Source organism: Lethenteron reissneri, chromosome 1, assembly GCF_015708825.2.
Source record: "Lethenteron reissneri isolate LAM-NWPU_2019-01 chromosome 1, ASM1570882v1, whole genome shotgun sequence".
Lineage (NCBI taxonomy): Eukaryota > Metazoa > Chordata > Hyperoartia > Petromyzontiformes > Petromyzontidae > Lethenteron > Lethenteron reissneri.
Genome location: NC_083779.1, coordinates 5,829,842 through 5,900,188, shown reverse-complemented (window position 1 = coordinate 5,900,188; position 70,347 = coordinate 5,829,842). Strand labels below are relative to the sequence as shown.

The window sequence follows — 70,347 nt, the reverse complement described above, 5'->3', positions numbered from 1 at the left end:
ATCCTTCTAGCTTGCTGATGCCACCAAGGCAACTGGATACTTAACGTTATTACATGCTTTGACGTTGGAGCTTGGTGTGCACGTGTTTTTATGGTGTTCCACATCTCCTGAAGTGTCGTGCTAAGGGACTGTAAGCCAGCCAGGGTTGTAGTGATGTTCAAATTACTAATTTTGCAAGCAAATGCTAAATAACTGGCCAGCTTAAAATTTTGAAGCGGTTGGCATTGGTTTCCCAAACATGCATCATGGTGACACACTTGGCGTTTACAGAACCATGCCGAGTCATTTGCCAGGTTTGTCTGAAGCTTCCTTGGCAAAAACAGATCTTGTGACACTCGGCTGACATGGAGCGGGGGGGGGGGAGATCTGGATTGTCTGCAGTCGAGTTTACAGTGCTGGGTGTGTTAATGGACACCAGCTTTTTGACGTTGGTTTTGCCTTTAACTTTATAGAAAATATCAGGGTCCTGTTTAGATTTGAGAAAATGGTGCTGTTGGTGGCTATGTCTGGCATGCGGCGTTTGTTCCCCTGTGTAACATAAATAAACCGAATTTCTGCTGCACATCCTTGCACTCGTGTGGTGATTCCCGCTTAATTGCGTGCTATGCAACTTGACAGTCGCGTGCATTGTCCATTAAAGCCTCCAAGACCTTGTGGCCTGACCCAGTGACGTGCTCAAGGGTTGAGGCTGCTGCTGTACACGTGGCTTTGCACATGGGACTGCCACTGCTTGAACCTGGGGTTAAAGCTAGGCAGCCACCCGTGGTTAAGTCTCCCAAGTGACATTTGGCCTCTGCCCACTTGCCCATGACTTCATCTCGCCTCCTTTTTGGTGGGGCAATTTGGCAATTCTCCAGTTCTGCTTGGGCTGTCATGGCCCTGGAGTCTCCACAGTGGAGGGTTTGGAAGTTCTGCACCAGCTTTAATGGTAGACGATTAACAACGAAAGGGTGTCTTGCCTGGCTATCTCTTAGGCATGTTTAACCCTAGGGCAGGGGTCGGCAACCAAAATAACAAGAGCCATTTCTTTCCAATTCGGTACAAAATTCAGTATTTCAAGAGCCGCAATGCATCCGAGTACATACGTACTCATCGTCAAGGAGCAGCCCGTAAAGAGCCGCATGCGGCTCCGGAGCCGTAGGTTGCCGACCCCTGCCCTAGGGGGTTGCACTGCTCCAAATGGATAATACCTAGCTCGGCTTGCGACGCCATCGAGCATAATGGAAAAACTCGCAGCACCTTGTGTCCCCTGACGACATTGCCAATGCACCTCCATTTTTGGCCTGGGGGTTCCACCAATTCTCCAATTTCATGGTGGTTGTGTTTCTTTGTGAGCTCTTGTTCCACCTGGTTAAATCCCTCCCTGAGCGCTGTCGTAACACTCACCCTGTCACTTTCCATTTCCTGCCCCCCCCCCCCTTAATTTCAAATATTCTAACGGGTGAAGGGCTCTTGATAAAACCCGGCTGGGCTTCCTGCGATGCCATCCAATTTTCTCCTGCACTTAAATGCCAGCTGTATTGTTTCCCACTGCACTCTTCAATAATCCCTTCACGAATGAGACCCGTGGGTGTGGAGCTGATTTTCCTGGGAGGGGGGGGGGGAATAGTGCTTTGTGCTATAACACTGATCCTGCTAAAATCCTAATGACTTTCATTACCCCTGATGCTGTCAATTTATTTTTGAATGCTGCATATATCCAGTGCTTAAGAGGAACTTCAGTGCTGCCTTAAGAGATTACCCACATCTTGGTCAGGAGGTGGATTTGGTGTACAGGGAAGGGGGGGTATTGCATCCTAACATGTTTGTTTCTGCACGCAAAGGGCTACATTAACCCCTAGGGCCATGTTCAATGTGGTTGGGGGTGGGGGTTTGAACGCATGCTCCCTAACCCGTCTGTAAATGCACTACCTGTCCCCCCAACCGTACAGACGCTGCTATTCGTGGTTACATGTTGACTCGTATCTACTGGTAACAACCTAGCAGCTGTAAAGGAGTCTTGCATTAACTACATGGGCAATTCAATACTTAAATTCCCTGCTGGATGAAGCCCTCGACTGGGTTTTTGACCATCGTGTTGGTTATGGGAGGTGGAGCTAGAATTTGGAGCAGTTGCTAATGACGGTAACTGCCCAGGAGTGGAACTCATTGCAAGGTTCGTTGTGCAGAACAGTCCCACACAGCAGCAGCTGCGTGAAAATGGAAAATTTTGAGTTGTGAACATGAGAATGGATTGCTATTACACCTATCGGCTTCATATGGCTGATGTAGACGGACCAACTCCTTTTGCATAGTTGGTGAATGAGATTGCGTCAGGAGTAGCCAGAGTAGTGAGTCATCGCTGCTGTGACGATAGCCAGCCCTGCTCCGTGTTTGAGTCGTTACGGAGTCCACGTGACGCGGCTATGTGGTCACCACCCTAGCGCAGAACCAGTCTCAGCCCACCGCCAGGAGAGGTTGTCATCTCCCGTTGTGCATCTTCACCACTACTGAGTATCTGCATCTGCCATGGTTGATGTGCAGTGGACGATGCTGTTGGGGGGGGGGGGGGGTTATTGGTCCATAGGCTTTCAAAGCCCAGGGGGTGTTCTGCATCGTATCGTCTCTCGCGAGGAGTTTGACATCGAACTTTACTGCTTTCCAAGCATCGCCATTGCTGTCAGCAGAGTTGAAGTGTCCATTGTGTCACCGTGAGTCGGTCTCCAGTCTCCTGCAGATGCGCACGCTTGGACTCTGCAAGGCTTCCCCTTGTCGCCTGGGGGCCCGTGAGGATGGAGGAGACGTTGCCGAGGCCCCACGGTTGGCCAGCGATGATGGGGGAGCGGCCCAGGGAAGAAGGTCTGTTCTTCATGCTGCTAGAGCTTTAAAAACAAATTGTTCAAATTATTACTTAAAAAAAAAGCTTTGACGTGAAAAATGTCCATGGGGTTGGCTTTTAAGATGTGGTTGTGACATGGGTGAATCGATTATCTACGGGACCTTAATGCCAGTATCAAAATAATGAAAACATGAGAATTGGACTTTACCCTGATTTTTTTTTATTTGGGTAAAGCCTATTCGAGCAGTCAGGTCACAGGTCAGCAGTCTCACAGCCTTACTCTACTTTAATAAACATGAAAATAGGTTGATCCCCTTTCATGGCAATAAAACAAGTGTTACGATGTTAAAACACCAAACTGAAACCTTTGCAAGGAATCATGTCTGCATTAACCACATACACCATTGGAACCTCATTTGCCAGTAAAAAATATGATTATTGGTTTTTCACCCTTCTATCTGGCAACAAAACTGACACCTTTTTTACAAGGAGTCATGTTTGCATAGACCACAATACCTGCAGTCATAATGCAAACAAAAAACATAACTCTGATAATGTATGCACTGTCCTTGTAAAAAAAGGTGTCAGTTTTGTTGCCAGATAGAAGGGTAGAAAAAACAATTATCATATTTTACTACTGGCAAATGAGGTTCCAATGGTGTAAATGCTTACCCCGAGCTCTCGTACTCTGATGGTGCATTGTCTTTGAGTTGTGCGCCTTTTGGCGTCATCTGGTCCAACCCATGTGAGACTAGGCTCTAAGGAAAGCTGTCTCGGGTGTGGACCAATAAACTTCAAGGACAGTGCATACATTATCAGAGTTATGTTTTTTGTTTGCATAATGACTGCAGGTATTGTGGTCTATGCAAACATGACTCCTTGTAAAAAAAGGTGTCAGTTTTGTTGCCAGATAGAAGGGTAAAAAAAAACAATTATAACCACATACTTGTGGTGAACATGCAAAAAAACATGCTCTGACAGGATGTGCATTGTCTTTGAAACTGATTGTTCCACACCATAGACGGCTTTCTTTAGAGCCTAGTCTCAAACAGTGTTAGAATTTACAATAATAAGCATTTAGAGTTTAGATATTACTCGCCACTGATGTTGCTTAACTCACCACCGGTATTGGCCGTGGCAGGGATTGGACTCGGGTCGCCCGGTTCGCAGTGCAGTTAACAGAAAACTGCGCCGCTGCTCCCACTCAACTCGTTACGATTTAATTGTTGCATTAAATGCCACTTTAAAATGTGATGCAATTGAGCCTTCCGGTAACGTCGGTGGTGGATTATCCTAGAAGCAAAAGTAGCTTATGCTACGGGCCCCGCACTTTAAAGGCCCCCGCGCTAAATGCTTTCAAGCTATCAATTCCGGTTCAGTGATTCTGCACCTGCTCTATTACTATAATACTATACTAGTATACTGCCTTCAAATATTATGAACGACTGTGTGTTTAAGGCTAGCGATTTGTCGTATTATCTGGCTGTATAGCAAATAAAAAAAAATAATAAGTACTTTATGCAAGTTAAAAAATATTTGAATATTTGTGTTTTTTAAATTTTATTTAGGGTCCCTTTATAACATACTAGCGGGAAGTACCCGGCGTTGCCCGGGCAAAAAATATATTTCAAATCTTATCTTAAAAAGCATACATATAAATACACAGATACTAAGGTAGATTTGAAGCTTTCGTGAAGCTTGTGTTGCCTCCGAAACGTCGTTATTTTTATTTTATTTTTATTTTACATTTATTAATTTTAATTTTAATTTTTTTACCTACGTGACTTTACCGAAAAAAACCTAAGAATATAAGATACTAAGGTATTGTGAAAGCCCGGTGGGCCGTTTGTCCATTTCCCCACCAAAAAGTTATAGAAAGTGCGGGTTAAATAGAGGAAGTAGTATCTATTGACTCTGTAGTTGTATCTAGTGACTGTACAGTAGTATCTACTGAGCCAGTAGTAGCTACTGACTGTATAGTAGTATTTACTGATTGTAGCAGTAACGACTGACCATAGTAGTATTTACTGGGCCTACAGTAGTATCTACTGATTCTATTGTAGTAATGACTAACTGTATAGTATCTGCTGACTCTATAGTAGTATCCACTGACTATAGTAGTAACTATTAACTCTATAGCAGTATCTACTCACTCTATAGTAGTATCTACTGACTCTAGTAGCTACTCACCGTAGTAGTATGTACTGACTTTATAGTAGTATATACCAGAGGTGTGGACTCGAGTCATGTGACTTGGACTCGAGTCAGACTCGAGTCATGAATTTGATGACTTCAGACTCGACTTGGACTTGCATAACAATGACTTTGTCCCACCTCTGAGGTGTGGACTCGAGTCATGTGACTTGGACTCGAGTCAGACTCGAGTCATGAATTTGATGACTTCAGACTCGACTTGGACTTGCATAACAATGACTTTGTCCCACCTCTGGTATATACTGACTGTAGCAGTATTGACTTACTAGTGGTATATACTGACTGGTTTAGTATCTACTAACTCTATATAGCAGTATCTACCAACTCGATAGCAGTATCTACTATCACTACAGCAGTGCATACCGACTGTGGTGGTACCTGCTTTTCACGACAGCAGTGCAAACTGACTGTGGTGGTACCCAGAGCCGGCCCAGCCACTAAGCGACCCTTGCAATTGCAAAGGGCCCCGTGGCCAGCAGAGAGCCCCCTAGAGTCACTGCTAGCTAGTGGGTGAAAAAAATCATACATCAAAGGGGCCTCCAACCAAATTTTGCTTAGGGCCCCCAAAGGTCTAGGGCCGGTTCTGGTGGTACCTGCTTTCACGACAGCAGTGCAAACTGACTGTGGTGATCGATGTGCAATGAACGCCATTTCCAGGGCACAATGAAAATTTTAAGAACAAAAAACCACGAGAAAAAAACGAAAACTATGGTTGTGGGTTTCGTGAAAGCAATGTCGATCGTTGCCTAAAACGAGCGCAATTCGACCATTCCACAGGACAGGGCCACCCCCAGGCACCCTGTGAGACCGGCAGTCAAGGAGGACGCCTTGCTCCCATCGCCCAGGACCCAGACTGCTTCTCTCTGCAGCCCGGGTGGCAACAGCCTGACTCGCCCGACGGTGCCTTCTGACTAGGCCGTGTACTAAGGGCCGCTCTCCCACGCGCCGCCTTCGCCGGCCAGTGCCTGACGTGGCACAAGCAGGCGGTGGCCGCGACGGGAACACGGCTCATGACGGCGTCGCTGGGCACGGTCTCCGTCGAGATGTTTGGGTACTGCCTGTCCGCCACCTGGCTGTGGAACTGCGACCTACACCCGGTGGACGAGGGGGCCACGCTGAAGGCGCTCCCGCGGTTCGCTTGGCCGTTGGATTGTCCAGAGAGAGAGCACGCACATGGAAGAGGGGTTGTGGGGGCGGGGGGCATGCAGAGTCTCTGCTACCGGGTAAAGTTTTCGCTGTTACACTGCCGTGGAGCTCTCCGGCGTTTTTCGGGTTGTGGCCACGCGTCGTTTGGCACGGCGTCCGACGTTTCGCTCCACGTGCCACCGGGCGCTTCTCGGCGCAGTGCCTGGCGACACTCCCAGGGGCTTCATGAAAGTCGCTTGCACGCAACGTGCAGTAGAAACGAATCGAAAAATAGCGGCTTCTCAAGGGCGAGATTCGATGCGTGCGTGGTGAGCGACGTGAACCGGTAAATGCCTGCGTGTAGCTCCTAGCACAAGTGGAAGATGGGGGGGTCCTCCGTGCCCTCGCCTAACCCCAAGGTGTCTCGGCACTGTCCATCACACAAGCAACCCGCTCTCCCTGGCCTTGCACGCATCATTTTAAACTCGACGGCGCTTTGACGACGGGTTTTTTTTGGACGAGCGTGTGACGTCCTCCCCTTCCCAGTCGACCGTTCCCTCCTACGGGCGTGGTGGGTAAAGTGTTGAACCACTTTGCGGGAACGTCCACAGGTGGATGTGTGGTATGTATGTCTCCTCTCTGCCAGGTGGGATTTCCTTATCTGCTTTAGGAATGTAAACGGATGAGTTGCCCCCCCACTCCCCGTGATTAATTTGGGCTGTAAACAACTCTGATTTTTGACTGTCCTTGACGCCAGTGCCTCGCTTGCGATGGCCGGAAGCTACTACTGAGTGATGCCGTCCAATTTTGTACATTTTTTCGACTTCTATACTGGGCTAGGGTTTGTTTTTCAGTGTTCACTGAAGGGTACAGGGTTGCTTTCTAGATTTGCAGGTTGATACACAGAAAAAAATTGTCCTAGATATGAACAAAAATCTGATTTTTCTAAACAAATATTTAGGAAAATCTGGGAAATGTCATGTAAGAGAATGACGTCGCTCCCATCTCCACGTGACGTCCTTTTGACGGCACGCGGCACAACATGATTTTAAAATGTTCACATTTAAATGATTAAACATTCAAATTAAATGATTTCATATTTTACAAAAAATTGCAAATAGTGCATAAGCAATGACGGTTATAAAAAAGTATTACTCTGGAACAACAAAAATCCGTAATTTAAGATTTAATAAATTCAAATATGAAAACACGAAAAATTAATTATGAAATTGCGGCAAATTCAAAAGTCTGAAAAATATCACCGAAGGGCAACCCAAGTGCAGTGGGGTCGTGTTCGTGCTCGCCGCGTGTGCCTCGTAATATTTTAGTGGCGACTTTGCTGTGCTGGAGTTAATTTGCCCCATGCGTTGCCGAGTGTCGTGTGCTTGCTTTATGGATCACAATAAACGTTCGAGACTACATCGTGAAGGTGTCTGCTGCAACGAACGGATAAGCCTGACAGCACGAGTTTTACTTGTATCGCGTAAATATAAATGTGGTGTCGTTAAACCTGCCACCACCCGACACAGCCAATTAGTAAGGTTAATCACGTAAATAAAACGTGAACTAGGCAATGAATTGGCATGTTTTCTCTCCGTGACAAACCTTACTAATTGGCTGTGTCGGGTGGTGGAGGGTTACGACACAAAAACCCTATGAATATTGGTTGCGAATGCCTACGTGTTACAGACTATTAAGGCTAAATATGTATTCACTGCATAGGGACACCACCCGACGGCCTTTGTCGCCCCAGAGATGTTTTACACTCCGTACCAGGTACTAATTTAAAGCTGAATTAAAATAAGTTTAGTAGCGCAGTGCACTCACCACTGAGCGACAGCTCTTGCCTCCGTGTGTATAGGCGCGCCCCTCTGCTGCCCAGAGCCGACAGGTGTGCTCTTGAGCAATAAGTGTCTGGGAATGTCCCCGACATTGAACCGATTAGCTAACGAGAGGAGTTGGGCTGGGCTAGAGGTCTGTGACATGGATCAGAAGGGAACTCTTGTGATGTCTCGCCAGTCCTAACTGTGGACTTGCGAACAATTGCTTTTAAGAATAGCTGCATTGTTTAAAAATTTAAATATATTCTATTCTTGTGTGATGGTGGCAATCAACGATTTTCACCGATGCCAATGTTGAGGTCTGCTGCTGCTGGGCATGACGATTTTTGACCCCCCCCCCCCCTCCTCGACTACAGTGATTTTGCTATGGCTGTTCCACCTGATAACGGAAGCTTGTGTTGCCTCCAAAACGTCGTGATTTAATTGAGTTATTTTCATTTTATTATTTTACTTTCATCTACGTGACTTTACCAAAAGAGCCAAAGAGTATGGATCCTCACAGTCACGAAAACTTCTAATCTAGAACGACGAGAGGGCTTCAGCAGAGAGAGTTCGTGTCGGCTCGCTGTCACTCCTCCGCTGAAGGAGCGCATGCCACAGTTGGTTTACTGCCAGGTCCATAGTGTGAGTTGCATGTCCACAACCGCACCTATGATGAGCACGATTGTGCGGTGCGAAAGAAGTTCAACACACATACTGCGGCTGGTGTCTTTAATTTGACGTTCATGAAGGAGATGCGGGACATCGGCCTGTTGATGTTCTTGTGATGGCTGACGTCCACCCCACCGCCCTCGCTAGGCAGGTGGGGAGCGACGTCGCGCCCCATGGTTAACGCAGTCCGCAGCGGGCACACTGGCACCTACACCTGTGAGCGATGATCTCAACGCGCCGTCATGCTGCGGCTCCGCTCTCGCCGCGCGTCCGCTCAAGCAGCCACTCCACACAGGAATCACCGACACCACACCGATGCTCTGTACTAACTTTTATTCGCGGCGCAAACCCCGCACTGCCCGGAGGGAATATTCTACGAGCAGAGCCAAGCCTACGGCTACTCAAGTTCCCAAATGTTCATGCCCTATCATGTACCTCGCGGCTGTACTCACGGCGTCGCAAGGACGATGTGTGACGAGGGGGGGAGGGGGGTTTGAGAAATGTGACGTCAAATCAAAATGCGCAACTTTAAATAAATATAAACAATAGAATTGTTTATTTAATTTTCATTGTTCACTATTGGATTATTTAAATTTACTAAGGTGACCTTTTATTTATTCCATTAAAGAGCATTTTGCTTCTCCATGGGAGAATGGAGAAGCATAAATGTAGTAAAAAGTTTTAATGATTGTTATTAAACATTTTTATTGTAATGATTCAACCAGGGCTTGTTATAATTGTACTGTACATTTTGCTTCGTTCTACTACAAAGTTTCAAGTATTTTTTTATAGTTATAAATACTTTTAATATTTTATAATAAGAGAATTTCAATATAATATGCTGAACATCTGCAGTTTTAGTTAGACGTTGAATATTTTCAAGTGAATTTTATGCTAAATTTCAGCTTTCCAACGCCTAATTTTTTATACGTGTTTTCTCCTACAACATCAGAGTGCAGCGCCACATTAAATACGCACTACAATGACAATAGTTTAAAGTGATTTGAAGCATGTTTTCTTTTCAAAATGGAAATATGGTTTGGGGGGGGGGCAGAGCTTTGTGACGTCATGCTTGAGGGGGGTCTGACTTTTTGTGACGCCGTGTGACAAGGGTAAAAAATCGGCCAAAATCGCGTTACGTCATTTATGGACGGCCCTAAATCTCAAACGTTCATCCTACAATGTCACCTTCACAAGGACAGAAACACAAACAAATAGACACCACACCCACCACCCCCGAAAACTCAATTTCCCCGTACAATAATACGAGCTATCACCCGTGCGAGGTTGACGGCAGAGGTCGCAAACGGGTTTTGATTCCTTACCCGTACCCGGCCGCACCTACCCGAAATGAGTGACAAACGGTTACTCTTTTTTCGATTTAAAGCTTTCGTGACTGCAGGGATTCATCTTCTTGGTTCTTTCGGTAAAGTCACGTAGAAGGGAAGTAATAAAATAATAAAAATAAAACATAATAAAATAATTCTCACGACGTTTCGGCTACAACGCAAGCAGCCGTTGTAGACGAAACGTCGTGAGAATTATTTTATGTTTTATTTTTATTATTTTATTACTTCCCTTCTACGTGACTTTACCGAAAGAACCAAGAAAACGGTGACTCACCAGTGACTCACGGCCTACCCGTACCCGGCCGAACCAGGGTACCTGGCCGGGTACGGGTAGCCGGGTATCGGGTAGGGTACGGGTATCGGGTACCCGGTTGCGACCTCTAGTTGACGGCCACGTGTTGGTCCCCACGCGTGTGCACGCTTCTTCTTCCTTCTCCCCCTCCCGGCTTTGATTGGCGCGCGGCGGCGGCGTCTTCCGGGTGCAAGCCACCGCCCCCTTTCAGAATCCATACCACGTGATCGGCCGCGTTGACTCCGCCCCCTTTCCGCCTCGCCCCGCCCACCCTCGGCGGCGCGTGATTCCATTGGCCGAGCGGACGAGCGGCACGCGCGGACCAATGGGCGCGCCGAGTCTTTGGCGCGGGCGCCGTCCAATCAGCGCGGGGATTTCTGGCGGGGGGCCTCGATCAGCTGACGGCTCCGTGACGCCGTTGCCGCGTGGGTTTGGCTGGTGGTGATTTGGGGGGGGTGGGCATTCCGAGTCGCAACCGGTTATTTAACCGGTTAATTAACCGGTTCGTGAGCGCGCAGTTTGCGGGCTGCGAGTCGCGTGAAGAGGGCGGCGCTGGCGAGGGGGCAGAGTTCAATGGTGAGAGAGAGAGAGACACAAAACCGCCACACAACGTGACAGGCACCAGGCCCCCCCCACGCCGCATCATCATCACCACCACCCTCTCTATTGTGTCACTCCACTGCTGGATGAAGAGAGGGCAGTGGTAAGCTCGTGACGCCGCGTGCCGGTTCGGCTGGTGGTGGTCGTTTGAAGCAGGCCGCGGGGGCGTAGTACGGTACAACAATAGATATCACTGCGGATTCATGATTGCGGTTTTTATGTTTTGTGGTCGTGTGTCGTAAACCCTCCTCCACCCTACACGGCCGTCGTCAATCGGGCAGCTGCCATAATTGTGGCAACTTTACTGTCCCATACCACGGAGCCATAACCTCAAGCCGTGACATCCTCATTAACCCTCACTCAGAAACCCACAGCACTAACCGGCTCGTGTGTTCCCAGCACGACTTGTCCTGCCTCATAGACACTTCCTCCACTTCCAGGAGTCGGTGAGCTTCGTTACGGCTCAGCTGTGGCTGCCGTGAGCCCAGGACGGCTGCACCACAGCGCCAGGACGAGAGGACGCCACCACCACCACCACAGCCCCGACACCCTCCTCCCATCCCTCGGTCCACCCAACTCTCTGGCGTCTCTGCACCTCTCCCATCCCTCCACCTCTCTGCCTGGCTTGGCACTGATCTACTGGGCTCTCCGCCCACCTGTCAGCCTACCTGTCTGCCTACCTGTATGCTTACCTGTCCACTCACCTCTCCATCCGCTTCACCACCCACCACTCCATCCATCTCACCTCTCCGCCTCTCCACCTGTCCATCTCACCATTCGTCTCTCCTCACCACCCATCTCCCCGCCTGGTTCTCCTCCCTTGCCAACTTCACCTCTCTGCCAACGCCACCACTTCACCGTTCACCTCTGCATCTTCTTCTCTGCCCATCTATCCACGCAACCTTTCGCCTCACTGCTCACCCCCTACCTGCCCATCCATTCACCCGTCCGCTCACATCACCACCCACCTCTTAATCTGTCACTCCACATACGCATTCGCCTCTCCGCCTCGCCTCCTGCTTCTCCACCACACTACCCCTACCCCCTCCGCAGCCTCTCCACCTCTCCGCTCCTCTCTCCGTCCACCCATCGGCCCGTTGTTCCGCCCGCCCCTCCGCCGGCAGCGGCAGATCGGCGTGGCGGTGATGAGCGAGCAACACGCGCTGCGGCCGCGCCGCATCGACAGCCAGAACGTGGTGCACCGGCTGGACGGGCGGCGGGTGAGCTCGGGCCCGCCGGGCGCCCAGTGGTACGGCGTGCGCCGCCTTCACCAGAACGTGCTGCCCAACTTCACGGTGGTGAACGTGGAGAAGCCGCCGTGCTTCCTGCGCAAGTTCTCCCCCGACGGGCGCTACTTTGTGGCCTTCTCCGCCGACCAGACGTCGCTGGAGATCTACCGCTACCGGGGCTGCCAGGTGACCGAGGCTCGGGCGCGGTGGAGATGTCGGTTTTCCGTGTGTACAGGCGGCTTGTCCGTACGTTCTAGGTCAACCGGCACGTCTCCGTGCTTGGGTAGTCCCCACCTCTTGCAAGACGTCTGGCTGCTGTTGAAGAGTCGCCAAATATACCCTCTAGGCCAGATGTCTTGGAAGAGGGTCTAGTTCTCCCCCCCCATGCGCACACGACCTGACGTTCCACCAACTGGGTGAACCTATATTCTTGGTTCTTTCTAGATTTGAAGTTTTCGTGACTGCAAGGCTCCATATTCTTGGTTCTTTCAGTAAAGTCACGTAGGTAAAGAAAAAAAAAATTAACGAAAATAAATACATTTTAATCACGACGTTTCTTTACCTACTTGACTTTACCGAAAAAACCAAGAATATGGATTCTTGGTTCTTTTGGTAAAGTCACGTCCTGCCTCATTACGTCTATTATTTCCCTTCTACGTGACTTTAACGAAAGAACCAAGAATATGAATCCCTGCGGTCACGAAAGCTTTAAATTGGGTGAACCTATTTACACTACTGGGTGGACAGAGGCACCTCTAGTTTCTAGTGCGTCAACCGTTGCAGCAGCAGTGTCCAACTATTTTACATATCATGTGGGCACTCCTTGTTTTTTGTTTTATTCTGGCCACCTCTTCCTTCTTCCTCCGCGTTTGCCGGGATAATCGAGGATCGAGCGTCATCGACATTTCGCTTGAACGGCTTCTGCGCAACAGGCGGCCGAGGACCTCCTGCAGGACTTTGACGGAGACGTTCTGGTGAACGGCAGCGGCGCCGGCTCTTCCGCCGGCGCCGACGCCGCCGGTTCCCCCGGCGGGCCGGCTCCCGACCCCCGCGCCGCGGCCGTGTGCAGCCGCCTGTTTGAGCGCTTCTTCGAGCTGGCGCACGTGACGGCGGCGGCACCACCGGGCGAGCACCTGAACCGCGAGTGTAGCCTCTTCACCGACGACTGCCGCCACGTGGTGGTGGGCTCGGCGGCATACCACCCCGACGATCAGCAGCCCATGTTCTACGAGGTGAGACGAGGCAGGTCCTGGGTTGGTGAGCGTGGTTGGTGAGCGTGGCGGTGAACGTGGCGGTGAACGTGGCGGTGCGCGAGGTGGTGAACGTGGTGGTCTGCTGAGTCGGGAGTGGTGAGCGTGGTGTTGGGCGTGGTGGTGGTGGTGGTGAGCAGGGTAGTGAGCAGGGTGGTGAGAGGTGGTGGTGAGCGTGGTTGGTGAGCAGGGCGGTGAGCAGGGCGGTGATCAGGGCGGTGAGCGTGGCGGTGAGCGTGGTGGTGAGCGTGGTGGTGAGCGTGGTGGTGAGCGTGGTGGTGAGCGTGGTGGTGAGCGTGGTGGTGAGTGTGGTGGTGAGTGTGGTGGTGGGCTGGGTGGTGAGCGGAGCGGTTATTGTTATCGTTTCTATTTTACTCCCCACCCACTCCCCACGCACGACCCCCCCCCCCCCCACTTTCTCCGCTAGGTTTATCGCAACAACGAGTCGGTGACGCCGAACCCTCGCTCTCCACTCGAGGATTACTCGCTGCACATCGTGGACCTGCACACGGGCCGCCTCTGCGACTCGCGCCACTTCAAGTGCGACAAGATCTTCCTGTCGCACAACCAGGGCCTCTACCTCTACCGCAACATCCTTGCCGTGCTCTCCGTGCAGCAGCAGACCATTCACGTCTTCCAGGTGCCATGCAGCGTTGCCGCCCGCCCGCTCGCTCGCTCACTCGCTCGCTCACTCGTTCCGATGGCTCAGTCGCTCACCTGCTCGCTTACTCGTTCAACTGGTCAACCCCCACTCATCCACTTTCCAGGTCACTCGCTTGCCCATCCACCCACTCGCTCCTTAGATCGATAGCTCGGTTTCTCACCTGCTTGCTCGCTTACTTATTCACCTGGTCAACACCTACTCGTCAACCTGCCTGGTCGCTTGCTCGCCCACTTTGCTTCTTGGATCGATCACTCGTTCACTCACCTGCTCGTTTGCTTACTCGTTCACCTGGTCAACCCCCACTCATCAGCCTGCCTGCTCGCTCACTCGCTCGCTCGCTCACCCACCGAGTTGCTCTTTCTGCCTGTCTGTATCTCTGCTTCTGTCTGTTTTTATCCGTGTGTGTCTTATTTTATCTCTCAACCCTTAACATCGCCTGCACCCCCCCACTGCGAAAACTTGGCAGGAACTTCCTGACAGAGTCCTGGGCAAACACGCGTAAAATTAACAAAAATCTCTGCTTGTCTGCTGTCTGATTCAATGCTTGTTTCTCTATCTCTTCCTTTAGTCTATCTGTATCTCTGATTGTTTATTTATACCTCTGCCCTTCTATCTGTATCGGTACTCACCTATATCTATCTCTGTATAACTTCAGACATCTCCCATCTCTTTTCCGGCCCCTGTGCTCAGGTGACGAGCGAGGGGACGTTCATCGACGTCCGCTCCATCGGCCGCTTCTGCTACGAGGATGACCTCTTGACCCTGGGCGCTGTGTATCCGTGCACCCACCCGGGGGGCAGCGGCAACGCAAACGGCGCAGCCGGTGAGCTCGCGATGACACTACGGCTTATCCTATGATATCATACCCACGATTATCGTGTCTCTCTGGTGGCCTTTCTGTCTGTCTCTCTGTATCTCTGCCTGCCTGTATGCCTCGAGGCCTATCTGTCTATATCAGCGTCTCTGCCGGTCTGTCTTTTCTGCAAAACTACGACACATTGTACGATATAAGATCCACGATAATCGATCGTATCATCTGTTTCTCAAAGCATCATTTGCACCGTGTGTTCCGTCTGTGCTGTTGGTCGACCGTCCTGCCTCGTTACCTCGATTGTCCGTTGTCTGCCCTGTCCTGTCTGTACCGTTCGCCTGGTCTGCGCCATCTCATTCGTTCTGCCTCCTTCGTTTTCCGCCGTCATCCTACGGGTCAACCCACGTGAGCGCGTGATTCTCAAACGGCTTCGTGCAAACCCGATGCTCGCACAACGCACGACCCCACGCGTACGACGCCGCGACGACCCTAAAACCATCGGTCCGATTAAATCCACGCTGGCGCCTGTGCCGTTACCCCCAACCCCCTACCCCCACCCACCGCCGCCCCCTCCCCTTAAGTGGGCGGCCTGCGCGCGTTCTGCGAGCCCACCATCAACTCGCTGAAGCACCGTCTGCTCGTGCACCTGTGGCGGCGCGCCGAGAGGGAGGGCGACGCGACGGCGCGGCGCCGCTTCTTCCAGCGCTTCGACCAGCTGCGCGCCCTGCGCATGTGGAAGATGCAGCTGCTGGACGAGAGCCACCTGCTGGTGAAGTACGCCGGGGAGGACGTCGTCACGCTCAAGGTCACCGACCCCTCGCAGGTGCGGAGGGACGGGTTGGAGCTAGAGGTCGGGTTAGCGCCGGGTGTTGAGAGGTTGTGTGGCCAGGGCTGTGGGTTCGGGATTTGTTGAGGGTTAGGGGTCAGCGTTAAGTGTTAGGGTTAGACATAGAATTTTAGATAAAGATGATGGTAGTGTCAGGGTTAGGGGTAGGCTAACTTTAGGGTTAAGGGTCAGGCCAGTGCGAGTGTTAAGAGGTAGGGTTAGAGCTCGTGTTACGGGTCAGGTTAGTGTGGGGGCTAGTTTAAGGATAAGAGGTCTGGGTATGTGTAGGGGTGGGTCTAGGGTTAACAGTTCTATCTTCTTGGTTCTTTCGGTAAAGTCACGTAGAAGGGAAGTAATAAAATAATAAAAATAAAACATAAAATAATTCTCGTGAGAATTGTTTTATTATGTTTTATTTTTATTTTTATTATTTTATTACTTCCCTTCTACGTGACTTTACCGAAAGAACCAAGAAGATGAATCCCTGCAGTCACGAAAGCTTTAAATCGAAATTTAACAGTTCTAGTTCAGGGAAAGCGGTGTGTTTCAAAGATCGCAGTCTGAGATTATGACCTACGCCCTCTATCCACCCACACTTCGCTTACCACGCCACGCATGGCCCACCGGGATGGGCAACCTAACCTGCCTCTCCCCGTACACTCTCACACGCGCACACGCACACACACGCTCTCGCACTCCACCCTCGCACCGGGGACAGCAGCCGTCGTTCTTCGTGGTGTACAATATGGTGAGCACCGAGGTGCTGGCGGTGTTTGAGAACACATCCGAGGAGCTCCTGGATTTGTTCGAGAACTTCTGCGACCTCTTCCGCAACGCAACTCTGCACAGCGACGCCGCGCAGTTCCCCTGCTCCGCCTCCAGCAACAACCACGCGCGGCAGATCCAGCGCAGGTGCGATGACCCTTTCGCAGCGTTCACTCGCTTCACTCGAGCGTCGGGTGTTGCGTTATCATCAACGATGACCGTGAACAACGAGCGGAGCGCGACGATGACTTGGAATGAATAAAGACGCACACAAAATGATTTAGTAACGCGGTTAGAGAATGCAGTGCACTGAGGAAGACCGACAGAGGTAATTGGCTGTCTTGATTTATCGCGAGTTTTACCGACTGGCCGGCCAATAATATATAATTGATCGGCTGGCCCAATAATATTGGCTTGGGAAAGATTGCATGCCGTTCACGCCAAACTTTTGATAATGAAGACTGTTTGACTCAATGTGTGCCTGCCTTAGTCAGGTAGACTATTAGGTGATGTCACACACTGTTGTAACCCAACTTGAATTCCACAGGTTGTCAGAAACCAGACCCTTAACTAAATTGAAACATGCGAACTAAATAACACTGCACACATGTTGGTTCCTCAATGCAGCGATGTATCCTACAATATAAGGTCCATGATAATCACATTGTCCTGTTTGTAAAATATCGTTAAGTCCTAGGCAGGTGGGTCAGAAGTCTTGGTTTGATTCGAGGTTTCAGCTGCATGAGGTTAAATAAGGTTCTCAAGTTGATGGTCTCAGCCCGGTCACGATGACTGCATGAAAAAAAGTCTTCACTTTCAAATTGGTTTTGCACTTAATTTGGCTGAATTCCAGCTCTGACAAAAAATATATTGGTTTGATTGTCGTGTGACAAACGTTATTTTCATGGGCAGGAGGGATGGGAAAGTGGAAAGTGCCCACCCCCTAGAATGTGGACCAGAGATCCCTTGATAGGATCTCAGAGGTAGCTCTGTGGTATCCGCATCTGCGGGCCATTCTATAACACAAAGGGTTGCTGCTCCTCTGCCAGAGATCCGAATGGATTCTTCATCTTGCGATGGCACCAATCGCACATTTGAGATAGCATTGGAAAACGTGAGGAAACATTAAGTTGATAATTAAACTAGTTTTAACCCATAATTGTGACTGAGGCCAAACCCATGGCAGGGTATTTCAACACAGTGACGTCTAATTCTTATGACCTCCATCTTTTAGAACATCAAGCACTTTATCTATTTTATTCATTTCATCTCCACCATTACATTCATATGTTGTGCCGTTGTCAATTTCGTTTAGATAAGATGAGAAGAACGTTACAGTACAAACCATAACACCACATGAATGCGATTCTGAAACGCTTAAACACTCCCCACAAGTTAATGCACCTTTGAACAAATTCGCCCGCAAGCAATCGCTCCGCACGCTCATTTGCCGAATCTCAATGCCCCTCTCGGGAGGCTCCTGCCTCGACGACCCGGCGATGTCACGCGACCCTCGCGTCTCGTGCGGCAGGTTCAAGCACACGATCATCAACGCCAAGTACGGCGGCAACACGGAGGCGGTGAAGAGGCTGCTGGCTCAACTGCCCATCAGCGCGCAGTCCTACAGCAGCAGCCCGTACCTCGACCTGTCGCTCTTCAGCTACGACGACAAGTGGGTCTCGGTCATGGAGCGGCCCAAGGCCTGCGGAGACCACCCGATACGGTGAGGAGCTTTGTGCCCCCAGGGTCACGCTTCAGTGCCGATCTGCATCCGCGACTTCTAGACGCTGCATCAACTCTGCTGGGTAACGGTGGGAGCCTTACGGGGAAATCCCGCGATGGGCTTTTTATCGTTTTGTCTTTCGTCCCAGGTTTTACGCTCGCGACTCCGGCCTGCTCAAGTTCAAGATTCAGGCGGGGATGCTGGGACGCCCCGTCCCTCCGTCGGCGCGCCGCCTCGTGGCGTTCACCTTCCACCCGTCCGAGCCCTTCGCCATCTCGGTGCAGCGCACCAACGCCGAGTACGTTGTCAACTTCCACATGCGGCACGTGTGCACCAAGGAGCTGGTGGCGGCGGGGGCTGCGCCAGCGCGGCCGGGCACTAGCGCCGGAGCCGGGAGGTAATCAACAATAAAATTGAACAAAAACTGGCAACATTTCAAGGGAAGCTGAAAACGCGAAATTGTTCAACGTTCAAGGATTGGGTTTGATCGTCGCCCAAAAGTGTCTCGCAGAAGCTCAGGAGAAGCGTCGAGCTGCTGGTGGAATTTGTCCATCAGCAAGGTTGGACCTTTATCGGGCAACAATGTCGGAGCAGTTACAAAAAAAACTGATAAAAGCGAATGGAAGAAACTGTGGAAGCGGATGTTGTAAAGTCAATTCCCATTGGAATTGACATCTGGCCGGGCATCAAGTAGGATATGTCACCGCCGTCTCTGGTTCATCGACAAGGCCTCACCCTTATTGTTCCATCACCTGAGGGGGTCGTGACGTATCATGTTCCCGCTACAGAGCGATGGTCTTGGCAGCCGTCACCTACTCTGTACGAATCACAGAGTTACGTACAGTCATCAAAATGGAATCGACGCCGCAGATGCGAGCGGTGTTTTATTTTTTCTAATAAATTTTTATTGGACTCGCAGTGTGAACATGAAAATGGGGCAAGTGCAGGTATTCATTATTTCAAGTTTTATTGGTGTTTTTTCTTTAAAATTTCACGTGGAATAACGTTGTGGGTGTATACAGAGGGTACCATGTGTGTCTTTGGTGGGTGCATTATTGCTTTGTTCCATCAACCGCAAACATTTGTACAAGCAGTGCACCTACGGTGTGGATGTAAAAAATTTACATTTTAAACTCCATTTTTGACGGAATCAAGGTTTCCATTGCCTTAGCGCGATTGCGTGCAGATTTGGGAAAATTTCGTGACACCTGCCACAATGGACTGGAAAACATGGCCTCGGTTTTAGCGAGAACATGGGGAGTTCATGAGTTTTATATCTTTTAGACCACAATTAAGCAGCCTTTCACTTACAAAGTGGAGGGTTATCTGCACAATACAATGCCGTGTACAGCCACTATCATTACAATGGATATTGCCTCTTGCTGACAGCATCGGCGTGCAGCAGCGTATATAACACCCTTTTTATGCAGGGTAGTCAATCTAAGCATTATGCAGGCTCTGCTTGGTTTCTGAGATCTGACGAGATTGGAAGCATTCCAGGTGATTTGGTGAGCAATTAAAAACATGAAACACTCGTACAACATTTGGGTTTTTATTGCATTTGGGATATTCCATCTCTTATAATAAATGTATTTTACTTTCAAGTGGTGGTGAACGTTCTTTACAGAGCGTGAAGAGTCCGTGTGTGGTGTTGTATGTGAGTGAGCGACGGTTATTGCCGAACCCCGCGGTGACATCTTCTTCTGTAGCCGTGAAGTCTCTGACGGCCGTGAGAATCCCAGACAGATTCACTTCTTCACCTTGTGACGAGACAACTAGTGCTAGAGCACAACCGGAACATCGCACATCCTAACAAAAGTCTTCGCAAGCGGTTGTGGGGTACGGCAGGGGTGGCTGAGCAGAGAGGTGGTGGTGGCGGCTGCCAGCCTCAGAGGCGCCTGGCTTTGCGTGGACGACACCCATTATGGGGGATGGGGGTGGTGTCGGTGATGGAGACTACTTCCAGACCTCCCATCGTCAGACCCTTGATCGCCGCCTGCAGCAAAAGAAAACCGAGTTAATTTTTACGTAAAAAAAAACCTTTCGTGCATTAACATCATGGGACCTCCTTTGCCAGTACCAAAATATACTAATAGGGTTTTTCCCCTTTTGATGACGCCTTTTGGCGTCATCTGGTCGAACACCATATGAGACTAGGCTCTAAAAAAAGCTGTCTCTGGTGTGGACCAATCAGTTTCAAAGACAATGCATAAATTATCAGAGTATTGTTTTTTGTTTGCATTTGACTGCAAGTATTGTGGTTAATGTAAGCATGATTCCTTGCAAAAGGTGTCAGTTTTGTTGCCAGAAAAAAGGGGAAAAACCCTATTAGTATACTTTCGTGCATTGTTTGGATCAACTGGGATGCTTGAGGAGAGAGGGATGTTGTAACAATTGAGTCAGGAGTTGAGGCATGGTAAGGATCACGGCAGCAGCTGCGGTGTGGAAATGGCAGCTGCAGGAGGTGTTATTTCTGCCAGTAGTGTTATTTTCCATGGGGATGGAGCAGTGGCAAGCTGGTAGCGCTCCGAACCCAGCAACCAGAGTTAGATTCTCAGCATTGGCTAACATCAGTGGGCAAGTGAGACCGGAATAATTGCTGCCCCTAATTCCCCGCCTTCGGCAACTTGCACTGATCAGTGTGGCCAAGTATGATTAAAACAAACAAAAGAAACCCTCAAGACTGACATGGCGTGGGGGAAAAGGTCTCCATCCATTGGTGGATTATTTATTGGTATTGTCTGTAAGGAGTGGCGTTAAGTGTCCCTCACCTGGCGCCCGGGTCCCAGGCCTTTCACCACCACTCGCACGAAGCCCACGCCCTTCCTCATCACCTTCTGCGCAGGGGGGCAAACAACAAGACGAGCAGAGTTCCTCGAAAACCCGGCAAAAGTCTGCCAGTAATGGCGGGCGTCCACCAGGCCAGGCCACAATTTATTCCAATTGTACTACCAGTGCCAATACATGAGATGAATAACACTGGTCAACAAAAAACAAATTCTGGCCTGGACTTTTGCAGCTGTTTTAGACTAATTTCAGGGTGCTGATTCAAATCTGATCTCAGATTTGCTCTATCACATCTCATTTTTAAATCCTGTATATTAAGTTTACTTGCTTGCTTGCGCGCTTACGACCGTACAAATCTTTCGGTCGTTTTTTAACCCACTTCCCGTGATCCAATCGAGCTGACATTTTGCACACAGACTCGTTGTGCGTGACAATTTATTTTCGTGAAATTTTTTTTCCAAAATGTTACACTTTTTAGGAAAAAATAAATTATATTTAATTACCAATTGCTTAATGGTGGCAGGCAATCATCTGACCCATAGGTGGCAGCCATCTCAAGCCAGAGGACGAGAGGACTCTAGCCGCCACGCATATATAGTGAAAAACTTTGTTTTTACGGGTTAATTTTTCATGCTATCGGCATACCCCATTTTCATTGATTTTACCCGAAATTAACTCTGTCACTTATGATTGCAAGTTGTTGCGAGTCAGTGACTGCTTTAGTGTTAAAATATGGTGCTGTATTTTACAGGGAGGAACAATGTTCCACACTGCCTACCAGGGATTATTTAGCTGTCTGTCTGACTGTCTGTCTGTCGTGCATAAATAAATATATAATACACACAGCTCTTTGATTGGTGGAGACCTTACAAACAGCTCTTTGATTGGTGGAGACCTACTGCCGGGTCCGGAGAGGGGAGGTGCCTAAGGGAGGAGGGTCAGGGGAGGGGCCTAAGGAAGGGGGGGGGGGGGGTCAGGGGAGGGGCTTGAAGATATGGGGGGAGGGGCCTGAAGATATGGGGGAGGGGGGGTCAGGGGAGGGGCCTAAGGGGGGAGGGGCCTAAGGGAGGGGGGGGGGCGATAGTTAAGGGGGCTGTCTGCCTGGCTACCTAAAGTCAAGTTATCTTTTATACATACAGGTAGGAACAACAGGTTCCACACTGCCAACCAGGGATTATTTGTCTGTCTGTCGTGCACGAATGCGCTGTCCAACCAAGTTCCTACCTGCCCACTCCGAAGGAACGTGATTAGGATAGTGTGTTTATAATATTTTATGTAGATATCCACATTTATTTAATATTTTTCTTCTGCAGTTTTTATTGAAAATGCAATATTTGATATCTCAAAAACCTGATGTGATAGACAAAAACTGATGCCAGATTTGGAATCAGCACCCCAAAACTACATTGAAACCATTGGAATACCTTATGCCAGAAAACGTGTGTTGACCTGTGTAATCCTTCCACAACCTTCACCTTTCAACACTCTCTGCTATGACACTGTCACATCACATTCAAACTTGCTATTTAAATGGTGGAGCTGGAATTTAGTAACAAATCACGTGCAAACCAAAATTTACCGTGATAAAAAACGGTGGTATTTTGTGCACTGGTGAGCAAGTTGAAGCCATCGACTCGCTACACCGGAGAACTCGATTTAAACCCCAGCATTTCGGCAGTGCCAACTTGGCAGTGCTATCCCCTCCATCGAGCTTCCAACTGTTGAACTCGCGATCTCTGCGATGCCAGCTTAGTGTCACCGACATGGCCGTCATGAGCCATCTCTGAATCGTTGTGTAACCCGTGGCGGTGGGCGCGGTTGCCCTTACGTTGGCGGCAGCGATGGCAGCGGTCTGCGCCGCAATAGTCGTCCCTTTCTTGCAGTTCTTGAAGCCCTCCGTACCACACGACGTCCTCACCAGAGACACGCCACTGCTCTCCATGATCTGTATGTGTGTGCTGATCACACACCACAACAGCGATTTACTTAAGGCCGAGTTGCCCCAGGGACGGGTTTTGATAAGACCAGCAATGTTAGCTGTGTTCGGGAATCAAACCCGAGTTGCTGAGTTTGAAATGGATTGTGCCACCTACTGCACATATACCCACACATACACTACATACACATGATACAGCACACTAATTTGACAAATTACTCTATTGGGATAATACATAATTAATGGTCTAAATTTCGATTTAAAGCTTTCGTGACTGCAGGGATTCATCTTCTTGGTTCTTTCGGTAAAGTCACGTCAATGGTCTCTACCTGACAGATTAATGCCACAGGTCAGTCTTGCTTATGAGACTATCGTGGTCTCTTGAAGTTCTCACCTGGTTAAAACTAATTTGAAACACATCACATGCATCATACACATACGCCACACACAACACACCGCACCAACATACGCTACACCACACTCGAGGTCACTTGAAAATAAGACTATCATCCATAGGAATTTCTTTTGGTTAGACAGCATAGATATAAATGTTCGTTAAATCGGCCACCACCCGACAAAGCCGATTAGTAAGATCTTGACTTAAAGCTTTCGTGACTGCTTGCGTGGCGAACGAAACGTCGTGATATATTTATTTTTTCTATCTACGTGGCTTTACCGAAAGAACCAAAAAGAATATGAATTCCTGCAGTCACGAAAGCTTTGAGTCAATATTACCATTGTTTCTCGAGTTCTCGACTGGCTAAACTAAATAAACGTGAAACGCACGCCCAGGAGGGTCTGCGTTGTTTGGCAGGCGAGCGGTGGTGGAACCGCCGGATGCGTGTCTCACTTGTTGTGCGTGGCCTTGACGTGCGCGATGTGGAGGTCGTTGTACTTCTTCCCTGCCCATGTCGGCTGCACTTCCTGATCGGGCAACGGTGCAAAGATGCTGCCGGAGTGCAAGGCACGAGCACCAAACAACACAACAGCAATGTCATTTTTAAATGGACGTATGCAGCCTTTTTGCCAGCCAACTGCAGGACGAGGGAATAGCCTCGTTTGTCCATACGTCAATATGCCGGTCAGTAGGAGGTGATGAGGGGAGTGGATGCCCAGGAATTGTTTAGACATCACCCGATAGTGATGTTGTCCGTGGCCAGGAATCGAACTCGGGTGACCATGCTCATAGGGCAATGTGCGAACCACTGTGCCACCACTTCCCCCCAACAACTTATAATTGGTGAGTTATATTCACACTCACACGGGTATTTTAGTTGAATACATAACTTGACGATTTGCGAAATCAACGAGTGAAGGTCACGGGAAACAGTAACCATTATACGTTGAATTCTATCAAATCCACCCCAAATTGAACATCAGGATTTCAAATTCAGGCGGCTGTGCTCTATATACGGTTGCACGTCTCAGTGTTTGTTAAGGGCCTATATGGTCGGAGTGAAGTTTACGGGAAGGGTAACCACGGTAGTAGCGATAGAAGAGCGAGCAGGAAGTGACTGAACGCCTTGACACAAACTCCTCACCTGTATTCAGAGGTTGCGCTCTCTGTCGTCTCCGGATCCTCCGCCCGTCCACTCGTGTGGATACTTGCAGCCACTGCGGGGCACCTGGGCAAACAAGGCCGTAGCCATGGAGTCAACATTGGGCTGGACCAAACCTTCCAGGGGGTCTGGGGCCCCTCCCCCCCCAGAAAAAAAAAAAATCAAAATTTTAAAACGAATTTCCTGCCATTTCCTGCCTAAAATATTTAAAAATTCACTAACACATAGGATGGACTTTTTATTTATTTTTTACAATAATGTCTAATAGTGTATTGTATTACATTGCTGTTTTTTTTTTACCTTTTCTTGTTTCATTGTATGTAATGGCATAGATTAGGGATTAATAAAGTACAACCATAACCACAATCATGTAAACAGAAATATATGCATTGATTTATATGAATTCCAGATATTGTGGCCAAGGTTTAGCAAATTGTTATTATTTACATAGCATAGCAATTTTTTATAGCAATATATTGTGTGGGGGGGGGGGCATTTTGGGCATATTTGAATATTGGGGGGGAGGTGTCCCCCCCCCCCCCCCAAGATATGAATTATAATGATGGCCTTGTGGGCAAAGCTCCATCACCCACAGTCCCTAATCGTCATCAGCTGTAGTCAATCCACTGCTGGATGAAAGCCTCCAACGAGTCCGCCGCCAGCCTCTCGCGAAGCCTGTCGATCTGATTTCAGCGCTCCATCTCTGCGGCGGGACCTCATGACTGGGATGGTGGGGGGCGTTTAATTCAATACATCTCACAAACACTTAAAACACCGGAGACTCGGGTCGAGCTCCAACCGCCGAGAAGGCCACGGCCCCACTCTGCGGGCGGCCTAGCTCAGGCTTGTCGGTAGAGCGGCTAGGAAACAGGGGACCTACCGGGTCAAGGGCGCGGGCAGGCGCCATGTGCGTGACAATTGACGGCAGCAGAGCAGGGAGTTCCTCAGCGTGAACATGTCGGCGTTGTTTATTCGGCGAGAGAGTGCCTCTGTGACAGGCTCAGGTTTGATTGTTGGTTTGGTGAATGGTTTTGGGGGTTGCACGCTGTTCAGTGTCACACGCCTTGTGACCTCCCCCGGGCGAGGAATGTACCAAGTCGGATAGGGATAATTCCAGATTTGAAGCTTTCGCGACTGCAAGGATTCATACTTTTTCGGTAAAGTCACGTAGGTAAAAAAAATATACTGTAATAATAAAATAATAATAACTGAAAATAACTAAATTTAGTTATAATAATAAAATAATAATAAATGAAAATTACTCAATTTAGTTATAATAATATAATAATAATAAATGAAAATAACTAGACAGTATTTAGTTAATTTCATTCATTTATTATTAATGAAAATAACTATATTTAGTTAATAACTATATTTAGTTATTTTCATTCATTTCTTATTATTTTATTATTATTTTACCTACGTGACTTTACAGACAGGAATAAAAAAAAAGATACAACTTTTGTGAAGTTGTCACGATAAGTTTTTATTTGATTTGTTTATATAATACAATTGTTTACATAAAGCAATTATAGTTTCGCAGAGTACAACGTCACACTTAGATTCACTGTATTATTTGTTTACTATTAGACTTTAACATTTCTAAACACCCCCCCACCACCAATAGTCGACTCGTCCAGAGTGCCGTCGGTTTATAAGGGCAGTCGCCCTCCAACGACAACGAAGGGCGGAGGAGCGACGCTCACAACAACGCGTGGAGCGCTGGGTCGATAAAATATAACAAGTTGGCAGAGTGGGATGCATCTACCAATCATCTCAGTCAGCCAACTCATGGCACCTGCTGGGTCTGTCCCGAGACCTCCTGTCAGCGAGCCTTCGACACTTCACGTGTCCTCAAAGTGCACCTAGCCTGGCACAGGCGCCGTGGTGACGTCTCCGTCACTTAGTGGTGAATTTTGGTGTTTATGGGCAGGCGCCCTCCAGCAACAACGGAGGGCCGAGTAACGACGCTCACAACAACGAGCGGAGAGCCGGGCGGATAAAACTCAGCAAGTTGGCAGAGTCGGGGGGCACAGGTGGTGCATCGGCCTTAACGTGCACCTAGCCTGGCACAAGCGCCGTGGTGACGTCACCGCCACTTCGTGGCGAATGTCGGTGTATGGGAAAGCCGCCTCTTATGGAAAAATAAAAGCACAACAACACATTTGTCAATAACACATTCAAAGGAAACAAAAGCAGAGGTTTTGGACAATGGCCCTTATGACTCATCTGCTATGCAGACGGGACATCTGCCTAACATTTGTGCTTTGAAGGCAGCGTTGCATTTTGTTGCATGATGTCTGCAGCAACGTGTTCATGAGCTCGGTGCCAATGTCGAGGTCTGTTAAACCAGGGCGAGAGAGGGCTCCAGCAGAAGAGTTGGTGTCGTTTTGCTGTGTTCCGTCAACCTGGGGGGCTCATCGGATTCCTCCCAACGTGGCGCAACACTCCGAGACGCCCGCGGCTGCCATCTTACGTGGGGAGAGATTCCCGCACCCAACGCAACCGACGCCGCCCCAATGCAATACGACCGCTCCCCTACGTAAGATGGCGTCCGTGTTGCACGCGGCCCTCATTGCGTCACGAGCATCGTCATCGCCGCCCCGCAACAGCGTGCTCAGGTGCCACAAGCAATGGCGGCGCCCTTGACCACACTAGCCCGACGGCTGTCATCGTCCGCTGCGGGCTACGCGTCTCTGTGGCCTCGAGCTCAGAGGCCGAGCCTCGCTCTCGCCTCGTCCCGGCTGCTATTGCCGCCGCTGTCGCGTCCCTACGCGGCGGGCGCCGCCGTGCACGGTGGGGCTCGGCTACCGGGACCGGCCTCGCCTAGCGGCTCCGCGGGAAAGAGTGGCATTTCACGGCGGGGAGGCGCTAGGCCGCAGAGTCCCGAGACGTCGGGGACGCCGCAATGGAAGCTGTTCGCGGCCGCGTGCGTGGAGCGCTACCCGCGCCTTTCTCAAGAGCTGAGCGCGGAGGAGAAACTGTTCGGGGAGCTGGTGCAGCAGATTGAGCTGGAGAGAAGCGCGCTGTCCGACCACGAGATCCAGCTGGTGGAGGATGCGGCGAGGATTCAGATGCGCCAGGCTAACGAGGAGTTGGACTCGGACGACGAGGATGATCGGCCCGGCATCGTGACTGCCGAAGATAAGGAGGACATGTACGAGCAGAGGCTCAAGCAGTTCCAGCCCGGATCCAGAGTCACTGGTAGTCCCTCCGCTCAGTGGCTCTAACTCCCCCTGCCTTGTCCGATCCTGAGCTTTCGTCTCAATTTCACTTAACACCACCCCCTGCCACCCCATTCTTTCATTCAAGTCTCTAAGCAGCACGTTACTTTTTCAGCGTCTTGGTACATATATGCATGTACAGGGTTGAACTTTGGAAAGCCGTTTCTATGTGTGATGAAAACCTAATGATTATTTTCGGGTTTTGTGTATGCGATTATCACCAATGTTAACGATGCCTAAATGTGCATCCGTGTAATATGTGAAAAGGAGCCGTGCACAGCGTATGATTTAAGAACCAATACTCACCGTGCGGTGGCCTGTCCGCACAAATGTTAGTCATTTAAGTTGGTATAATGGGCAGAAAATTAGTAATACAAAACATAATTCACTACTTTTTATTATATGTCTTCTGACATTTCCTGTAGTTTATTCCCGTAAGACGTAATAACGGTTAATGTTATAATGGTCAGGGCGTGTGTGTCCCCACGGGCAGACGCAGACACTCGTGACGACCGCACATCGCTGGAGCGGCGCCTGGACGACAAGCTTGTGCTGATAGTGCAACAGCGACTGGGTCAGGAGGACGTGTGGCTCCTGCCGCAGGTGGCGTGGAACGAGGGCGAGACGCTACGCGACACAGCTGAGAGAGCACTCGGAGACGCTGCGGGTGAGATAGAGGGATGAGGGGGCAGCTAGCTGCCCGCTGTAGCGCTCGCATATTCTTCACTGCGCCACCACATCACGGCAGCATCATTGCACCATCATCATAGCACCGCTGCACTACAACCATATTACTGAACGTGCCCACGAGTGATGAAATCAGCTTGTTAGAGGGATGAGGGTGACAGCTAGCTGCCCGCTGTAGCGCTTGCATATTCTTCACTGCGCCACCACATCACGGCAGCATCATCGCACCATCATCATAGCACCGCTTGCATATTCTTCACTGTGCCCACCACATCACGACGGCATCATCGCACCATCACCATAGCACTGCTGCACTACAACCATACTACTTAACGTGCCCGCGAGTGATGAAATCGGCTTGTTATAATGTGCGAGGCGAATTGTTACGTCTCAAGGCTATGAAAGATGTCGATCGCTTGGGAAGGCTTTTATCTCGAAACGGGATTGACCATGGTTGATGATGCTAATGACGACCATGTGTGGCGGCGCAGGTTCTGGGCTGCAAGCTAAGTTCATGGGAAACGCACCGTTTGGGTTCTACCGCTACAAGTTCCCGGTCGCCATGCGTCAGCCCAGCGCCATTGGAGCCAAAGTGTTCTTCTTCAAGGCAGTGCTGCTGGGCGGTGATGTCACTGGCACTGTCGCTGATGCTGGTGCCACCGCGGGGCCGCGCCACGTCTGGGTGACGCGGCGCGAGCTGAAGGACTACCTGAAGCCTGCGTACCTGAAGGCCGTCGAGAGCTTCATCATGGACGTTGAGACGCACGGGCCGGCAGAGTGAATGTCTCCCGTGTGTGTTTTCTGGTTGTACCACGTGTTGTTCAGCGTGATCTCCGGCCTTTGGCTCTGCGTACGAGGAACTTGTTTAGGAACTGCAAGCACGTGGTTGCAGACAACATTCACCGAATTCTATTATATTCTTGCATGTGGAAACATGTCCAGGAGCTAAATGCCTGCATCGAGGCCTGCTAGCCACAAGAGGGCTTCAGGAGACAGTTGGCATAGTTTTGCAATTCCTTCTTGGAGGAGCGCAGATGACAGTGGTTATGTCATGGTCCATAGTTTGGGTTACATGGCCACAGTCGCACTGTGACTTGTCTTTAACTTTACATGAATGAAAATGTTTGCAGCGGCCTGTTAATATTCTGATGCAGTTCATGGTCCACCAGTGTCTTCACAAATGACTGCGTTGTATGCAGGAAGCAGGTTGGAAATGGAGCTGACAACCCAAGAATGGGTCATCGCCGGTTAATGTTGTTGCTTTTACAATCCATTATATGGTTTAATTGTCAGAGCTTAAATTCAGCCAAATCACAGTCATTGGAGAACTGGGCCGAGACCATAAAGCCACTATACTTGAATTTTTTTTTATTATTATCCTTGATGCTGAAGTTTTTTGCACCATGTGCTGAGAGCTTTTCCAAGAACTAAAAACTCCCAGCACGTGGAGCAAAACATTTGGCATCACGCTGAACATCGCAGTACAACCTGAAAACATCGTAGAACTGTACAGCACAATCCGTGAAAACCCACACAGGCGTGAATCTCATCACGTATGTACACCCCACAATATATCTTCCAATGAGGCTTTGTACGCAGGGCTTAATTTCAGCTGGTTCTCTGTGGTTCAGCGGCCCAAAAAATATATTTGTAGCTGACATACCACATCCATTATACTTCTTGCTATGGCTGTGGCTACTTGTCATGTGCCACCTACTATGGTCTACCAGTGACCCGGAAAATATTGGGTGGTAAAATAATCCCTGCGTATAGCAATTGCTTCCCACCGATAACCACGATTTGGTTGTCACGATTCGGGGCCCAAGAGTAGTAACAGTACATATGGTATTCCCAGTTAAGTAAAAATGAAATTGTCACATTTGCTTATGCAGAGCCATACTTTCGACCGTCTTTCAACACAATCCGCCTGCTGGTAGCAAAAACCGGCAGCAACTAAACCAACCCAGCGCACTTTTAATGGAAAAATTAGAAATGAAGTCTATATATTCTTGCTTTGAGCCTGGATTTTCAATTCAAGGTTTTTCAACTGGCAGCCCATGAGCCAGAAGGCTATTCTCGAAGCACACCGAGCTATGACCCACAGAAATATGGCTCACCGAGGCAAAGAGAGATTCAGGTTATACTGGTAGGAACCCACTGGTTCCAACAGCCCACGGGATTATTGTATCCGTCCGTCGTGCAGGGAGGGGCTGGGTAGGGAGGGGCTGGGTGGGGGAGGGTGGGAGGGGTGGGGCTGGGTGGGGAGGGGCTGGTCACCCCGTGGTGCCCTTATAAAACTCAACGTTTAACCTACTCACGCCGGCTTGTGCCCGCCCTCAGTCGGGCATATTTGTGGAATACACCACGCCGCCGTTGACCCTAACCATTGACCGAGCAACCCAACGTTCCTACCAGCTCCCTCCGCAGGAATGTGTTTTGAGACGAGAGATATACAAGGGACTACAGGTTGCTGAAAGGAGTGGGGGCTCTACTGGTTTATATATCACTACTGATGTTAGCCATGGCCAGGAATTGAACTCAAGCCAGTTGCCTAACCGCTGCCCCACCGCTCCACACAGCCCTAACAGAAATACACACTGTGGCCAATTGGGCAAACCTCTAAAAGCATGACCCCCCCATGACCAGGATTATTTACTCTGAAGTTTTTCTGGGTAAATTACATGAAATGTCATTTTTGTTTCTAAACGATGAAAAATAAATAACACTTGCTAGTGTCTTTCATTATTTTGTTGTGTTGCGTTTTCTATCTTGTGTGTCTTGTTTTAAACGTTTTTACTGTATGTTTACACTAAAAAGTTGTTATAAATTGGCCGATCTCGTTAGATTTTCGAAGCTAAGATGATGAAACCTGGTCAGTGCTCGAGTTTGAGACTTGGAATTCGGGATGCTGTCGCCTTCGGCTGCGAGGTGGCCAGGAGTGCTCAGTGTCGCCCCATTTTAGTGTGGCTGTCCTGGATTCCTCTCGCACAAAACCAAACCCTTTATTTAAAGGACCATTATGAAAAATATTAACACGCGGTGGCTCGTTTCTGGGTTAAGGGTTTAACATTTTTATTGTGTTCCAGACAAGGTTTTCAGTCTTTACCTTTATATATCAAGTGTATTTAAGATCGTAACAATGGGAGGGTATCCAGATTAAAATAATTTTAAGCCGTTTCAATCCACAGCTGTATGAATGGCTCCATACCACGTCAGTTATCGGTGGCTTGACCCTACTTCACACACGCACAATGTCACCACGCACGTGTGTGCCAGCGAAGCTTTTTTTTCCTGTATGTATGTTGAGCGTCTTTCGCACCTTTACATAGCCAACTGAGCTAATCGGAAGTGTGGGAAAAGGACAACAAACAACACAAAAAGCAGTTCTAATATAGGAAAGTATAATATCAATGTCGGGCCCTATTTGTGTGTGTGTAGGTCGATGTGTCTGTGTAAGTCTACGTGTGTGTGGAAGTCGATGTGTTTGTGGGTCGATGTCTGTGTGTAAGTCGATGTGTGTGTGTCTTTTTGCCCGGGAAACGCCGGCTACTTCCCGCTAGTTGTTTATAAATGCCTACCGTGGGTAGATAAGGCAGCTATATCACTTCAACGGGAAGGCCAATAACATGACGAGGTTTTTTTATATATTAGAACACCGCATTTTCAGAGGTCACTCACAACAGCCCCGCTTAGTGGAAATGTCACGAGCCGACACTGCCCTCGAGTATGAAAAAATAAGCATAGTACAGGTTTTTTGGGTTAGGTCGCGTAAACATAAATGTGTCTTTAAACCCGCCACCACCCGACAGCCAATTAGTAAGGGTTGTCACGTAAACAGAACGTGCCAATGTGTTACTCGTACAGCACACCGGTGTGTTGGAGAGCAAATCCACAACATTTACAATCGATAATTATCGATTATATTGGTCGCGAAATCCTACGCTGGTAGGAACGTTGGGTTGCTCGGTCAATGGCCAGGGTCAACGGCGGCGTGGTGTATTCCGCAAATATGCCCGACTGTGAGGGCGGGCACAAGCCGGAATGAGTAGGTTAAACGTTGAGTTTTATAAGGGCACCACGGGGTGACCAGCCCCTCCCCACCCAGCCCCACCCCCCACCCAGCCCCACCCCCCACCCAGCCCGACCCTCCCCACCCAGCCCCTGCCCACCCAGCCCCTGCCCACCCTCCCCACCCAGCCCCTCCCTGCACGACGGACGGACGGACACAATAATCCCCTGTGGGCTGGTGTAACCAGTGGGTTCCTACCAGTATAAAAATAGGTGCTACCCTTTCTGTCAATAAAACAGGTGTCAAGATGTTCAAACACCAAAGTCGAAACCTTTTGCAAGGAATCAAGTCTGCATTAACCACACACAGAGTACTTATGGTGAACACGCTAACCAACTTGCTCCGATAATATATGCATTGTTTTTTTTTTTTACTGATTGTCCTACAACAGAGACGGCCTTCTTTATGGCCCTGTCTTATCAGTGTCAGACCAGAGAACGACAAAAAGTGAATGGTACTCAGATAAGGGATGCGTCGGAGCGGAGGGCGAGATGTAAATCTGAAACCGATGGTCTAAAATGTAATTTCACTGTTCGTCTGACAAAATGAAGCCTGTATTTACACTATTTAGATTATTTTGCTGCAAGACCGTAGCCATGGAGTCAACATTGGGGGGGGACCAAACCTAGCAGGGGGTCCCCCCCCCCCCTCCCAGAAACAAATATTAATTTTAAAACTCACTTCCTGCCATTTCCTGCCTAAAATATTTATAAATTCACTAACACATGTGATGGACTTTTTATTTATGTTTTACAATAATGTCTAATAGTGTATTGTATTACATTGCTCTGTTTTTTTCTTTTCTTGTTTCATTGTATGTAATGGCAGAGATTAGGGATTACATTAAAGTACAACCATAACCACAATCATATTAACAGAAACCTATTATATAGCAATATATTGGGGGGGACATTTTGAGTAATTTTTTTTTATTACGGCCTTGTTTTGCTGTTATAAATGTCCACATGATGAGCCGCTTTGCTGAGTTATCATTTGTGGCCAGGTCGCTTTTGAAAATAAGTGAATACCTCAGTAGGCTTTGGTAGGATGGGGATGGTTTAGTTTTATTTGCATGTGTTTGGGTGAGTTGTTTACCTTTCTTATACTTTGCACTACATTAATGTTTTTTTTACTGTTGTAACGTTCTAATCCGCTTATACAGTACATCTGTGATATAGAGCTTTGTAGTTCATCGGATTCCGTAGGCTGTATTGCTATTATTATGATGGTGCTCGTAGGCTGTATTGCTATGATTATGATGGTGCCTGTAGGCTGTATTATTATGATTGTGCCTGTAGGCTGTATTGCTGTGATTATGATTGTGCCTGTAGGCTGTATTGCTGGGATTATCATTGTGCCTGTAGGCTGTATTATTATGATTGTGCCTGTAGGCTGTATTGCTGATTATGATTGTGCCTGTAGGCTGTATTGCTGGGATTATCATTGTGCCTGTAGGCTGTATTGCTATGATTGTGATTGTGCCTGTAGGCTGTATTGCTCAGATTATCATTGTGCCTGTAGGCTGTATTGCTATTATTATGATGGTGCCTGGAGGCTGTATTGCTATGATTGTGTCTGTAGGCTGTATTGCTATGATTGTGATTGTGCCTGTAGGCTGTATTGCTGGGATTATCATTGTGCCTGTAGGCTGTATTGCTATTATTATGATGGTGCCTGTAGGCTGTATTGCTATGATTGTGTCTGTAGGCTGTATTGCTATGATTGTGATTGTGCCTGTAGGCTGTATTGCTGGGATTATCATTGTGCCTGTAGGCTGTATTGCTATTATTATGATGGTGCCTGTAGGCTGTATTGCTATGATTGTGTCTGTAGGCTGTATTGCTATGATTGTGATTGTGCCTGTAGGCTGTATTGCTGAGATTATCATTGTGTCTGTAGGCTGTATTGCTGAGATTATCATTGTGTCTGTAGGCTGTATTGCTATGATTGTGTCTGTAGGCTGTATTGCTATGATTGTGATTGTGCCTGTAGGCTGTATTGCTGAGATTATCATTGTGTCTGTAGGCTGTATTGCTGAGATTATCATTGTGTCTGTAGGCTGTATTGCTGAGATTATCATTGTGCCTGTAGGCTGTATTGCTGTGATTATCAGTGTGCCTGTAGGCTGTATTGCTGTGATTATCAGTGTGCCTGTAGGCTGTATTGCTGTGATTATCAGTGTGCCTGTAGGCTGTATTGCTGTGATTATCATTGTGCCTGTAGGCTGTATTGCTGAGATTATCATTGTGCCTGTAGGCTGTATTGCTGAGATTATCAGTGTGCCTGTAGGCTGTATTGCTGAGATTATCAGTGTGCCTGTATGCTGTATTGCTGAGATTATCATTGTGCCTGTAGGCTGTATTGCTGAGATTATCATAGTGCCTGTAGGCTGTATTGCTGAGATTATCATAGTGCCTGTAGGCTGTATTGCTGAGATTATCAGTGTGCCTGTAGGCTGTATTGCTGAGATTATCATTGTGCCTGTAGGCTGTATTGCTGAGATTATCATAGTGCCTGTAGGCTGTATTGCTGAGATTATCATAGTGCCTGTAGGCTGTATTGCTGAGATTATCAGTGTGCCTGTAGGCTGTATTGCTGAGATTATCATTGTGTCTGTAGGCTGTATTGCTGAGATTATCAGTGTGCCTGTAGGCTGTATTGCTGAGATTATCAGTGTGCCTGTAGGCTGTATTGCTGAGATTATCATTGTGCCTGTAGGCTGTATTGCTGAGATTATCATTGTGCCTGTAGGCTGTATTGCTGTGATGGTGCCTGTAGGCTGTATTGCTGTGATGGTGCCTGTAGTCTGTATTGCTATGATTATCATTGTGCCTGTAGGCTAGGCTGTATTATTATGATTGTGCCTGTAGGCTGCATTGCTATTATTATGATTGTGCCTGTAGGCTGTATTGCTATTATTATGAAGGTGCCTGTAGGCTGTATTGCTATTATTATGATGGTGCCTGCGGGCTGTATTGCTGTGATTATGATGGTGCCTGTAGGCTGTATTGCTGTGATTATGAAGGTGCCTGTAGGCTGTATTGCTGATGATGCCTGTAGACTGTATTGCTGTGATTATGATGGTGCCTGTAGGCTGTATTGCTATGATGGTTCCTGTAGGCTGTATGGCTATGATTGTGCCTGTAGGCTGTATTGCTGGGATTATCATTGTGCCTGTAGGCTGTATTGATATCATTGTGATTGTGCCTGTAGACCCCCACTCGGCACGTGCTTCCGTCCGCATCTCCCCCTACGTAAGATGGCGGTCTGGCCACTTCCGGTTAGCCTCCCAAGTTCTGATGCGGAAATATCGAATCCAGTTTTGTTTGCGCATCCGGTGACATTCCTTTTGAGTAAAAACATTTTTTTTATCGTATTGTTACAACAAAAAAGTGGATTTTGGCTGTACACACGATTAAAGCAACGTCAAGCGGCGGTGACGTCATTAGCAGAACCTGAAGCCTTCGCTGTAGCCATCTTCAGTGGGGCATGAGGCATCTGTTTGAAATTTTTTAAAAATCTGCAACTTCATGAGCATTATCTGCTCACGTATCCATACCGTGTCAACCCATACGGTTTATCCGTATTCTTGTACAGGTAAATTGAGTTTTCAGGTCTATACAGCAAAAAAATAAATACATAGTGTTTCTCCCTTGTGATGGGACTTTGTAGGATAAACGTTGAGATTTTTAAAGACACCGGGTGACCAATAAGGATCTGAATTGGTCTATAATAAGGTTGGTCAACTGATAAGGGGTTGACAGGTATGCGTATCCATCAGCTGCACGGTCTTCTTTCGGGGAGTTGCATGCTTTCTCAGCAGCATTGATTCAAGGCCAACATGACTCTGTGTGTGTGTGACCTGTTCCGATATTCAGTGTCTCAGAGACACTGAAAATGTCTCAAAGACACTGAATATCAATATTCAGAGACACTGCCAGATGTTTGGAGGCCAGGGCCTTCTCTCGACGATATGGGTTCTGAGTGCAACGCAAATTTGATACGATACCAGTACCCATTAAACAATCACTGCCTAAGTAATATTAATTTGATGAGTTATATTTTACAGATTCGGTATTTAGATGTGTTTTGTAGCCTTATGGCGTGGGGAGGGCCCCTCATCCAGCAGATTGACGATGTCTGTGAGTTATTATTTTTGCAACGAGATTAGAGTTTCAAAAAATACCAAATTCATGAGTTTATATTTGGTGACTATACCCCTCCACCACCGGACAAATCTAATGAAATCACGTAGAAATAAGTATAACCCGTAAAAACAAAGTTTTTCACTATAAATCCTTTATATGCGTGGCGGCTAGAGTCCTCTCGTCCTCTGGCTTGAGATGGCTGCCACCTATGGGTCAGATGATTGTCTGGCAGCATTAAGCAATTGGTAATTAAATAAATAAAAAATTCCCTAAACAGTGTAACATTTTTGAAAAAAAATTTCACCAAAATTAATTGTCTCGCACAACGAGTCTGTGTGCAAAATGTCAGCTCGATTGGATCACGGGAAGTGGGTTAAAAAACGACCGAAAGATTTGCACGGTCGTAAGCAAGCAAGCACGCAAGCAAGCAAACAAGCAAGCGAACTTAATATAAAGGATTTAAAAATGAAAGCTCAGCTTTTCAACATTTTAGTTTTGCTGAGAAACCAAATCAATTAGGGCATATTTTCGCAACGTGACAACTCGATTTCATTTGTTCTGTCGGGTGGTGTTGGGTTATAGTTTAAATGTGACATACCCAAACGATCCCACCCAAAATTAAGCAAATATGAATCAAAATATATGATTTCTACATTTCGGATTAATACCTGTCAACTCCTTATCAGTGCCCTACTTATTACAAACCAAATTCAGACCTCATTGGTCACCCCGTGCCCTTATAAATCTATTATTATAATAAAACAATAAAATTGTATTTTTATTTTTATAAAACAATACAATTGTATTGGTTTTATTAGAATAAAAATTTTATTTTATTGTTTTTATTTTAATGAAAACAATAAAAAACTGTTTTTAATTTTTATAAAACTATACAATTATATTGTTTTTATTTTAATTTATTTTAATAAAAACAATACAATTGTATTATTTTTATTTTAATAAAATTGTATTATTATTTTAATAAAACAATAACATTTTTTGGTTTTATTTTTATTATTTCCCTTCTAGGTGACTTTACCGAAAGAACCAAGAATATTAATTCTTGCAGTCCCAAAAGCTTTAAATCGAAACATGATTATGATAATGTTCAATCCCAACTATGAAGCCTGCAAAACCCCTTACCAAGATGCCTGACGACGCTACCGCTCCATCCTTTTGAGACGCCATTGGGGGGGGGGGGGGGGGTTGGCAAAGATTTTCAATGCAAGCGGTGACCAGAGCCAAATAATAAGTAATATTTTAAAAATACAGTTCTTATTTTAAAAACACGCTTTAATGAAATGTACCGTACTAGTAATGGCAAGTGGCCCCGAGGCTTGCCATAACGTAAGGGACCGTGGTGATTTACAGCCAACGTCAGTTGAGCGTGGATAATTAGACCCAAGCCGAAACATAACATATAAAAAATATTGTTTAAAATATCTTTATTTTATTTTAAATGATAGAATATAGTATTGTCACCAGTATGACGTAAGTATACCAAATTTGCAGTCGATACCACATTGGGAAGTGGGTAAAAATAAACTTACAAGATTTGAGGATAAAATAGACAGTGAGTTAATAAAAAGCTTGTAATAATAATAAAAAGTGTGTAATAATAATAAAAAGCGTGTAATAATAAAAAGCGTGTAATAATAATAAAAAACGTGTAATAATAATAAAAACATGTAATAATAATAAAAAGCGTATAATAATAAAAAACGTGTAATAATAATAAAAAGCGTATAATAAAAAAGCTTGTAATAATAATAAAAAGTGTGTAATAATAATAAAAAGCATGTAATAATAAAAAGCGTGTAATAATAATAAAAAAACGTGTAATAATAATAATAAAACGTGTAATAATAATAAAAAACGTAATAATAATAAAAACATGTAATAATAAAAAAGCGTATAATAATAAAAAACGTGTCATAATAATAAAACGCGTATAATAATAAAAAAGCTTGTAATAATAATAAAAAGTGTGTAATAATAATAAAAAGCGTGTAATAATAAAAAGCGTGTAATAATAATAAAAAACGTGTAATAATAAAAAACGTGTAATAATAATAAAAAAGAAGTGTAATAATAATAAAATCATGTAATAATAATAAAAAAGCGTATAATAATAAAAAGTGTAATAATAATAAAAGCGTATAATAATAAAAAAGTAATAATAATAAAAAAACGTATAATATATATAATTTTTTTTAATAATAATAAAAAATATGTAATAATAATAAAAACATGTAATAATAAAAAGCGTATAATAATAAAAACAAACGTGTAATAATAATAAAAACGTGTAATAATAATAGCTTATAATAATAAAAAACGTGTAATAATAATAAAAACATGTAATAATAATAAAAAGCGTATAATAATAAAAACGTGTAATAATAATAAAAAAGGTGTAATAATAATAAAAAGCTTGTAATAATAAAAAAACGTGTAATATTAATAAAACACGTGTAAAAATTATAATAAAAAATGTGTAATAATAATAAAAAACGTGTAATAATAATAAACGTATAATAATAATAAAAAAACGTGCAATAATTCCTTTAAAAATAATAATAATTTAAAAAAACCCGCTCTCCTCCTCCGCTCCATGCGGCACTAAAATGTCTCTTGCCCCCACGCAACATGGAACGCCCGGGGACTTCAACTCGCCTCGGCCCGTCACGTGACGCTCGTCGCCGCCTGTGATTGGTCCCCTGGCGGTTGGTCCGTGGCTCTGCAGTGGCGGCTACGGTGGTGGTGGTGGTAGTCGCTTTGGCTCTCTCTCTGTCTGTCTCTCTCTCTCGTCATCTCTCTCGTCATCTCTCTCTTCCCTTCACTCGCCGCTCGCTCTCATCGGCACCGGTTTCCCCCCCCACCCACCCACCACCACTCACGCACGCACGCAACCTCCCCTCTCGCCATGGCGGAGGGTGACAAGATCCGCGTGACGGTGAAGACGCCCAAGGATAAGGAGGACTTCGTGATCGCAGCCTCGTCCACCGTGAAGGAGGTGCGTGCGACGGGGGCGGATACCGGCGGGACATGGCGGCATCGGGGTCCGGGCCTCCCCTTCGGGGTCCGGGCCTCCCCTTCGTAGCCCCGGTGCCGCGCCCGCCTGCCCGCATGCCCCTACGGGGTGACACAGCCGTGGCCTGTATCTGTGGCCTGTGTCCGTGGCCTTGTTGTTGGTGTTGTTGGCGCTGCGTTGTCGTACCAAGACGAGTTTCGTAGACGCGTCCGCCGTGTTACTCTGTGGGATTTATAAATCGTGGGGTTGAGTGTTGGGTGCGATAGGCCCTATTAACGCGAGGCCCCAGCGTTCACGTCACGCTACTAACACGCGCTTATTGTTGGGACTTTAAGGTGTTTGTTACATTGGGTATGGTGTTTCTTACTCGCCTTAGCAGTTCTAGTATCGTTGACGGTCGCGTTAGAGTGTGAATTAGGCCCAGGGCGGATGCCACCACTTTACGTTACTATGGTATTCTAAACGTGCCTAGCATGCAGGTTACGTTACGAAGATCGAGTGGTTAATGTGTAGAGAGAGAGAGATAGGGGTCAATGAGGGAGTCTGTGTTACTGATTCTGCAATACTATTGACAGTAGCAGTGGGTTATGTGTTGGGTGGCTTTGATAAGCCACTCATCCCAATGCTGTGCATTGTCATGTGTCACTGTCATCGTGAAAACATCCCCTGGGGCTTTAATAAACACGTTTTAGTGTTAATTAATATACAGTGCATGGTGTTTACTGGTGATCTAGTAATAGTATGATTAGTGTCGGTCGTGGTTAAGTACTGTATAGTTTAAACGAAGTGCCCTCATCCCATTGCTGGCACGACGTTTTGCTGTCTTGGTGAACTTTAACAAGAGCGGCGTTAATTGGCACTAATTAGTGCATTGCATCTTCTTGTTTTTTTCGGTAAAGTCACGTAGAAGGGAAGTAATAAAATAATAAAAATAAAACATAAAATAATTCTCGTGAGAATTAATTTATTATGTTTTATTATTTTATTACTTCCCTTCTACGTGACTTTACCGAAAAAACCAAGAAGATGAATCCCTGCAGTCACGAAAGCTTTAAATCGAAATGTAGTGTATTGCAATAAGCACTATTTACATCACGACTCATGGTAGCAGCGAAGGTTGAACGAAGCGTTAATTAGATTGGCCACTCACAGTGTTTGCATGTGGCTCGCGTAGACTTTGGTGATGATGAATTCGCATGGCTAATGAACAACGACTTATAGATTCTCCAAGTAGGCTTGGGAAGGAATTCGTATTCGCCGGTGATCTCAAGAGTATTGACCTTTCGCGGGGCGTGGGTTTTCCACCCACGTGTTTAATCAACACAACTCATCACTAATTAGCTTAAAACACTTGTCATATAAATACCATCAGAGTTCTACGGCTGACTGCGGCTTTCCTGGGTACCAATCATCACCACTGCTGCTAGTACCAGTTAGTGCTTCACAATTGTGTGAATTAAGACTGGACACTTAATGCTAGGCACTACGGTACGTCACTGTTATAGTCTGACCGCTACATTAAATAAGATAGAGTGGTTATTGTATGTTCTTGATGTCACTGAACTGCAGTCATACGCATGATAGTCTGTTGATAGCATATGTGGTTAAAGTACAGTAACATGGAGAATTGGGTGTGTCACACGACGTGGTGCTTGCAAAGCGATCGGTAATAGAGGGCACACACTTAATTGTTGTACTGTTCGACTATGATCGCTGCCTTCTCTATCCCACCCTCCCCCCCCCCCGTACTGATCAGCGTGGTGAAGTATGGTCAAATACCCCTGACACGGCGTGGGAGAGGCCCTCATCCAGCAGTGGATTGACTGAGATGTACACTAGATGCAGGGGTATTCACGCTGCTGTAGACCAAGACGCATAGAGGAGGGATGGAGATTCCGTACAACACAGCGTAGACAGCCACCGGTAAATGTGCAATGTGAGAATTAGGCTGTGTATGAGTGTACTGCAGTAATTATACCAGCATCACGACTCGTGATAGACGCAGAAGTGGTCAATCAATGCACTCGACGGTAACGTGTCAAGTATGGCCCACTCATTGATGGAACATTAATTATGATTGTAGTCACAGGAACACTGCCGGGATATCATCAGTGATGTGCGTAATTGAATGTTGTGCTGGTTCCTGACTGATTTTAACACCCATTGAATCGTAGCGTTGTTTCATTTCCTGCATACAGTACTCCAAAGAGCTCAAGTGCCTATTACTAACACCGTTACGAATCACAAGACCGTAATAAATGTTTAGAAGTGTAAATGAGAGAGTTTGAAATTCGAACACTGCTGATAACAACATTGTCCTGTGCAATGTAGAGTCTCAATGAGTGTGCTCAATATTGACACTCATTTACATATTGCAAAATCTCCTCCTGGATGAATGCTTTCGTAACGCCGAGCTGGTCATGAGGGTGTTTGACCATACTTCACCACGCTGGTCAATACGTGTTGGTGTGAAGGTTGGGAGCATAGAAGTACAGTACAATTGCATTTTGTACACTGCTCACTACTGCCCGCAACGTGGCCCCGAAGCAGACGATAGCAACCTGTTGCGCATAATGGTTACACAAACGAGCAATATTAATGTTCTAAGCTTGCATAGCTCAGATATTTTACGAGATTGGACACATTCCGGGTGATTTGGTCATCCGCATGTTCATTATGTTTAACGTTAGTCATTGAATTGAATAGTCTACGGTGGTCATCAGTGACACTATATGAATACTAATGCCACTCGTGACCATCAGCAGTGTTTTAATAGTCGCATAATGTCCACGTAACCAAACACATTCTCACTGCTCGTTACTGATAGCATGCCAGTGATTACTGTAAATTATCATAAATATCCTCTTTAAACACGTACAGTACTTTACGTTCATCATCAGTACTGGTTCAGAAAAAAAAATCGCTATAGTAGTGTTGATAATTGTTTATCAGTACTGATGTTAACAACAAACGTGTTTTTCAAATAACATGCAGTGACTAGGTTTAACACAGAGTCGTAGGTCTTTCGCGATCAATATCCATAAGAATTTTTTGGATGACATTGCGAAAATGTGTCGTTAAACCTGTCACCACCCGACACTGGCAATTCGTAAAGCTTGTCACGTAAAAAAAACCACGCCAATTCGTTACTAGTACAGCACGCTTGAATTGTAAATGTTGTGGGTTTACTCTCCAACACACAGGTTAGTTGCTGTACTAAGTAACGAATTGGCCACGTTCTGCTTTACGTGACAAACCCTTATTAATTGGCTGTCGCGGGTTTAACGACACAACATTTATATTTACGCGATCTAACCGAAACAATTATATCATGGGCAATGATTTTTCTAATTCAACGACATCAGTGTTTAGTAATTGTCTAAAGACCCCACGTAAAGTGAGTAGTTGATGTAAGTTCTTTGCTCTTAGGGTTATCAATATGGGATGAATTCCGCATTCCCATTGTAAGGGCGAATTGTTAGGACATTAAACGCATCTTCTGTTATACTGAATTGCATCTTGTACAATTAAAGCTTCCATCATCATCATCAGCAACAACAACAGCAGCCATGGTCAATCAAACTGCTGGATAAAAACCTTCCTAAATCCACCACCATCTCTCGCAGTGCTGCCATATAATCCTCCCAGCTGATTTAATCGTCGCTAAATTTGTATCTTCGTTGGACGTACCCTTTAGATCGCTGTAGTTTGTGACGTTTAACCCCTTTACAGTCATTTTCCGATGTTTTAAAAATGATGCAAACGCATTCTCATACACGTACGTTGCGGGTAGGGCCCTCTTTGTCAAACCACCGCTGGATGAGCGTTTGCCCCCGGCCTTTTGGGGGTTATTCGACCATACTTCACCACGTTGGACGTCGCGATAAGGCATTTAATCTTTACATATCCCCCCCGTACTGATCAGCGTGGTGGTGAAGTATGGTGAAACACCCCCCCCCCCCATGAACTGGCACGGCGTGGGAGAGGCCCTGGTCTTATGAGAATACGGTGTTTTATTAGCAATTAATACTGTAAAGTATAGTTTTAAAATAACTATCTGTCAAGGACATTATTTATGCTATGATGACGGCCCATTGTTGCTGCCAAGATAGCAATCAAAAGCATCCAGATGCAATGTGGTTTAACAGTACAGTATATATTACTGTACCACCAAATAACCATACAAACATTCGTCGCGATTTAAACATCTTCACATTCATCGCCCGCATTGTATTGTTCCGCCTTAACGTATTCGTGGTGGGGGTTTTAAAGTCGCAATTGTAATAGGTAGATTAACGTAGTTTATTCAGAGGACAATATCGAGTCGTAAGCTATGCGTCGAACTAGGCGAGCGCAGGCCTCGCCGTGTAGGCCTCAGCGCGTATAGGCGCGATTTTGGTTATTTCTAAACACATTTTAAACGTGTATTTAAACGTAGGTCGATTAATGTAATGCCTCCTGCAAGGCTATATCTGCGTTTTAATGCCTGCAGTCAAACAAAAGTCACAATTTTGTTGGGGGGTGGGGGGTATTTGCACTCGAAATGCATCGAAATCGCTGCCCGGGCCTTGTTTAAGACTACCGGCGTTTACCTTTAGTCCCGAAACAAACATTCGATTTATCATAAAATATGTTTACCAGATTTTACATCAATATATGTTTGTGTGTTTTTTGACGTGGGGGTGGGGGCAATTTACGTGGTCGAGTTTTAATCTCTCGCAAAAAAAAATCGCACGGAAGAATGCCACTCACTTGCACGTCCGTTCTCTTTGAATAGACAAATTTTTTAATTCTTAATCATAATCTTTGGTTCTTTCGGTAAAGTCACGTAGAAGGGAAATAATAAAATAATCAAAATATAAAACAAAAAAAATTCTCACGACGATTTTATTATTTCCCTTCTACGTGACTTTACAGAAAGAACCAAGAATATGAATCCTTGCAGTCACGAACGCTTTACATCAAAATTCTTAATCGTTTTAAATGTTTCACAATGTTTTCCGTGGTTGTGATGTAACGTTCAAAACTGCTTGACGGTCTTAAAAGTCAGAACTGATGACTAATATTACACTGGCAATCATCTAGTCATCCCCCCCCCCCCCCATTGTCTTGAGCCCCCAGTGTCATTACGACTAATGTCAAGTTCCCCTATGACATTGTTTCTCTGCAATGTGAACTTTTTGGCCCTTCTCTCCCGATACTTTCCATTCATTGGCTACCACATTCTGATGAGCCCCCCCCAGCCTCTCCTCCCCCCTCAACTCGCTTTTAAGGGATTACATCTTGAATCATTGCCTCACTTGATGCAGCTGATCTTGCTGTGACTGTCCCACCTGATGACGGAGACTTGTGTTGCCTCCGAAACGTCGTGATCTTTATTTTTATTTTATTATTGATGTTTTACCTACGTGACTTTACCGAAAACACATAAGAATATAGTCTGTCGCACTAACCGATATTTTTTTTTTAAATCTCAAACACTGGAATTTAGCCGGATGAAATGGAGAAACAATTTGGTGACCGAGCTGAGATCTTAAACTCGCAGAGTAGACGATAAAGTCATTTATGTTATCCATATCCTAATCGATGCAAGAAAATATTATATCCGCTAAAGAATGCTTCCCGTTTTCAGATAAGAGGTGTGACCCGGAAGTTGTGGTGAATTCATCATATCCACTTTTATCCACAGATAAATCACCCAGAATTGATCTCCTGGAAGTGCCAGGTTGGCCTTATTATCCACATCCTTTCACGGATAAGAGGAGTTGCATAGACATGGACGCAAAGTCATTTATTTCTCGGAGCTTGCATTATATAACCCAGCTGCTGTTTAAAACATAGGGTAACATATCCTGGCACATTTGTTAATTATACGTTGACCAGGTATTCTTGCGAACAAGACTATGCTCATACCTACATGGGTGTCTTAAGAAGTTTGTTTGGATCTCCTGGTGAACCAGAGATTGGGTTGGTGACTGCACTCCATTCATCCCAGCACGCACTATTTCTGTATAAAAACATGTTTCCAGTCAGTGGGTATATCTGCTGTGGGTGTTAATTGTGAGACCTCTTCATTACTGCATTGGGCATCAGTTTTGTTTTCACAGAGTTAAAACTTTCAAAGGCCTTGACCGTTGAATGCGAGTCTATGTCGCAGTCAACTGGGAAATGTTGCTAACAGAGCATTGTGGCCGACCTTCGTTATTTACGCTTATCTCTGTTGTTGAATCTGAGTTTCATTCTGGGGAAGGCACCAGAAGGAAGGAGTTGGAGACCGAGGGTGAGATGACAGGATGTGTGTGAACGAGAGGTGAGGACAGTGGATGTAACGAGCGTAGAGGCACAGAATAGAAGCACATGGAGAGAGAACATCTGAGCAACTGACCTTATGCAAATAATGAAGCTTTTGGCTTAGCAGATGTAAGCCTATGTAAGTGTATGGGTCACTATACAAGTGTATTGAGTTGCTCATCTAAGTCTATGTATGTGTATGGGCTCATCAGTCAGCACGTTGGCTAATGCGATCAGGCAGATACACACGCACAGCGCTGAGCCTTTGCCTTCATAGTTCGGCATGAAAAAAATGTGCGGCAGACCGATAATTGATGTTTACAAATTACGTTTGCACTTGATTATGAATAAAGCTTAAAAAGAAACCAACCGCAGTTGTCGGCGTTACATGGGTATGAAGTGGACAACTATGGCCATCGCTGCTACGTACAACACCCGGACTGTCGCGTTGTTCAGATCTTGCTGAACTGACACATTGAAAAAAAGTCGGTGGGCTTGGGCACAGGACACGTCATGGCGAGAAGGGGTGATGGCCGATGGTCGAGAATAGTGATGGGGAGCGGCAAGCGAGGAATGGAATTCCTCCGAGGGTACGCGCCTAGGGGATGGATCAAGAAAAAATTTAGCTAATGGTGCAGGCGCTTGGCGGATTATCATGAGAGATGGTAACGGCTCGGGGGAGACCTTGCCCATCAGTGGGATTGATCATGGCTGATGATGATGAGTCATCCGGTAAGCACGGGAGCTCTGGAGGCGTTCTGCCTCTGTGACTCGTGCGTTGCACGAGGAACTCGGGGGCATTACGGTGGCATCGGTGCAGGCACGTGGGGAGGAGGGTGGGGGCTACAGTCAGTAGACCTTGGACCCAGGGTTGATGATGCCAGGGAACATTCCAGCCGCTTCTCGCGCGCTCCTCACCTCAACGTCACGAGAGCGTCACTTGTGCCGCTGGTGGTGCAATGTTCGCCTAATTGGTGGGAAGCCTGTTGAGATTAAACCGTAATTAATGGTGCTCGCCAATCCTGTTGTGTGATTATTGAAAACGGGACTCCCATCACGTGGCAGTTATTGTAAATTACAAAGCGGATAAGTCGATGTTTTTTTGTTGTTGCTATTTCGACGTCGTGCGTACATTTCCAAATCACAAACTTTCGAGCAACTAACTCGTTTGTTTCAATTGCTAGAGCGATTTAGGTGGTGTTATGCGTACACATATATACAGACAAAAATACACCAGATTATTAAGTAGATGATCCAGAAAATCGGGCACGCCTATCTTATTTGCATGCCACGCTTGCACTCGGTTGTTTTCGTTGGTGTCGGTCTTGGCTCGAGTTGAGAGACTTCAATGTAACATATTTATTTTTATTTATCTGAGAAATCTAGTTAACTCTTCATACATTAACTCTTTCATACGCGTTTTCAGGTTGACTTTTCCCGATTGAACACGTAGGCCTTCACGACCAATATTTACTATTTGTAATTGATTGCTGGGTCTGATTACAGAAGTAAAATGTGTGTCGTAGACCCTCCTCAGCCCAACACAAATAGTTCAATGTGCGTGGATCGCTGTACAGCACACCGGTCATGTGCTGAAGCGGACGCAAATCGGCACGTTTGTTCACCCAGCAGCTCTGCTGATTGGGTGTTTCAGGTGGAGGAGGATTTACGACCCACATTTGACTTATGCCATCTGACACAAATCAATTGTGGATCACTCGGATGTTTCGGATATTCCTTTGTAAGTAGCGTTTTGCATGTTGGAGGAAAACTCGAGTCGGTAGGAAAACCCGCACCTTCAATTAGCACGGCTGGCTACATACGGTGCGAAAGAAGTTCTCATACATACAAACCTCTTTTGGCTGTGGGGATAACACATCTCATAAGCACTGTTTCCTAGTGCAGGCGTCTTCCAATAATATATTTTACCAATAAAATTAGTGCAAGCTGCTGCGACACGTGATGTCATGCTTCGTGCCGTGTCTTAACATCATAGTGTCTCTGTACAGACTCTTTGACTTCACAGCACCATTAGATGTCATACCATCCATGCACGTTACCAACAATTTGTGGCTCGTGTTTATCTCACTTTAGGCTTCTTTATATTTTGTCGACAGCTCTCTCTCATCCCTATCTCTTGTTTGACTCTGTTTCATCTCACTCGTCTGTACGTCTTTTCATCTCGGCAAACCTTACCCCTGAGTGCGCCCTGTGGGCCGCCAGTTGACGAACCGCATCCTCGTGGATTTGGGAGTTTCGTAAAGCTCCGTATGACTCACCAACCCTTGCCTCCAAAGCACCGGGTGACGGTCGCGCACCACAAGACCCAACCTGTGGGACACTGACACCTGCAGGACTGTGTTCCTGCTCTCCACACACTCAACAATGCTGGTCCCTTGGATTCTTAATCGTGTTAAAAGAGGGCCTCTTGGAAACGCCCAGGTGGCTCAGGGTTTGAAAGGTGCTGGCTGATAATGGCTGGCCGGAGTCACGAAGCCTGACACCTCGAAATACTTTATATTCGTGGAGTTTTAATTGTGCACTTAGTTTGGCTAAATTCCAGCTGTTAAGAATATTTAAAACATTACTATTCAGGAGCAGAGTGGGTGGGGGAGTGCTGGCCTTGACTGCGTGGACCACAATTCGCTTAAATGAATCTCCAAGGGGTGTGCAGCTTCTGCGAGAGATCCGAATGAATTCTTCGACATGACAATCCGTAGCACAGTCGAGATAGAATTGGGCTAAAGACAAACGTAGAATAACAAAAACATTGCCGGCCTCTTGCTCCTCCCCCCGTGCACATTCAGTTCAAGGAGGAGATCTCGAAGCGATTCAAGGCTCAGCCCGATCAGCTGGTGCTCATCTTCGCGGGGAAGATCCTCAAGGATCCGGACTCGCTGAGCCAGAACGGCGTGAAGGACGGTCTCACAGTTCACCTGGTCATCAAGACGCAGGGCAGGTGGGTAACCCGCGCGGCGGCGTAGCGTTTCGCTTTTAAACGACGATGAGCGATGAAAATTCTTCATCGACGGCGACCTGCCTACTCCGTCAAAGACAAAAGCATGACTGGCTGTGACAATATGGAATTAGCGGGTCCTGATAAAGACTTTGAGATTATTCAGCGACATTGTTCGAGACCGCGGTGCACTCAAGAAGGCCAAATGTGATCATTAACCATATGTATGTACAGTAGACTTGATTGTCCGCTCTCATGACGGGGAGGACGGCCGCGGATTATTCAAAATTGCAGATAATCCAGAAATATAAAGTCACGTAGGTAAAAAATTAAATTAAAAGTTAAAATTACTGCATCAAAATTACCCTTGATGCAGTCATTTTAGCTGTGACGGTCCCACCTGATGACGGAGACTTGTGTTGCCTCCGAAACGGCGTGATTTATTATTTTATTTTATTTCCATTATTTTATTAACTTTTAATTTTATTTTTTACCTACGTGACTTTACCGAAAAAACCTAAGAGTATGAATCCTTGCAGTCACGAAAGCTTCAAATCTAGAACAAAAATAAAAATTTTCTGCGGATCTCTATAAATTAAGAACGAATACTCACGATCGACCGATCGATGCGCGTGATGATGATAACACTTTCCTGCTCCCTCGCAGAAGACTCGACGAATTGGGTAGCAGAACCATGGCAATCAACATAAATCAAACTGTTGTAAAGATATGCAACTACTTTACTATTGAGGCGATCAACGTGGATTTTGGATTAACCGCAGCACATATTTGTTAGGTTTAAGCATGTGACTTGTCATTCACATTTTCAAGAATAACAATGTATAACTGTTTTTATATTAATAATTTGGGCTGAAGGGAAACACCCGTGAGTTATTAATACATGTCAAAATCTGATGTGCGTGCGGCTCATCCAGAAATCAGGATAAACCACACGTGGATAAATCGAGAGTACTGTATGTAAAAAAAAGATTTTCTGATTGGCTGACCTGGTAATATTGGGGGATATTGAGCGGCCTGTCGCATCAACGTGTTGAATAACTCCGCTTTGACTAAATAAGTGACTGCTGTAGTTGATGATACTAATAGAATGAGACTCGACTAGAATTCCACTGGTTGCTGTATTTAGACCGAGTAAAATAATACAAAAAATTGCTGACTAAATTAATACTGGGAGCGCACGTTCGCTGGATGGCCCCGGGGTCACGGAAAGCCTGGCAGTGGCTCGCAGCCAAGGCTATTTCATTACAATACAATACAGTTGGCTTTCAATTGTAATGCAATAGGAGTTGACTCAATTACAATGCAATACAGTCGGCTCTCAATTACAATACAATTGGCTCTCAATTACAATACAATTGGCTCTCAATTACAATACAATTGGCTCTCAATTACAATACAATACAGTTGACTGTCAATTATAATGCAATAGTTGGCTCAATTAACATATTCCTGCGGAGGGAGCTGGTAAGAACGTTGGGTTGCTCGGTCAATGGCTGCAGGGTCAACGGCGGCGTGGTGTATTCCGCAAATATGCCCGACTGAGGGCGGACACAAGCCGGCGTGAGTAGGTTAAACTGTTGAGTTTTATAACGGAGAAGGCTCGTGGTGATGAATCCAGCATGGCTCGTTTCAAGAATCCACGTGGAAAACAAATGCAACAGCAACAACAACAGAAAGATCACTTCTCTGCCACTGCTGAAACTCTGACACCCCCTGCCCCCCCCATCAACAACCCCCGCTGGTCCCTCTCCCCATCTGTGACCCCCAGATCACAGGAGCCGGCGTCACAGCCGGCGGCGACCTCCTCGGGCGCCAGCACCACACCCACCTCCACAGGCTCCAGCAGCAGCAGCAGCAGCAGCACCACCGCACCACCCCCCACACAGCCGCTTCCCGGCCTGCCGCCATTCTTCCTCGGTGAGTGGAGTGGTGTGGCAGTGCTGTGTGGCTGTGTGATTGAGTGGAGTGGTGCGATTGAATGGTTTGGCGGCGGTGGTGTTTTGGCTCGTCCGGAGTGGCCAGGATGCTGTGGTGTTGGCTCCTTCACGCTCCAGTGTTCTCTGCCAGTTTTGGTTCACCCCCTTTTGATATATTTTGGCCAATTTTTCAATACGCTAAGCCGTTAATTGTCATCACTGTCCATCCCATTAGGTGATGACTCCTCCATCTTCATTGACCAGTTTGTCGGGGTGCTTCCGTTGATGAGCGAGCAAGCCAGATCTTCCCACAACTCGGACGCTTGTGCTTCATCATGGGGGACTTGTCAGGATGGCGCTTGCTAGTGTCACCCGAGGTCACCTCGCTTCTTCTGACTGGCGCAGGCTTCCCCTACACTAATCCTCACTTGCGACTTAACTTTGTGCTAACGTTTAATTTGCTTCGCGTTGTCCTTTCGAGAGTTGTCGTGCCCCCTCATTGTGGGCGGAAGGGACTGAGCGAATGAAATTCATGAGGTTCACGCGTTCACGCACTGACTGTGCCCTCGCTGTCCGTGGTGGTGCAGGGGGGAACCTCGGTGGTCTCGCCAGCCTCAGTAACCTCGGCGTCGGCTCTTCCAACTTCATGGAGATGCAGCAGCAGATGCAGCGCCAGCTCATGTCCAACCCCGAGCTGCTCAGCCAGGTTTGAATCCCTGCCCCTGGCTGGCCCCATGGCTCTTGCGGCTCACAATGCCGAACTAAACTCCACTCACCTGGTGAATGTTACCTCCACACGGTCACCACCATAAGGCTGAGCAACATTGTACAAGCAATGTGGTGGTTACATCTACTTCACTCCTATCACTCTTCTATTGCTACTACGACTACCACCATGGTCACTGTTCCAGTGAACTTCGCTCTTTGGTTCCTCTACCCCATGATGTTGTTGACTCGGGTCAACCAGACGGACCTTTTCGCCTCATCCATGCTGTCTTCAAGTTCAAGTTAATTTATTAGGTATAGCCCTGTGAGCCATTCGGCTCTTGAATCAGGTGCAACCGCAACAAACAAAAAACAAAACATGAACAAAAAAACATCTTAAAGTGAATATGTGACTGAGTGCAAACAGAAAATCTAAGAAAAGACAGCAAAATATTGCAGAAAAAACACTGTACACCAACGCTGTGTGCAAAAATCCCAGTGGGATGCAAGTCAAACAACAACAACAACAAGACAACTTAGATTAAGGCCATCAGTCTAACTCTGTACTACAACAAACAAACATGGCCAAACCAATACACTTTTCGAAATCACCAAAATAAAGCCATGAAAGCAATGAAACGGTGATCATAGGAACTGTGACGGAATTTTCACAATAAATGACATAAACAAGATGTGTTCAAGCACCACACTCACCCAGCCACTTACCTGCTCACTCACTCACTCTCACTCAACTACTCGCTCACCACGCTTCTCTTTCCGCTTCTTCCCTGGTACTGCTTCACTTGGGAAATCCCCTCCGATCGCCTCTCCCCCCCCCCAGGTTCTTGTAATTGTAATAATAATAACGTTGCTCAACTCAAGAAGTCTGTCTCTTCTTAATTATCTGCTAACCACTTTTATTGTGCCGCTTGTTGCTGGCCGCTTGACGTTTTGGGCCCTTGGGCCTGTGCCTAGCAACTGTTTCAAAAAGAAAAACATGACATGCATGCAAGGTATGATTGGAATCATGCCATCCTTCTGTTTGTAACCGTGCCACTGTGTTGTTCAGAATTGTTTTGCTGTATCGCACTATAAACAAAACCCTAATCCACACGACCACAGCGAGAGAGACACGCAAACTCGGGATCGAACACATGACCGCTTGCATACCAGGCGAGGTAGTTAACATCTAGCCACCGTAGCACCCCTCACCGTGGCACTCAACTACATGCCTCGTGCTCTCCACCCCCTTCCCCACGCCTCCTCCCCCCACCCCCCCACAAACCCACCTTATACCACTGCAGGTCATGGAGAACCCCTTTGTGCAGACGATGATCAGCAACCCGGAGATGATGAGGCAGCTCATCATGACCAACCCACAGATGCAGCAGCTAATGGAGCGCAACCCCGAGATCACGCACATGCTCAACAACCCCGAGCTGCTGCGGCAGGTGAGACGCAGTACAGCAGGCGGGTTGCCGACCCCGCAGGTCCCTCGGGGTGAGTTTGAAACCGTTGCGGGGTTGGAGGCGATGCTGGTAATGGTGTTGGTAGTGCTAATACTCCCAGTGGTCATGCGGGTAATGAGCTTGGTCTTCATGGAAATAACGAGGTTCTTATGAGATTAAAAGGATATATCAGGACACCCTGCCGCTGAAGTCGCCCGGTATTTAGAGGACCTCGCTGTACCTTCTCGCTGCCCCATTTGTGCAATACACATCCGTGTCTCAGCGTGGGTTTCCCGATCATTGTAACCGCTTGTCTGTCTCTCCGTGTGTGCATTTGACTGTACGTCCGTATGTGTGTGTGTATGCCCTCGTGTTTGTGTGTGTTTCTGCTTTTATCTGCCCTTGTGTCTGTGGATGTCATCATCTGTGTCCATCTCTTTTTTGTGTCTGTGCATGTGTCCATGTATATGCCTGTGTGTATACGTATGTGTGCCGTGTGTGTGTGTGCGCGCGCGTGTCTGCCTGCATGCCTCCATACGTTTCCGTGCGTCCGTCCATCCATCCGCACGTCATTTGCGCGCATGCGTCCGTGTCCTGTTCTTCTGTGCATGCCTGCGTTTGTCTGTTCATCTTTCCGTGCGTGCGTCTGCGCAGACGATGGAACTGGCGCGCAACCCGGCCATGATGCAGGAAATGATGCGAAACCAGGACCGCGCGCTCAGCAACCTGGAAAGCATCCCCGGCGGGTACAACGCGCTGCGCCGTATGTACACCGACATCCAGGAGCCCATGCTGAGCGCCGCGCAGGAGCAGGTGACGACACAGGGGGGAGGGGGTGGTGGCGGGGAGGGGGGTGGGAGTGGGCGGTGGGGAGGGAGGGGGGGTAAGGGATGCGGAGGGATGTTAACGAGCAATGCAAGTGCTGCAGCTAATGGTTCGTGATAATATCACGTGCTGCGATTGTACTTTAAAATGCAGTAAAAACCCTGGCTGGCCGGACTAATAGAGAGAGGAGCCTTTGTCCAGTGAACTGCTCATGTATTCAATATCAACGGCCAAACGTTAGCAACAGTAATAGCAACAACCCTGTGTTGACTCAGGTAATGCAGTTGATTCAGGTGATGCGTAGAGTTGAGGCAATGAAGTTTGATCTCAATGATGTGCAGGGGACAAATATGAGTGTAGTGACTCAACTCGGAGACCGTAATAACTGGATGCACTTCTTTTATTTAACAAGGACCATCGGGATAACACACACCCAAGTGGGTGCGCACTTATTATTAAGACCGTCTATTGCTGGCGGCACTACTTGGTTAGAAGAGTTGGTAGGCCGTCTGACTAACAGCGCCCCGGGGTGGTGAAGACGGAGACGACGACGAGGAGATGGCGATGACGACGACGAGATGGTGACGACGATGATCTTGAGTAGTACGTTGGGGATCCCACTTCCAGCAACATCCACGAGGTCCCGCACAGAGGGGGGGGGGGGGCCTCTTATACTCCCAGCGTGGCCTTGCTCCACCCCCGGCCACGCCCCCTTTCTGGAACCTACTAGCGTGTCCCCGGGGTTTCCCGATGGACCCCTTCTGTGACCTTTCCACTTTAGATGTCCCCCTCTCGTATATATCGTGGCCTGCTGACGTGAGTACTGCCGTACACCACAGTTATCCTTTTCCGCCAGCAGCCGGCGCTATGCCACTACATAAGCGTAAGAGAGGGATGAATGCAATTGGGGCAGATGATTCAGCTGGTGTCAAGGGTAATGTGAGTGGTGGAGGCGACTCGGTTGATGCAGTTGATTCAGGAGGTGTCGCACAGTTAACTACTTGACGCAGCTGCAGGTCTGGTAGTGCATCGTGCGAAATTAACAAACGCAACGACAGAACGTTTTCTCAGGCTAGCATGAGGACAGGGCAGTCCGGTGCACCTTCTGATGTGCATGGACAGCTGCCACTAGGGGGCTGGGGGTCCCCTTGGCTTGGCTGCAGCAGGAGCAATAGAATGGTAGCGCTGAGATGCGGTGTGTACGCCTTTTTCAATTAACCGGGGAATTCAGGAACGAACCATTTATTTATTTTCTTGAATTAGAATTGACGACGTCCATTTCGACGCAGAGTTACGGTACATTAGTTGCGTTTTAAGGTGACACGAAAAGACGTAACAGGTGGGGGGCGGGGGAGCCACCACGAGAAGGAAGACAACCGTCTACAGCCCCGCACGGTAACGATCCGCCTCTTTATCCATCAATCTCTCTGCATCACTCCCCACCCCCCCCGCACCATCTCTCCGCCCCCTCCGCAGTTCGGAGGGAACCCGTTCGCCTCGCTGCTCAGCGGCCCCGGCGGCAACGCGGGCTCGGGAGGAACGGGAGGCACGGCGCCAGGCGGCGGCAACGCCGAGGGGCAACCGTCGCGCACGGAGAACCGCGAGCCGCTGCCCAACCCGTGGGGGCCGGCGCTGTCGCCACGGCCCGGCTCCGCCTCGCCCGCCTCGCCGCTCCTCCAGCAGCAGACGCCCGGCGCGACGCCCAGCGTCTCCAACCCGCTGGGCATCCATCCCGGTCGGTGGCGCCGGCGTTTTACTCACGCTGTTATTTATGATCATTTATGGTAGCCAGGGGAAGGGCGGGGATGGTTACGGATTTTAGGATGACAGGAAGTAAGAGGGACACGCTTTTGAACAAATCTTGAGTCTTGTTTTTCTATTGTTTGTTCCTGTAACGTTCTGACCCCGTGCCCTGACCTGACATCTGTGAAAAAGAGCTTTATAGCTCATCGGATTCCTCCAGTATAAATAAATATTCTGATTTTGATGACGACGATGCGGCACTAAGGGATGCTGCTGCCACAGCAGTGTGATGGTGAGTGGCATATTTTGCTCGCGACCGAGATGTCACTGGTTCGATTCTATCTCCCCGGTGTGGCAGTTGAAGCCGTGGGGCAAGTTTTTAAAATGCCCCACTGCCTCTGCCGCCCTCTGTATACCAAGCTGTGGGTATGAGCTTCACCACAGTTAATTTGATCGGCGGGTTGCGCTGTGGTAAAGTTTTAAGTGCAGTACTCTCACCTCTTTGAACATATAGTCTGGCCAGCGTGGGAGAGTAGGCCCAATAACGCCCTACTAGATGGGCTCGTGGAGCTCGCTCTACTGGAGGCCCTTCCTCCAGCAGTGGCGTGAGTTAGAAATTGCAGCGCTGCACCTTTGCCTTTTTTTAAATGATAATAATCGCCCGATCTCGTCGGATCGCGGAAGCCGGTCGAGCCCTGGATAGTGCTGCGACGGCGATCACCTTGTGTGGACTGCAGTTCTACCTGGAGGGCAGCAGAGGGCGGTGTAGCAAAATGCGTTGTCGTACTCTCTTATCGTCCCAAACCATCACCGAACCCACGCTGACCAGCGTGGCAGCGGTCTCTCGTATCGCCGCGTCCCACGGTTTCACCACCATCACCACCAGGGGGAGATAAAAGTGGCTGTGGTGGGGCGCGAGAGTTGGGGGGGGCGTACATGCCGCCGTAAGTCGGGGGCCTCCCGTTAATTGTCAGTCGCTAACGGCGCATGTTGCAGCAGGTCCGCACGGCTAAACGGAGGGCGTCTTTGTTCCCCGTGCGTGCGCGTGTGCGTCTGGTGTGCGTGTGCGTGTGTGCGCGCGTGTGGCAGCGATGCTGGTGATCCCAGGAGGCGTGATGAGGCAGGTTGCGGCGAACCCCCAGCTCATGCAGAACATGATGTCGGCGCCGTACATGCCCGCGATGCTACAGGCGCTCGCCCTGAACCCCTCGCTCGCTGAGCAGGTACGCACCTGGCGGCAGTTGCACGCGTTTACACGGCCACACGCGTTTGCACACACGCACGCACGCAACCGTATGGACAATCGCACACACAAGCGTACGTACGACCGCACGCACATCCGCCGTACGTAACTATGGCCGCACGCACGCACGCACAACCATACATACGATCACACGCACACGCACGACCGTACGCACAGCCGCACGCACGTCCGTACATATGCTGGTGGCACATGCCTGTAATGGAGCACTTTGGAGGTGAGGGTTGGTAGATCATAGCGCAATTTTATGAAGCTCCCGACCTACCCATGCAGCGGGGGGCAAGGTGTGATTACCCCTGCACCTCTCTTTCCCTCTGATGGTAAATTAAACTTGAGTTTTTAACGTTTCAAATACACAACGGCACTCTTGCGACCGTCTAATCACAAATGTAGCTCAAGTTGGAATCCTGCCGTCATATCTGGAGCGGAGCCACCCCCAGTTCCTATCTCACTGGCACCCGAAAGAAACTCGACGTGAAACGGTTCGGGTGATTGATGATACAACGCTCGCCGATTCGATTCGGCCACTCGCTCACCGACGGTCACACGCCTCTTCGTCACTCTTCCAACGCACCGGTGTGCTGATGTAGTAACGAATTGGCACGTTTTGTTGACGGGACAAACCTTCATAATACTCATGATATAGGCTTTTGTCCTTTGAAAAACGTGACACATTTTGTACTGTTTGGCCGTGTCGGGTGGTGGAGGGTTACGACACATTTATAAATAACGCGATCTGACCCAAAAACCTATATTATGAATAATACTGGTCGCGAAAGCCTACGTGTTAAAAGGGACAAACCTTACTATTCGGCTGTGTCGGGTGGTGGCGGGTTTGGACGACGCATTTATGCGATCTAACCCGAAAAAAAACCTCTTATGGAGGTGCGAATGTATATTTTGATTTACGAAACTGACGTTGATAAAACCCCCCGACGAGTTGCGGGCGAAACCGATATTATAGAGATTAACGTCACGTCGCGAAATTTGATATCTTGCCGTATCTTAAAGAGAAGTGGTGTCACGGGCGAGGCTGGGCAAGCGAGATTGTATTCTACGTGTCTCTCCCCACCTTGTTCCCTTGAACCTGCCAGGTGTTCCTAACGAGCCCCATCTTCGAAGGGAACCCGCAACTCAGAGAGCACATGAGGACGCAGCTCCCCGTGTTCCTACAGCAGGTGTGAGGATGGCTGTGTCCCTACCTCCCCCCCCCAGCCTGTGCCTCGTTACTTTCTCGTGCGGCAGGCACACTGCTCCGTAAGCAGCCGCACGAGCCACGTTTGACTGCTAGACGTGTTTTATAAGCGGCGACGATTGGGGTTCTTTGCACGTGGGCCTTTTGTGGGTTACCTCCGCACGTGCGAATGCGCGACGCTGCTCACACTGCATGATTCGTCGACTGTATACATTAGCCCAGGTCTCACTGGGTTGTCACCTGGTTCAATAACTTGTATCTGATTGCATTTGATAGTTATACGATGCACATGTTATGCAATATTGGTTGGTGCATGCCTGTGTTGAGGAGTTCCCACGGACGCACTCGGAGACGGAGGTAAGTTATGGGCTTTCGCCAAGGGTTTATTACAGACTTCCACTTTACACACAAGGGTACACAACTCCCAGGGGCTAGGGGTCCTACTCTGAGTCCGGGTCCCTGCTGGCTAGCTCCGGTCTCTCTCTCTCTCGTGTCGGATCGGGGACTCTGCCGACTCCACCGACCGGAGAGAAAGCACCTCTATCGGCTACCACCGGCTTCTCCCCAGACTCACTACTCGATCCCTCTACCCCTGGTTCCCTCTTCACCCTTCTTATTCTACCCGTTCTCGCAGTGACCCCGCTTTCGTCACGGGGTCTCCCTGAAGTACTCTAGGAGACGTGACGTCATCGCACTGAACGGCACACATGACGTCACGTCCCCATTTTACTCCTCTACACCTGTAATAATTTATTGTAATTCATTCAAATTATATGTGAATTCCAATTTCAGTCTAAAGGCAGTTGGTCTCAAAACGCCAGAGCTCGTGATTCCCGCAGGGGCAGCCTAACCCCGATCGCCATCCTATTCCATTTGTATGCAAATTAAGCTGGACGCTACATCAGCTACCTTAAAGTTGGTAATCGTGGACAGATATTCGTGTCTACTAGACCGGTATCCTAGCCATGCTCAAATGCAACTCACTGCGTATGGGGGCAGGGAACACAATGCCATTGCTCAAACCATCATATGTCTCCCCATGTGTGTTTTTCCCTGTGTCCCTCCCCGTGTGCGTCTCTCCCCCCTTGCGCGTCTCTCCCCGTGCGTGTCTCTACCCCCGTGCGTGTCTCTACCCCCGTGCGTGTCTCTACCCCCGTGCGTGTCTCTACCCCCGTGCGTGTCTCTCCCCGTGCGTGTCTCTACCCCCGTGCGCGTCTCTACCCCCGTGTGTGTCTCTCCCCCCTTGCGCGTCTCTCCCCGTGCGTGTCTCTACCCCCGTGCGTGTCTCTACCCCCGTGCGTGTCTCTACCCCCGTGCGCGTCACCCCCATGCTCCGCCCAACACAGATGCAGAACCCGGACGTGATGTCGGCCATCGCGAACCCGCGCGCCATGATGGCGCTCATGCAGATCCAGCAGGGGCTGCAGGTCCTCGCCAACGAGGTTCCAGGCCTCATGCCGGGGTGAGAGAGCAGCACACACATCAATGTTAGCCACGTATATACGTACGTACGTACGTTCAACTTATTTTGCACCGTACGTAGCCAACCGTGCTAATCGGAGCCATGATCAGTTCACTGCTGGACAAAGGCCACCCCGAGCCGTCGCCGCGTCGGGCTCCCGCACGTGAAACCGACTTCATTGCTGCATCGATAAATTTTCTCGCCTTCAATCACTCACTTGGACATGTTGGGAACGGGCTCAGCTTCCGCGGTAGAAAAGTCCACTGGTAGCTTTCCGAACCGCGCCAGGCTGACTCGGCACTGTCCACGGCACGCGGGCTCTGTTTGCGCGGTAGAAAGAGGTCTCTGAAGTTTCGCCGGCCACATCGCTTGATGCTGCGCCCTTCCCTCCCGCCCGTCCCCCCGTCCTCCACGCAGGCTGGTGCCGGGCAGCTTTGACGGCGTCGGGGGGGCGGCACTCTCCGTCCCGGGGGGCGGTGCCCAGCCAGAGTCGGCGGCAGCGCCGGCGAGCGGGACAGGCGACAGACGGAGGCACGGCCACGACCACCGCCGCCGGGGGAACGGCGGGCGGAACGTTGGGGGGCAGCGGAACGTTGGGGGGGGGAGGCACGGGCGGCGTTGGAACGGCGGCGGCGGGCCTGGGCTTGGGGCAGGCTCCCACTCCGGCGCAGCAGGAGTTCATGCAGCAGATGCTGCAGGCACTTGCGGGGATGAGCAGCAGCTCGCAGGTGAGAGCCGGTTGTTGTTGTCGCAAATCCGTCGTTTTCCGCTGCGTTGTAACACCGCTTTTGTTGTCGGCCGTGTGTGGTTTCGCACGTTGGTTTTCGAAGGTAATCGGTGACGGTTTTACGGTAGCAGCTCGTAGGCAGGATGCTGTGCGGTTAGCCACAGAATAACTCCCACGCCCCCTTTATTTATGGCCGCTGTTAGATGGTCATCAGCCCCTATTTCATTTGTGGTAGCGGCTCGCCCGGTCTGGGACCACGTGGTTGTCCAACAACGGGCGCTGTCGAACGAATAATTTTTTCATGTTTGCAACTAAGTAAACGGTGAATGCCAGAAAAATAATCATTAGCTTCTTCGTGGAGAATATAGCTAGCAATCTAAATAAGCAGATAACGTTTCATTCCCATGTAAAAATAATTGTCAGTTACAAGGCGCAGTTCATCAAGGGATCTCCGTGTGCAATGCACGAAGTTAGGAAATATAAATGCTACGAGGCCTGGAGTCCACTGATCATACATGGGATGTGTAGTGCCTGCAGGCGATACAGCCAAGGAGACCTCAACACGGTCGTAATTCATGGCCGTTGTGGCTCAAAACCGACGTATTTTGGCGAGTTTCCAATCCAGTTTTCAGATGACTGGGATTAAATGCCGAATGTTAACTACCTCGCTTGATAAAACAGGAGGTCGTGGGTTCGATCCCGACTGATGCCTGTATATTTGTAGTCTGCATGTACTCTCCGTGGTTGTGTGGATTTTTCTCCAGGTCCTTCGGTTTTTCCCTCCACATTTAGAAACATGCTTTGAGAGTATTTGGCTGTTAGAAATTTCAACGTGATAAGCCGCTTAGTTGAGCTATCACTTGTGGCCAGGTCGCTTCTGAAAAAGAGCTGTACAGCTCAGTGGGCCTTACTTGGTAAAAAATTTTATATTTTAAATAGTTTTATTGTTTAAAACCTTGTTCTCAAGTGTAGTGAGTTCATGGGCTCTGCCCCGGTCAACAGTGACTGCACAGAAAGTGTGTTTTTTCTCTTAAAGTTCCAGTTCTGAGAATTTTTAATATCGGGGGCGTATAAGTCACCAAGGCCTTGATGTAGGCTTGCCTGTTTTATACGACATCCATAAAAATTTTTACCGTCGGTGAAAATCTAAACATGTCGGTCGCGCTTGGCATGGATTACAAAAAACATGGCAGGGTCACGATTGCGGAGGTTCGGCGAGTCGTGCGACACAACTCGTGATCTGTCTTCCGGTCGCCCCGCGTGCCGTTTGTCGTGGTGTCCGACGTTTCATTTCACGTGCCAGCAGCTTCTTACATTGTTTGGATGGCATGCGGTAGCAACCCGAAAACGCTGCGCCTGGAGAGTTCCATCGATCTTGTTTGTGTGTGCGCGCGCTAAGAACCCAGTGACCCAAATTTTATTCCCGCTCGCAGCCAACGACAATGGTGGCTGTGACCGGGAATCGTTCCTGGAGATCTCCCCTAGGTCGACAGCGTTGAAGAAGTACCCCGGTGCCATGTGTAAACATCAGTTCTGGGGAGACAAAGGCGGCCTGGCGTGGTGCTGGGCACCCCACACCCCCCCCCCCCTTGTGCGCCACGTCGGCCTTTTTTTAAATGCTACTCGTTAACAGCACTTGCCCCGACAGTTCAAAGCTACATGGGCGACCTTTGTCTTTTGTTTGTGTGAGTGCAGCCACTCGGGGGTGCCATCGTGAGCCCCGAGGTGCGGTTCCGCTCGCAGCTGGACCAACTGCAGGCCATGGGCTTCGTGAACCGGGACGCGAACCTGCAGGCGCTGATAGCGACGGGCGGAGATATCAACGCCGCCATAGAGCGGCTCCTGGGCTCCTAGCCCCTCCCCTCTCCCCCCCCCTCCCCCCACGGGCTCTGCCCACTGCCCCACAGGGCGCCCCCCCCCACCGCCCCCCCCCCCCCCCCCCCCGCTCAGCACCCAGTTGACAACACACGGGAGGGGGGTTATATTTGTTTCTCTCTCATTCGTTTAGTCTTGGCCTTATCATTATTTTTTTTGGTTTTATTTAAAAAAACACATGTGCCGCCACTCATTATCAGGGCTTGCTCCGCCGACCGCTGTATCGCAACACCAGCCACGTACATTTCATCCAGTCATTAAACCACCGTGTCCCGGCCACTTATTAAATAGAGAGAAAAGTAAAAAAAAAACAAGCAAGCAGTCGTACATCAATGGGGGGGGGGGGGGGGGGAGGAAGTGGGGGGAGGGGAACGAAAGTTAAAATGAAATAAATATATTATATCGTAAACATTACCGACGAAAGACGAACCTAATGTTGAGAACACAATTCAGAGACGCCATGTTGATTACCGTTGATTTAATCGCCATTTCCGAGACGCCACCGCCTGCCTGTCCATCCGTTCGTCCGATCGGGGCAGATGGGAGGGAATGCTGGCAAGGGGGGCTGATGGGTCGACGGGTGCGAGTGATGGTTTTTTTCCACTGGCACAATCGAGCTGCGCCAGGGTCGTGCCTCGCCAGCCTGGCGTCATCCGGCAGGTGTCGTGCCACGCCAGCCTGGCGCAGCTCGGGTTATTTTTCCACTGCCTCGCATCCCGAGGACCAAATCAATTGGGAAGCACCTAGACGGTGCGGTAACCACGTGTCCTCGCGGCGTACCAGCTGACGTCACAACCCCCCTTTGGTCCTGCTCAGCCTCGATCCGTATTCGGATGTCTCGTGAGGCAAGCAGCAACATCGCTGCTTGGTGTTCCGGCTCGGCTCGGGGAAAATAGCCAGTGGAAAAACCCAACCCGGTCCGTGAGAGCCCTGGTCGCTGCGTCTGCTCGGATGTGGCAGTGGAAAAAGGAGTAAATGAGTGTCTGGCCTTGGTGGCAAACGTTGCTCTGCAAAGAGGGGGAGGGGATGGAATGGGGGTGGGATTAGAAGGGATGGAGGAGAATCTGCGTCCCACAACCACCGACTGCCCTTGCTTGGGAATGGTGGTGATGGGGGGGGGGCGGCCCTACCGCAGTACAGAACGCGGACGTGCGATTGACGGTCGTGGTGGAATCTACCGAAATCCACGCTTTAAATAAAACTTCTCTCCGGCTGCGTTTGTCCGATATTTGATACAACACAAAGTCGCAGGACGCGGGACAGCGGCATGGCGCGGTGCGCAGGCCGAGTGCTCTCCCTCCCCCACCATCGTCTACGCCGCCTTGCAACCCAACGGGATCGACAAAGTCTGCGTGCTGCAGTGAAACGCCAACGCACCCAGCCTCCATTCCTCTGCTCATTGGGTCTCGCAATTACTGTGGGCTTTGTAGAGCTGTGCGATTGTTGATGGGGGGGGGGGGTCTGTGGCGGGGGTTGCGTAGGGGGTGGGGGTGTCATCGTTCACACACAGGGTTGGCTCGATGTAACGGTAGAGGGGGTCGAAAGGGGCAGATCTATTTTGGTTATTGTGTAGGGGAGGAAAAGGTCGGGAGGGGGGGGGGGGCGTCGGTAAGACCAGGTTGTCACCATATAAATAAAGGTGGTGTCTAGATAACGAAATGTTTGACTTTACTTAGAGATTAACGTTTGCCTTGTACGATGTCTTAAGATGCTCATAATTTAAAAATAAACCGATGGAATAGGGCACGGTTGGGCGGTGCGTGCTGCTGGGGTCTCGGGAGTTTCAGATCCGTCGAGGAGTTTTGTGGAGTTTTGTCCAGTAATTCTGCAAGGGATGTGGCCCTGGATGGCTGGAAGGTCGGAGCACTCCGCTGCACCACAGATCACCTTACCTTACATAGTCACCTTACATAGCAGGGATAACCAAAAAGATTTCCTAAATCTTTAACAAAAACAAGATCCAGGTCCGATTTAACACTGCACAACATTCGTGACCTGATCCCATCTGTGAAGGACAAGATTCCTGACATGCAATATCCCGGCGCCTACAAACTAAACTGTACCTGCGGCAGCAGTTACATTGGGGAAACCAAACGACATGTCTCGGACCGTGTTCGTGAACACAAGGCAGAAACTAAAACTTGTCAGTACCAATACTCTTGCCGTAGCTGATCTTTACTTTTATGCGGCTGGCTCACATGAAATAGAGTTCTCTAAGGCGATGGTACTTATAAGCAGCTACAATTGGAGGCTTGCCCCCTCTTTTCTCTCCACCTGAAGAAGACCGCTTGTGTAGCGATTGAAACGTCGTGGGTTTTTTGCTTTTAATTTAGATTTTTGTTTTCTATCTACGTGACTTTACCGAAAGAACCAAGAATATGCACCACAGATCCGTCCGTGTCTCATTCCGCTTGTCCTGTTGAGGGTCACGGCAGCATGTTGAGTTGGGCCGTCCAGACCTCCCTTTCCCTGGCGACAGACTTGAGCTCTTCCTGGGGAATCCCGAGGCATTCCCAGGCCAGCGACATCGTCCCGCCCAGTGAAATCCCTCCGTTCGAATCCAGGTTGACATCTGCCTGCGATTGAACGTTGCTTCGTCTCAAAGTCGGTCACCAATGACCGCACAAAAAACTCTCGCATCGCAATCAATTTGGTTCCCGCACTTCAACCCGGCTCATTCAAGTTGCATGTATTAGGTATAGCCCTGTGAGCCATGCGGCTCTTGAGTCGGGTGCAACCGCAACAAACAAAATATGAACGGAGAACATCTGAAAACGACGACGCGCAACAGAAACATCCTGGGATAAACCAGCAAATCTTCCAGCTCGCAGAATAATGTGACGGTTTGACTCTTTGCGCGACGAACGTTCACCCTTGCATCGAGGTCGGGGGCATCTTGGAATGTTTTGCCGTTCTCATCGCACGGAGGGTTGCAAAAGCATGGCTCCGCGAGACTTCCACCTTCCAAATACATCGGTTGTGCCCGTGCTGATTGCGCAATCAGAATATAGTTTGGGGGGGAAAAGAAAAATCACATTTTAAGTGTTCCAGGAGGAATCCTGCCGGCTTGCCTACAGGACCTTGTTGCAAGGTGCGAGGGTATGAGAGATGGGTAACGCGCGGAGTGGGGAACCGGCGAGGCGTTTTAGGCTTCGTAGGTGTCGAGTGTGCAGGCAGTGCAGCTGCACCACTGGGTCTCATGGGGCATGGGGGGCAGGCGCTGGGCTATGAGGAAGCGAGTGTGGTTTGTGGCCACGGCTAACATCAGTGGCGAGTGAATGCCTTATCCAGACCCAGCACCACCCCCCCACACTAGACCGCCTCTAGCATTTCCATAAAAAAAAACAGTTGACATTTCCGAATTGCCGTTGCTGGTGTAATGACATTTATGGAGTTAATTCGATGACTGTGTACCGCTACACGATAATTTCCATCAAGGAAAACGGTTGAAATTTCCGAATTACTCAACCGTGTAATCGTTCATGGCTGGCTGACTCATGCCAGGTAAAGTTATTTCCGTCACCAAATCTAATTGCGCTTTTTTTCCAACAATTCATTCACAAGTATGTAATAAGCGAGGCACGTCCGCGTAGCTTGTTTCAAAACCGGTTTCTTTTTTTAAATCCTTTATATTAAGTGTGCTTGCGTGCTTGCTTGCTTGCTTACGACGGTGCAAATCTTTCGGTCGTTTTTTAACCCACTTCCCGTGATCCAATCGAGCTGACATTTTGCACAGACTCGTTGTGCGAGACAATTAATGTTCGTGAAAATTTTTTCTCCAAAATTTTACACTGTTTAGGGAAAACAAATTAAATATTTAATTACCAATTGCTTAATACTGGCAGACAATCATCTGACCCATAGGTGGCAGCCATCTCAAGCCAGAGGACGAGAGGACTCTAGCCGCCACGCATATAAAGGATTTATAGTGAAAAACTTTGTTTTTACTGGTTATACTTATTTGCCTTCCGTTGCTGCGTCGATGCGACGCTGTGGGGATCGTCGTTGGATGGAACCACCAACCAACCCCCCCCTGCTCAATCCGGAGATGAGTGCGAGCACGCGGGTTGACTTAAAGCGGACGAAGAGAGGAGCGTTTGACTCGGCTATTAACCGCATCTCCCATGGACCCATGTTCAATCCACTGCTGGATGTACGAGTCGACCCACCCCGAAGCCGTGGCCACAACACCTCTCCCTTGTGGCAGACGAATCGCCGCCGCCTCCAATCGTGCCTGAGTTTGACTCCTGACCATGGCGAAACAACAGCAGCAGCAGCAGCGTCATCATCGACTGGTTTCAGACCCCGCCTGCCCCCTTATGTCGATTCAGCCTTCAATGTGAATATCGTTCCCGTGGTTCGTGCGACCGACGTCGGCCACCCTTGGGGGGGCGGGGGGGGGAGACAATGAGACAAAGACGGGGGGTCACTGTCCCCGTGTCGCCGTGCCGGCCTCAATACGTGCTCGCCAAACAGCTTCTTATCCTTTCATCTTCTTGGTTCTTTCGGTAAAGTCACGTAGAAGGGAAGTAATAAAATATAAAAAATAAAACAATAAAATATTATTTTATTTCATCTTCTTGGTTCTTTCGGTAAAGTCAAGTAGAAGGGAAATAATAAAATAATAAAAATAAAACATAAAAAAATATTATTTTATTATGTTTTATTTTTATTATTTGATTACTTCCCTTCTACGTGACTTTACCGAAAGAACCAAGAAGATGAATCCCTGCAGTCACGAAAGCTTTAAATCGAAATTTAGCTTCTTATCCGTCTACCGTGCCCGTGGTTCGTGCGAACGACGTCGGCCACCCTTGGGGGGGGGCGAGACAATGAGACAAAGACCGAGGGTCACTGTCCCCGTGTCGCCGTGCCGGCCTCAATACGTGCTCGCCAAACAGCTTCTTATCCGTCGTCCCCTGAACGTGCGACATGCAAAGCGACCACATTTCATTCACAAAGGCGCCCTCTTCCTTCCGACTGCGTAGTCAAATCTCACTTTCGTGTCGACCCGAGGCGCTATTGCCTTGACCACCTTTCGCAGCTCGCCGTTCCGTGCCCTCGACTAAAATAGCCACGACAGGAGATTGTACGATAGCATCGGAGCAGGTTCGCGCCGATGTTGTCCAGCGATCAGAATTCGCTGGAGATGTATATCGTCTCCGGTGACCTGGCGGAGTCGCCCTTCTGGTTCGGAGATCTGTTATCTTGAATGTTAACGCTGAGCGGTAAAAAACAAAAAACAAAAAACGCTCCCTGTCCGTACGTAGCCAACTGTGCTAATCGGATGTGGTGTGGGACAATAAACTAAACACAAAGAGCATGGGGCGTCACGATCAACCCCCCCACCCCCTCCATGAAGTTGATTCGGTGTGAACGAAACTGTAGTTCCGTTTGCCATTCGGGTCTGAACCGTGGGGAAAGCCTGTGGTGATTTGTAGCGAAGATAATGGTGATCCCTCTCAAGCCTGCGTGAGTCGGCGGTGTGAGTCAGCTCCACTACCAAACATTGCCCGAGCTCTGCGATCCTCTATAAATGAAGGCGTTCTCGGCCAATGAACGAGTGTTTGTGCAAATGGGAATGAAAGCGGAGCACCGGGAGAAAATCTACGCGCGTGTGAGGGGGCAACGCTGTATCCCACACAGACGGAACGGGTAGAATCCACGTCTTTTTCAGCGCACTTCCTTGTCCCGGTGAGCCGGGATCACAGCGGGTTGATCCGTGCCACGCCGTCCTGGAAGGTAACGGTCATTATCATTATCATGAACTCCATACTTCCTAGGACTATTTCAAATCCTGGTTGGGAGGCTGAACTGAGGCCACCATACTCTTTGGTTCTTTCGGTGAAAGTCACGTAGGTAGAAAATATAATATATCACGACGTTTCGATCGCAACGCAAGCGACCGTCTTGTGTTGCGATCGAAACGTCGTGATCTATAGTTTTCCTAACTACGTGACTTTTACCGAAAGAACCAAAGAGTATGGATTCCTGCAGTCACGAAAGCTTCAAATCGATATTGAGGCCACCATCTCTTCTGGGGGCGATCAAATCAATGCCGCCGTGGGTGAAGCCAACCAACAGTGGTTGACTCGTACTGGTGGACTCGTCCCCGTCACAGAAACGTGGAATGTCCAGGACTGGCTCTGCAGGCAGTGCTGTAAACGAGAGATGAACACCAATGTCTGGAGAAAATAACTTTTTTTTTGGACGCGCAGCAGGCCGCTGGATTAATTACTGGGCTCGTCGATGATTAACGTTTTATAACGGAGCGATAAGAGATATCGATTTAATCTTGTCGTGTTTGCACGCCTTGTGCGCCGCCTGGACCCAAGCCGCCTCGTAAAGTTGAACAGAAGCCATCAGTTTCATTTATCAGGTATAGCCCTGTGAGCCATTCGGCTCTTGAATCCGGGTGCAACCGCAACAAACAAAAACATGAACAAGTAACATCTTAAAGTGACTACGCTCAAACAGAAAAATCCAGGAAAAAACAGCAAAGTCTTCGAGAAAAAAACACCGTATATCAAAGCTGTGTGCAAAAATCCCAGTGGGATGCAAGTCAAACAATAACAACCATAAGACAATTTAGATTCAAGTTATCAGTCTAACTCTGTACTACAACAAACAAACATGGCTAAACCATAAACGTTTTCGAAATCACCAAAATAAAGCTATAAAATCAATGTAACAGTGATCATCGGAACTATGTTTGAACTTTTACAATAAACTATATACATCACATGTTCATAACATCGCCTACCGTGGCACAGTCGAGACGACACTCAACCTTCCAGACAAGCGTTTGAAAAGCGAAGACATTTATTGACTTGCGGTGGCTTCTCGCCAAACGCCGCGAAGGGTGAACGATTCACGAGTCACCATTGGAACTTCATTTGCCAGTAAAAAAATATAATAATTGTTTTTTTACCCTTCTATCTGGCAACAAAACTGACACTTTTTTTTATTACAAGGAGTCATGTTTGCATAGACCACAATACCTGCAGCCATAATGCAAACAAAAACATAACTCTGATAATATATGCGCCTTTTGGCGTCATCTGGTCCAACACCATGTGAGACTAGGCCCTAAGGAAAGCTGTCTCGGGTGTGGACCAATCAACTTCAAGGACAGTGCATATATTCTTAGGTTTTTTCGGTAAAGTCACGTAGGTAAAAAGAATTTAAAATTAATGAAAGTAAAATAAAATAAAAATCACGACGTTTCGGAGGCAACACAAGCTTCCGTCTTCAGGTGGAACCGTCAGCTTGTGTTGCCTCCGAAACGTCGTGATTTTTATTTTATTTTACTTTTATTCATTTTAATTTTTTTACATACGTGACTTTACCGAAAAAACCTAAGAATATGAATCCTTGCAGTCACGAAAGCTTCAAATCTAGACAGTGCATATATTATCAGATTTATGTTTTTTGTTTGCATTATGGCTGCAGGTTTTGTGGTCTATGCAAACATGACTCATTGTAAAAAAAAGGTGTCAGTTTTGTTGCCAGATAGAAGGGTAAAAAAACAATTATCAGATTCACGACTCGGAGGGCCATTGCAGCTGTAAATCAAAACCCGTCAATAAATACTCGTTGGCAAATGCAGCGCTCGAGTGCCTTGAGCAACGCTTGCTCGGATTTAATTGCCAGCCGGTGCCTCGATCATACGGAGTCATCATTTTTTTCCTAGGTCATTTAAATGTCTCAATTGAACACGTTAGGGCGACCCATTCTTTAATGACGCTGTTTGCTGTTGCTGCTGCTGCTGCCGTTTTGGCAGTAGGTGCACAGGCGCGGTTAATGACGAGAAGATTAACGCGTTCTGTCGCAGTCACAACACACAGTGTGTGTGTGTGGCCTTAATAGGGGGAGGGAAAAAATGTACATATTGTTTTTAGACAGTTTGGGCACATACATTGCTTATTTATGTGCTGTGAAGAAGAAGTCATCGGCCGAAACAAAATGACTCAGTTCTACCTGCTATGGAATAAGGACCATTTCCCCCGAAACGTCGCTTATTCATTATATATCTTATTCCTGTTCAAGGCCACAGTGACTTTGGGGCGAATGCCTGGCGCTATTAGTGCTTGCTCATGCACAGCACCACTGCCAAAGTAGTCATCGCCACAGCTGAAAACACACAAACAAGACAAAGATCCCCCGTATAGCCTTCGCAGACTGTTGGGGCAAGTGCTGTTAGGGAGCACCTTTGAAGGCCGGCACGGCACACGAGGGGGTGGGTGGCCAGCACCACGCCCGGCCGCCTTTGTCTCACCAGGTACTCATTTGAGGCTGAGTCGACCTAGGGAAGGCCCAG

At 48.1% G+C, this 70,347-nt stretch overlaps 5 protein-coding genes across 10 annotated transcripts in view; 4 read left to right on the top strand and 1 right to left on the bottom strand.

Moving 5' to 3' along the window:
- The window catches only part of LOC133355901 (perilipin-2-like), a 10,261-nt gene extending 7,428 nt beyond the window's left edge, over positions 1 to 2,833 (top strand). Inside the window, exon 8 of one of the 2 annotated variants that reach the window (XR_009756806.1) lies at positions 2,717 to 2,833. The gene's annotated coding sequence lies outside the window, so the exon portion shown is untranslated. Of the gene's footprint in view, positions 520 to 2,716 lie in introns of those variants that run through there. The other variant, XM_061573358.1, reaches the window with a different exon arrangement.
- A 7,852-nt stretch (positions 2,834 to 10,685) lies between these two features.
- DET1 (DET1 partner of COP1 E3 ubiquitin ligase) lies at positions 10,686 to 19,526 on the top strand. 4 transcript variants are annotated; one of them, XM_061562356.1, is made up of 9 exons: positions 10,686 to 10,866; positions 11,331 to 12,305; positions 13,052 to 13,351; positions 13,797 to 14,009; positions 14,724 to 14,856; positions 15,426 to 15,667; positions 16,392 to 16,582; positions 17,967 to 18,158; positions 18,307 to 19,526. In XM_061562356.1, the coding sequence occupies exons 2-9, from the start codon at positions 12,036 to 12,038 to the stop codon at positions 18,557 to 18,559; spliced, it is 1,794 nt and encodes a 597-aa protein (XP_061418340.1). In that variant the 5' UTR covers positions 10,686 to 10,866; positions 11,331 to 12,035; the 3' UTR covers positions 18,560 to 19,526. The 4 variants fall into 4 exon arrangements, with proteins under 4 accessions (XP_061418340.1, XP_061418132.1, XP_061418252.1 ...); XM_061562148.1 differs by having other exon boundaries at positions 16,389 to 16,582; XM_061562268.1 differs by lacking the exon at positions 10,686 to 10,866 and adding an exon at positions 10,931 to 11,065 and having other exon boundaries at positions 16,389 to 16,582.
- Positions 19,527 to 19,696: 170 nt separating this feature from the next.
- On the bottom strand, positions 19,697 to 25,524 carry MRPS11 (mitochondrial ribosomal protein S11). Its single transcript, XM_061575966.1, has 6 exons — positions 25,321 to 25,524; positions 24,423 to 24,506; positions 23,732 to 23,830; positions 22,774 to 22,903; positions 20,930 to 20,995; positions 19,697 to 20,154 (listed from the first exon to the last, which is right to left on the bottom strand). The coding sequence occupies exons 1-6, from the start codon at positions 25,395 to 25,397 to the stop codon at positions 20,047 to 20,049; spliced, it is 564 nt and encodes a 187-aa protein (XP_061431950.1). The 5' UTR covers positions 25,398 to 25,524; the 3' UTR covers positions 19,697 to 20,046.
- Positions 25,525 to 26,883: 1,359 nt separating this feature from the next.
- On the top strand, positions 26,884 to 29,712 carry MRPL46 (mitochondrial ribosomal protein L46). Of its 2 annotated transcripts, none has more exons than XM_061568992.1 (3): positions 26,884 to 27,644; positions 28,164 to 28,331; positions 28,843 to 29,712. In XM_061568992.1, the coding sequence occupies exons 1-3, from the start codon at positions 27,074 to 27,076 to the stop codon at positions 29,130 to 29,132; spliced, it is 1,029 nt and encodes a 342-aa protein (XP_061424976.1). In that variant the 5' UTR covers positions 26,884 to 27,073; the 3' UTR covers positions 29,133 to 29,712. The 2 variants fall into 2 exon arrangements, with proteins under 2 accessions (XP_061424976.1, XP_061424900.1); XM_061568916.1 differs by having other exon boundaries at positions 27,016 to 27,644; positions 28,158 to 28,331.
- Positions 29,713 to 39,301: 9,589 nt separating this feature from the next.
- Positions 39,302 to 62,395, top strand: LOC133348737 (ubiquilin-1-like). The gene is given in 13 exon segments (XM_061561719.1): positions 39,302 to 39,584; positions 48,701 to 48,852; positions 50,639 to 50,787; positions 51,374 to 51,492; positions 52,796 to 52,942; positions 53,594 to 53,752; positions 55,241 to 55,499; positions 56,597 to 56,730; positions 57,863 to 57,946; positions 59,310 to 59,425; positions 59,843 to 59,942; positions 59,944 to 60,153; positions 61,848 to 62,395. Coding segments are annotated over 13 exon segments (1,878 nt in total). The 5' UTR covers positions 39,302 to 39,494; the 3' UTR covers positions 62,007 to 62,395.
- The last annotated feature ends 7,952 nt before the right edge of the window (positions 62,396 to 70,347 follow it).

Bases quoted from the DNA above. Each gene is read 5' to 3' on its own strand.
- DET1 (XM_061562148.1), top strand. From the start codon at position 12,036: ATGAGCGAGCAACACGCGCTGCGGCCGCGCCGCATCGACAGCCAGAAC. The intron at 13,352-13,796 runs GTGAGACGAGGC...TTTCTCCGCTAG, and splicing joins AGCAGCCCATGTTCTACGAG to GTTTATCGCAACAACGAGTC. The intron at 14,010-14,723 runs GTGCCATGCAGC...CCCTGTGCTCAG, and splicing joins AGACCATTCACGTCTTCCAG to GTGACGAGCGAGGGGACGTT.
- MRPS11 (XM_061575966.1), bottom strand. From the start codon at position 25,397: ATGTTCACGCTGAGGAACTCCCTGCTCTGCTGCCGTCAATTGTCACGC. The intron at 22,904-23,731 runs GTGAGACACGCA...GTGTGTGATCAG, and splicing joins GTCAAGGCCACGCACAACAA to CACACACATACAGATCATGG. The intron at 20,155-20,929 runs GTGAGGGACACT...CTTTTGCTGCAG, and splicing joins GCCTGGGACCCGGGCGCCAG to GCGGCGATCAAGGGTCTGAC.
- MRPL46 (XM_061568916.1), top strand. From the start codon at position 27,074: ATGGCGGCGCCCTTGACCACACTAGCCCGACGGCTGTCATCGTCCGCT. The intron at 27,645-28,157 runs GTAGTCCCTCCG...CCCCACGGGCAG, and splicing joins GCCCGGATCCAGAGTCACTG to ACGCAGACACTCGTGACGAC. The intron at 28,332-28,842 runs GTGAGATAGAGG...GTGGCGGCGCAG, and splicing joins AGCACTCGGAGACGCTGCGG to GTTCTGGGCTGCAAGCTAAG.